Genomic DNA, 71052 nt, shown 5'->3' with positions numbered 1-71052 from the left:
TCTGATCAGTGTCTGATCTCTAAAATCTACATAATACTGCCAAAACTCAACTACAAAAAGACAAATAACCCAATTAAAAAACGGGCAAAGGATATCAACAGGCACTTCTCTAAAGAAGACATTCAGGTAGCTGACAGATACATGAGGAAACGTTCACAATAATTAGCTGTTAGAGAAATGCAAATCAAAACTACAATGAGATTCCATCTCACTCTAACAAGGCTGGCATTAATCCAAAAAACACAAAATAATAAATGCTGGAGAGGCTGTGGAGAGACTGGAATACTTATACACTGCTGGTGGGAATGTAAAATGGTACAGTCACTCTGGAAATTGATTTGGTGTTTCCTTAAAAAGCCAGAAATAGAACTACCATATGATCCAGCAATCCCACTCCTTGGAATATATCCTAGAGAAATAAGAGCCTTTACACGAACAGATATATGCACACCCATGTTCACTGTAACACTGTTTACAATAGCAAAATGATGGACACAACCAAGGTGCCCATCAACGGATGAATGGATAAATAAATTATGGTATATTCACACAATGGAATACTACACATTAATAAAGAACAATGATGAATCCACGAAACATTTCTTAAGATGGAGTAACCTGGAAGGCATTATGCTGAGTGAAATCAGTCAGTTGCAAAAGGACAAATATTGTATGAGACCACTATTATAAGGACTCGAGAAACAGTTTAAACAGACAAGAAAATATTCTTTGATGGTTACGAGAGTGGGGAGGGAGAGAGGGAGGGAGAGGGGTGTTCACTAATTAGGTAGTAGATGAGAACTACTGTAGATGAAGGGAAAGACAACACACAATACAGGGGAGGTCAGCACGACTGGTCCATCCCTTGTTCCAACTCTGCTTGGGGCCACTTTTAGCCTCAGAAGCCCAAAGGCACAGAATCACTGTAATGAACAACTTTTAGGTGGCCAAAACAGATGGCAAAGAAGTTTCCTGAATAAACTGAATGCTTTGAAGGCCAGCGTAGTAGGGTAGGGGGTTTGGGGACCATAGTTTCAGGGGACATCTAAGTCAATTGGCATAATAAAATCTATTAAGAAAACATTCTGCATCCCACTTTGCAGAGTGGCATCTGGGGTCTCAAACGCTAGCAAGCAGCCATCTAAGATGCATCAATTGGTCTCAACCCACCTGGAGCAAAGGAAAATGAAGAACACCAAAGATACAAGGTAATTATGAGCCTAAGAGTCAGAAAGGGCCACATAAACCAGAGACTACATCATCCTGAGACTAGAAGAACTAGATGGTGCCCGGCTACAACCGATGACTGCCCTGACAGGAACACAACAGAGAACCCCTGAGGGAGCCAGAGAGCGGTGGGTTGCAGACCCCAAATTCTCATAAAAAGACCAGACTTAATGGTCTGACCGAGACTAGAAGGACCCTGGAGGTCGCGGTCCCCAGACCTTCTGTTAGCCCAAGACAGGAACAATGCCCAAAGCCAACTCTTCAGACAGGTATTGGACTGGACTATGGGATAGAAAATGATACTGGTGAGGAGTGAGCTTCTTGGGTCAAATAGCCACATGAGCCTATGTGGGCAGCTCCTGTCTGGAGGGGAGATGAGACAGCAGATGGGGTCAGAAGCTGACCAAATGGACACAAAAATAGAGAGTGGAGGGAAGAGTGTGCTGTCTCATTAGGAGGAGAACAACTAGGAGTATATAGCAAGGCGTATATAAATTTTTGTAGGAGAGGCTGACTTGATTTGTACACTTTTACTTAAAGCACAAAAAAAAATTAAGAAAAAAAAAATCCCTCCTTAGCAGTAAAAAAAAAAGCATTATACATACCTTGTGCAGTTTCGGAATCTCTGTTTATGGTGACTGCCTTATTACAATGTCATTCGGCTGCAGTTAGGGGTGTAGGGCTCCCAGAATTAAATTGCCCCATGGGGCGAATGGTTAAATTCTCATCTGGTAAGGCTGCTAACTGAAAGGTTGGTGGTTCAAGTCCACCCAGGGACACCCAGGAAGAAAGGCCTGGCAATCTACTTCTGAAAAGCATCCATTAAAAACCCTATGAAGCACAGTTCTACTCTGATGAACATGATCATAAGGTCCTATATAGGACCACGGAAACCCTGGTGGCGTAGTGGTTAAGTGCTATGGTTGCTAACCAAAGAGTCGGCAGTTCGAATCCGCCAGGCGCTCCTTGGAAACTCTATGGGGCAGCTCTACTCTGTCCTATAGGGTTGCTATGAGTTGGAATCGACTCGACGGCACTGGGTTTATGTGGCACATACGTTAACTGGCACTACATTTTTTCTTTGTTCTAGTGATGTGTTTTATTTTTACTTTGTTTTCATTTTTTTTAGATCAATAACTCTCCGTTCTCTGCTCTCTACAGCCCCCAATAACCACGAATAACTTTTGTCTCTATGTGTTTGCTTATTCTAGATATTTCATACAAGTGGAATCATTTGATATTTGCCCCTTTGTGTCTGGCTTATTTCACTTAGCATTGTGTTTTCAAGGTTCATTTGTGTGGCAGCATCTATCAAAACTTCATATCTCTTTATAGCTAAATAATATTTCCGGTGATGTTTGAGCGTCCCTTTGAGAATTGCACTGTGGACAGCTTACCCAGTGTAGGAATAATGTCAGAATATGGTCCATTCCTTGTTCCAGCTCTGCTTGGGGCCACTTCTAGCCTCAGAAGCCCAAGGCCATAGAATCACTATAACGAACAACTTTTAGGTGGCCAAAACAGATGGCATGCCCCTTGACTCTCCTAAGACCCCTTGTGACCTACAGAAACCACTACTGAGAATTTCCACTCAACGACTGAGAAGATAGGGTCAGGGTGGGGCTCGCACACAGCCCCAGCCTGCAGCCATATCCTAGACACCTCCCATCCCGCTCTCTCCCATCATATCTCCCCAACAAGCCTGGGGAGAAATTTGGCCCAGGTCATAGGAGGAATACAATTTATGGCCTTTCTGACCGGAAAATTCTTTCTTGTCTTAGCCCCCTGCCTGCTTGGATGTTTTCTGCTCCCCAAGGATCACAGGGGTATTAAAAAAACAGTTGCTGTCGAGTCAGCTCCAGCTCATGGAGACTCCATGTGTGTCAGAGCAGAAATGTGCTCCATAGGGTTTCAATGGCTGTCTTTTTAGAAGCAGGTTGCCAGACCTTTCTTCCAGGGGTCCTCTGGGTGGACACTAATCTCTAACCTTTTGGTTAGCAGCTGAGCATGTTAATTGTTTGACCCCTCCCCCCCACCACCACCCCTAGACTCCACAGGGACATTTGTTTCATATAAATACTTGTGGAACTTGGAGGAAAAATACTGATGTGGTTCTTAAAAGGATTCAGTCCCCCAGGAAGGCCTTGCCTTGTACAGATGGTGCAAGAGAAAACTCATGGTCTCCCGAGGATGAGGGGGAGCCTTTATTTTGGGGCTGAACATTAGTGAGGCGGATTAACTGGGTCTAAACAGAGAGAAACACTGATGAGTAAGAACCGTGGGCACATTTCTGACAGAGACAAGGCATAGGTTAGCCCGTGAAATTCTGTCACAAAACTGAACCCAAAAGATTAAGTAAACAAATATGTCGAATGGCAGCTTGACATTTTCTTGGCATTTTGCATTTTGTTGCATTGGCATTTCTCATCAAATTAGCAGCAAAGCTGCCTTGTTTATGCTTCCTGATAGGTGGGGTTACTCAGTGGTTAAGGTCATAGACTTCTCAAGTTTGAGCCCTGGTTCTGCCACTTACTATTAGGGACTTCGGGTAAGTTACTAAACTTCCCTGTACCTTAGTTTTCCCGTCTGTAAAATGGTGATAATAATAGTACTGAGCTCTTAGGGTTGTGGTGAGGATTACATGAGTTAGGCCTGTATGCTTAGAAATAGGGCCTGGCGTGCAACAGCACGGTGGGAAGGCTTGATGTATTTTTGCTTATTTATGAAGAAGCCTTGGACAGTCAGTACTGGGGACTCTTGACCCAGGACTCTTGCTTTGGGCACCTGGTTTCCAGGTCAAAGCATCTCAAATGCAGCCACTAGCCGTCTGTCAGTGGAGGCTCGCGTGTCGCCATGACGCTGAACAAATTTCAGTGGAGCTTCCAGACTAGACTGATGAGGAAGAAGGACCTGGTGATCTACTTCTGAACACCAGCCAGTGAAAGCTCTGCGTGTTACAGTGGCCTCATCCTTTTGTGCACAGGGTGATCATGTGTTGGGGCAACCGGAGGGCAGCAGCAAACAACAACAACAAAAAGTCCGTACCATGTGGAGGCATCTTCTCAGTGAGGTAAACTAATAAAGCTGCAGGAAAGGAACTGAACATCCCTCGTGGATGCACTTCAATTGTCAGGTAAACATGGTCAGAGGAAATCACAGCTTGTTCAGATCCTGTTCTGCTATTATTATAAAGTTTAGAAGCAAAGGTTTATGTAGGCAGAGCGCGATAGCAGCTCCATTTGGGAACATAGATACGCAAATCTTATCTAAGTGTTTCTCAGTACCTTCCTTAAACACATGAGTCACTGTTTCAAAGTAGAATTGAGTGTTTGCTCAATATAGGCTATGATCTTAATACTGTGCTATTCAGTTTTTTTTTTTCTAGAAAAAGCATAAGGAGAGTGGGTTCTGAACTCTATCCTTGCTCTTCTCAGATTTGTTCAGATTAAACCTACCCACGCGTGTGTGTTCCCTGAAACAGGCGTCACCGTGGTGGCAGCTGCCCCTGTGGCGCGGGCAGTACTAGCAACTGTTGGTCATCCATCACTGGCAGTTCCCGAACTCGGGTGTGGATAGAAGCACCGAAGGGGTATGACAAAGTGCCCGGTCCTCGTTACTGACAGACACTCCAATTCCGTGGCCTTTAGTAATAGTTATGACATTCAGCCATAACTCTGATTCAGGTGGTCCCTGTCCCACTCCCCTTTGGAGAATCAAGACCCTAACCCATCACCCTAAACTTTGGAGGAAATAATCAAATAATGCAAATTCTAGATTTCTTTCCAAGGGGTCAGAGAGGCTAGTTTCCATTAGAAAAAAGGTACAGTGTGGTTTTAATGTGAAAACAGGGACTGGCAAGACAGGAAGGAATCCTGGTGGTACAATGGTTAAGTGCTTGCCTGCTAACAGAGAGATTGGAGGTTCAATTCCACCCAGTGGGACAATGGGAGAAAAGACCTGGCAACCTGCTCTCATGAAGATTCCCCACCCCACCAAAAAAAAAAAAAACCAAACTCGTTGCTATTGAGTAGGTTCTGACCCATCGCGACCCTATAGGACAGAGTATAGTTTCCAAGGAATGGCTGGTGGATTCACATTACGGACTTTTTGGTTATCAGCTGAGCTCTTAACCATTGTGCCTCCAGGGCTCCTCGATAAAGATTACAGCCAAGAAAACCCTATGGGGTAACTGTACTCTGTCACATGGGGTCACTATGAATCGGAATCCACTGGATGGCACCCAATAACAACAGCAAGACAGGGGAGAAGGAGGAAGAAAAGGGCTTATGGGTTTGGCTGCTCATGGGTCTGCATCCATCTAGAATTAGGCTTCAAAGAGGGTATCGCTCCTATGAAGGTCTCAGTCACCAAAAATAGCAAAAGGGGAAAGGAATACAAAGACAGGAGGTCCTCTAAGGGCTGTAACTTTCGCTGCCTTGATGGCCGGTGGCCTGGCCCCCACCTGGGTGCTGGAAAGCTCTGCAGATGAGAGGCCTCACTGGCTGCCCCTGCAGCCCCACACCAGGAGGCAAACATGTGTCCTACATACACCCTCCAGACCCCCATCTGGGCCCCAGCTGGGCAGATGGGTATACAGGGACCCCAGCCCCAAAATGGGATGCTGGTTTTCTGGAAGGGGTGCTAGGGAGTCAGGGTAACAGAAAATGGGCCAGGCTCCCCTCCTAGGGCTGCTCCACTGTGGGAGCTGCTGGGGACAGGGATCTGGGCAGCAGGAGGCCCACCGGTAGAAGGAACCCACGGCTGACTCTCAGGGTGAGGGGAAGGGGATCAAACATTTGAGGTCACCTCTGTCTGGCTCCCCATACATGGCCCCAGGTATAGGCCTGCGAGGCGGGGCCAGGGGAAAGAACTCGACAGAAAGGGAAACTAAGCACTAGAGGCTTCAGTGCCAGCAGGTCTCTGGGCCCTAGCTGGGGCAAGATGGGGGGAGAAAGGTCCCTTAGACTTCTGTCCTTGTCAGGTTGCTGTGGCCTCCTCTCTGGGCTCTGACCCTGAGGCCTCATGTGGATGAGGTGGGCCCCAGAGCCCTCACTGGCAGGGGTGGCTGTACCGTGACATGACTATGTGGTGCCCCATTAGTGGTCCAGCCTCAGGAAACCTATTTTTCTTCCTTCCCTTGCAGCCTGTGTAGTCCCTGTGATCATGGAAAATGCTGCCTGTGGCCCGCACCCCTTGGGACCCCTGCATCCTCCTAGGAGCACAAAATCAGTTGGTGTTGAGTGGATTCCGACTCATGGCAACCCCATATGTGCAGACTAGAACTGCGCTCATAGAACTTTCAAAGGCTAAGTTTTTGGATGTAGGTCACCAGGCCTTTTTCTGAGGTGCCTGTGGGAGGACTTGAACATCCAACCTTCTGTTAGCAGCTCAGCCTGTTAACTGCGTACACCACACAGGGACTGCCAGGAGCACAGCCTAATTACAAAGGGTGTAATTAGATCCCTGAGCCCTTGGGGAACGGGGACAACCAGAAATAGGGCTATATCCCCAGCATCTCCCCCTCTGTTTATCAGACCCTGCTCTCCCCTCCCTCTGACCTGTCTTCCTGCCTCCTCGTGGTGCCCCTGTTCCTGCTCTGCCTTCTCTCTGTCCTTCAGTCTGGAGCCCAAGGGTCTCTTGGTGGCACTGGGACTAAAGATTCAGGTTCTCATCCTGGATGGATCTGGTTAGAATGTGGAGTCTGTTTTACGTCTTTTATATGGGGATCATAATTCCCGCCCCCTCCTAGGGTGGCTGTAAGGAGTCCCCCATAGCAGTTTCCTGCAGCCTTTCCTGGGGGTTAGTAGCACCTCGTTGTTTTTGGTTGCCGTTGAGTCGATTCTGACTCATGGCGACCCCACGTGTGCAGAGTGGAACTATGCTCCATAGGGTTTTCAAGGCTGTGACCTTTCGGGAGCAGATCACCAGGCCTTAATTCTGAGGCATCTCTGCGTGGGCTTGAACCACCAACCTTTCAGTGAGTAGTCCAGAGCTTAATCGTTTACACCACCCAGGGACTCCTTGGTAGCACCTAGGCTTCTTGTTAAGTACCCAGAGTCCCGGTTCCCATTAAAAAGCCACAAGATCCGAGTTTCTGGGGAGGAGGCTGGGAACCTGAATTCTTAGCAAGCACCCCTGGTGTGTTTGTGAAACACCGCAAAGGGGTGGAGCAAGGAGACCCAGAGATTTCTTCCCCTTGGTTTGAGTCCCGACTCTGCCCGCCACTGGCTAGCTCTGTGACCCTGGGAATTAGCCCCTTTAACCCTCACTTTTTCATCAATAAAATGGTGCTCACATCGGAACTCGCTTCACAGGGTTGTGCGGACTGAAGGGGAGCAGATGGATGCCTGGGCCTGGCCCACTGTGATTGCCAACTGAGTGTGCACTGGCCCTCAGGAAATGAGCTGGTGGAGCGAACCTGCTTTGTTGCTGAGAGATGAATTTGCCTTCTGTTGATATAAAGTGTGTTCCGCTCATCCCTCAGGAAAGATCTCGTGGCGTCTGCACCAATCCCCGAAAGGGCCACTGTGGAAACGGGGCTGTGGAATAGTCAGGGTGGAAAGAAACAACCTGTGCCCACCCCGACCATGCTTGGAACGAGCCAGGTGGGAGCGAGGTTGACCCCCACCCGAGCCCTCCACCCTGGGCTCCTCGTGCCCTGAGAGGAAGAAGCAGGTCTGAGCCTTTCCTTGTTCCTGCCTCTCCCTCACCCTCCTGCCCCCATCCAGAATTGCTACCTTTTTACTTTATTTTAACATTTCAAATGTGACCCCAAATAAACCCACCCGGGACTTTATAGCACTCAGCTGCCACCTCCCCTCCCCATTCTTTAAGCCAACCCCATGGAGTCAGTCTGTTCAGTGCAAGGTGAAGATTTTTAACTCGGGCTATTTATAAAGCCCGTGATGGAGCTTCATCATGGAGCAGTCATGCCAGATGTCGACTTGGAAGTTGAGAGAGGGAGATGAGCGTTATCGAAAATTAATGTTGCCAGTGATTAATATCTGATATTTTTAACACGTGTTCATCTCAGAAGAAAAAAATCCTCTTTAATTAACATGGCTGGATGTTACGCAGTCCTTCCGTCGATGTGGGGTTACCGAAAATCTTTGGGAGTGGCTCCAGACAAAAATACGACAGAAGCAGCTCTGGAGTCAGGTTCTCTGGGCTGTGATAGACGGATCAGCCAGTGTCTGCAGGCCTAGGACCCTCCTATGGGGATCCTTTCTCCCCCGAGCCTCCTGTTACCATGCGATCCAGGGTGCAGGAAACACTGGTTGGTTTCATCATGCCCTGGGAGCCAGGAGGCCTTTCTTTAATCTGGGCTCTGCCAGTAAGTGAAGTGGCTGACCCAGGACACTGATACTGGGGGACTTGCCCTGAAAACCTGGTTTATTGGGTCTGCGCAGTATAAAAGTAAATGTTTGCTCTATTAATTTCCTAGGGCTGCCATAACAAAGTAGTACAAACTGGGTGGCCCTGGTGGTACAGTGGCTAAGAGCTCAGCTGCTAACCAAAAGGTTGGCAGTTTGACATAGTTTATTGAAAAAATGTTTTACATCCTACTTTCGTGAGTAGCGTCTGTGGTCTTAAAAGCTAGTGAGCAGCCATCTGAGATACTCCACTGGTCTCACACCATCTGGAAAAAGGGAGAAAGAAGAAAACCAAAGACTCAAGGGAAACATTAGTCCAAAGGACTAATGGACCACAACTACCACAGCCTCCACCAGACTGAGTCCAGCACAACTAGATGGTACCCAGCTGCCACCATGGGCTGCTCTGACAGGGATCACAACAGAGGGTCCCGGACAGAGCTGGAGAAAAACATAGAACAAAATTCTAACTCACAAAAAGAAAGACCAGATTTACTGGTCTGACAGAGACTGGAGAAACCTGGAGGGTATGGCTCCCAGACACCCTTATAGCTCAGTAATGAAGTTACTTCTGAGGTTCACCCTTCAGCCAGAGATTAAAACCTAACCAAACCCACTGCCGTCGAGTCGATTCCGATTCATAGCGACCCTATAGGACAGAGTAGAACTGCCCCATAGAGTTTCCATGGAGCGCCTGGCAGATTTGAACTGCTGACCTGTTGATTAGCCAAAGATTAGACTGGTCCATAAAATAAAACGAGACTAAACGGGCGTACCAGTCCAGGGGCAAGGATTAGAAGGCAGGAGGGGACAGGAAAGCTGGTAATGGGGAACCCAAGGTAGAGAAGGGGAGAGTGTTGATATGTTGTGGGGTTGGCAACCAATGTCACAAACCAATATGTGTATTAATTGGTTAATGAGAAACTAGTTTGCTCTGTAAAACTTCATCTAAAGTACAATTAAAAAAAAAAAAAAAGGCAAAAAGTCGGCAGTTGGAATCTTTTAGCCGCCCCTTCGAAACCGTATGGGGCAGTTCTACCCTGTCCTGTAGGGTCTCTGTGAGTCACAATCGACTAGATCGAAATGGGTTTCAGACTGGTTTAGGATCCTTCCTATTCCAGTGTGACCACAGGTTAAATTGCTGTTGTCATTAGTTGCCATGGAGCTGATTCCGACTCATGGCGACCCTATGTGTACACAGTAGAACTGCTCCATAGGATTTTCAAGGCTGTGACCTTAGAGAAGCAGAACAAGAGACCTGTCTTCCAAGGGGCCTCTGGTTGGTTTCAAACCATACTATTTCAAACAAGATCAAGTTCACAGCTACCAGGAGTTGGACTTCAACACATCTTTCTGGGGGACAAAATTCAATTGGTAACAGTTGTCCTTACTTAAAAGTTGGTAGATTCTCCAAAAAAAAAAAAAAAAAAAACCCACATTTCCGGTATCTCTGGGAAAATGAGAAGCCATAGCATTCCTGGGTCTGTGTTCCCACAGTGGCACTAACTAACGGTTGCTGCCGCTTCCTTTAGACCAACCAGAACCCACCATTCATCATGGTCTTAAGCAACCACGCCTGCCTTGGGTTGGCCAGCTCATGACTGGGGTTTACATGTGGCCTGGAGGTGCTGATTTTGTCTGTCCCGCAAGTGTTTGCCTGCATCATGCCATAAAACAATTTGGGAGAGAGCTAAATTAAGTGCATATTTCTATTTTTCAAAATTTATTTAAAAAATTAGACTTTGAAATACAATTTCCAGTACCGCATAGGTTACATTACCTGCTTACCCCATAGTAAAATAGGTGATTTGGTAGAATCTATGACGTGATTTTTCTTACACACTCTAGCCTACTTTTTTTATATTACCTGCCTGGACCCTGTGGATCTCTGAGTTTTCTCCTCTTGCTCAATGTCAGGCAACCTGTTTCCTCATCTGTTAAATGAGACCCATAGCAGAAAGATCGTGAGTTTTGGAGTCCAGCTGGTTCTGGACTGAAATCCTGCCACCGCCGTATTCTGACCTGGTATCTGGGTAAGTGATTTAACTTCATTGAGCCTCATTTTTCTTGCCTGTAAAATGTGAATAATAATAACTACAATGCATGTTTTTAGTGGTGGTTAGATGTGGGGAGAATAAAAAGAAGAGCTTGTATCTGAGTGCCTGTTGTCTGCCAGGCACTTCACATGACCTCCTTGGTCATCACAAAAACCCTATGAAGTGGGGTATGTTTATGGCTGAAGACATGAGCCTGGGGTCATGGTGGTTGTTGATAGTCACAAAATTAAGCGCAGAGCTGGGTGCCTGGTACACGTGGGTGCTCAGTGACCAATGCCTGTGCAGTAGACATTGTAGGGTCTCCTTCAGTTCTGAAAGCTCCAGGACTAAGGTCCTGTGGCCTCTTCTTTTCATAATCAGACAGGGCCCAGGAGAACCATGCTGGGGATGGGCGGTGTTAGCTTTCTAGATGTCCAAAGAGACGATGTGCTACATGAAGCTATCCATCTTTTACTTCGTGGGCTTTAAAAAAAGTGTATCATTATATTTGTTGTTGTTGTTGTTAGGCGCCGTCAAGTCGGTTCCAACTCATAGTGACCCTATGCACAACAGAATGAAACACTGCCTGGTCCTGAGCCATCCTTACAATCGTGGTTATGTTAGAGCTCATTGTTGCAGCCACTGTGTCAATCTACCTCGTTGAGGGTCTTCCTCTTTTCCGCTGACCCTTTTATGATATTTGGTTCACAAAAAATATAAATTTTTTAATTTCAAGTAATTGTTTTTCAAATAAAAGTTTCCAAGTAACTTCTAATTTTTTATCAAGTCCTCCTCCCCGACTATTCCAACCAGTTGCTGTTGAGCGCATCCAGCTCACGGTGACCCCATGTGTGTCAGAGCAGAACTGTGCTCTATAGAACTGTGCTGAGTTTTTGGAAGTAGATCTCCAGGTCTTTCTTCTGAGGCACCTCTGAGCGGACTCAAACCTCCAACCTTTCTGTGAGCAGCCAAGAGTGCTAACTGTTTGCACCACTCAGGGACTCCATGCAACTATTTATTGATTCCTTAAAATTGTGTTTGTAAAGTAAAAACACTTGTGATCTCACGATGCGTGTACGCAGCGGGTTTTCTTGTCCTTCATTGGGTCTGCCTTCCAGGTCCACTGTCATTGTCCCGCGTGAGCATTTCCAGGTCCTGTTGTGGTGGGCAGGTGCCTTGTGGAGCTGTGGGGGTGGGCAGCTCCAAGGCACCTGTGTTCTACCAGCAAATCTTCCCTCTCTCTCCTCCCTCTCCCCTATTCCACTTGCCCTCTTTTTCTCACCTCCCTACCTGAAGCACAGCCCGAAATAGGATTGAGGACCATCCGCCGGCCCCACTTGCCTGCTGCCCCAGCAGAATCCTCTTTCCTTGTTTTCCCTGGAGCCAGTCCCGGCTCTGAGGATGCTTGGTTTCCATCCACTTCCTTCTGGACATGTGGGTGACACTTTCAAATGTATAAACATAGAATTTGTTTGGAGAGGCCTTTGGATTACTCGGTTTTAAAAACCTTTTTACTCTGAAATAATTTCAAACTCACAGAAACTGTACAAAAAATTTCTAGGAACTTTCACCCAAGATTTCCCAAATGCTGACATCTTACCACATTGGTTTTCTCTTTTCTCTGTATCTCTGTACATACATATACATATATAATAAGTAGATATGTATATGTATTTTTCTGATCTGTTATAAAGTTGTTGTTAGGTGCCGTCGAGTCGGTCCCAGCTCATAGCGACAATATGTACCATAGAATGAAACACTGCCCAGTCCTGCACCACGCTCATGCTCTTTGTTATGCTTGAGCCCATTGTTGCAGCCACTGTGTCAATCCATCTCGTTGAGGGTCTTCCTTTTTTCCGCTGACCCTGTACTTTACCAAGCAAAAGAAATAAATAAAGTTGTGAAGTTATAAAGTTACAGGTATGATACTCCTTTACCTCTAAATACTTCAGTATTTGCTAAAAACCGAGGACATTTTCTTAATATTCAAATCACAGTAAAACCCAAAACACCAAACCTGTGGCCGTCAAGTCAATTCCAACTCATAGTGACAGTATAGGACAGAGTAGAGCTGCCCCATAGGATTTCCAGGGCTGTAAATCTTTACGGAAGCAGACTGCCACATCTTTCTCCCGCGGAGCGGCTGGTGGGCTTGTACCACTGACCTTTCAGTTAGCAGCCAAACTCTTAACCACTTGCCACCAGGGCTCCTTCCAAATCATAGTACAAATACCAAATTCAGGAAATTAACATCAGTATGACGCTATTATCAAATCTAGAGACCTTATGCAAATTTCACCACTTATGGTAATTATGTCCTTTATAACAATAGGAAAGTTGTTCTGGATTATTACCTGGTGTGTGGGAAAAGGTGGGATACAGCCACAAACAGAGATGTGGCCACTGGAGGCCTGAGGAAGGCCCATGTGCTGGGAGCCCGACCCCTCCTTTTTGCAGGTCATGGCCTAGTCTTGGAACCTGGTTGTCTCATTTCCTCCCTCATGTTTGCCTCGTGAAGATCCGCACCCCACCCGGAGTTGGGGAGATCAAAGCCTGCTGGGCCCCACTCAGGTGCTCCACAGGAGGAAAGGAGCCTTGATCCTGCTGGTGGCTTCCCACTTGGCACCTCCTCTTGCTTCCAGACATCTGTCCCCCATCTCCAAGGAGCCTGCCAGTAGGTAACTGTAGTGATAGAGCTTCAAGCACCACCCCAGCTGCGTGTTGTCATGGTTCAGAACACCCATCCAGTAGTCCGACTACCAGTAACAGTTGCTGTCGTGGATCGAATTGTGTCCCCCCAAAATATGTGTCAACTTGGTTAGGCCATGATTCCTGGTATTATGTGGTTGTCCTCCATTTTGTGATTGTAATTTTATGTTAAAGAGGATTAGGGTGGAATTGTAACACCACCCTTACCCAGGTCGCATCCCTGATCCAATGTAAAGGGAGTTTCCCTGGGGTGTAGCTGGTACCACCTTTTATCTCGCAAGAGATAAAAAGGAAAGGGAAACAAGCAGAGAGTTAGGGACCTCATACCTCCAAGAAAGCAGCACCCTGTGCCTGAGAAGTTCCTCCACCAGGGGAAGATTGAGGACAAGGACCTTCCTCCAGAGTCGACAGAGAGAGAAAGTCTTCCCCTGGAGCCAATGTCTTGAATTTGGATGTTTAGCCTACCTTACTGTGAGGAAATAAATTTCTTTGTTAAAGCCATCCACTTGTGGTATTTCTCTTATAGTAGCACTAGATGACTCAGACAGTTGCCATCAAGTCGACTCTAACTCATGGTGACTCCATGTGTGTCAAAGGAGAACCACACTTGCTCCGTAAGGTTTTCCGTGGCTGATTTTTCAGAAGTAGATCGCCAGGTCTTTCTTTCAAGGCACCTCTGCGTTGATTCGAACCACCAAACTTTCAGTTAGCAGCTAAGCTTGTTAACCATTTGTGCCACCCAGGGACTCCAGAATCACACTTTTGTTGGTGTTAGCTGCCGTCAGGTTGGCCCCCGATTCATGGTAACCCAATGCTCTACTTGAGTCTAAATCCTGGACTGCCACTTACTGGCTGTGTGATCTTGAGCAGGTTACTTAACTGCTCTGTGCTTCAGTTTCCTTAAAATGGAACAAATACCTAGCTCCTAAGATTGTCGTGGTTTGTGATTGTGAAAAATTGATTTCACATACGTAAAGGGTTCAGGGAAGTGCTTGATCGGTAGTTAGTAGTTGGTACCCACCAACATTAACTATTAACGTGATTAAGGTCGATGCATTGCTGAGGGGCCAGCCAGATCTCTCCTCACCACCTCCCAAATTCTCCTGAAATGTTGGTGCAGGAGCACCGTGTCATTAATGTCCAGTCCTCAAGTTGGGGAGCATCACAGAGGTCTGTCTTAGTTAGCTAGTGCTGCTATAACAGAAATACTACAAGTAGATGACTTAAAAAAACAGAAGTTTATTCGCTCACAGTTTAGAAGGCTAGAGGTCTGAATTCAGGGGGCCTGTTCCAGGGGAAGGCTTTTCCTCTCTGTCTTTTCTAGGGGAAGATCCTTGTCATCAATCTTCCCCTGATCTGGGAGCTTCTCATCACAGGGACCCTGGGTCCAAAGATGTGCTCTACTCCTGGATCTTCTTGCCTGGTGGTAGTGAGGTCCTTCTCCTCTCTGTTCACTTTTCTCTTTTATATCTCTAAAGAGATTGACTGAAGATACAACCTAATCCTGTAGATTGTGTCCTGCCTCAACATAACTGACTCTAATCCTGCCTCATCAACACCATAGAGGCTAGGATTTACAACACATAGGAAAATCACATCAGATCACAGAATGGTGGACAAACACACCGTACTAGGAATCATGGCCTAGCCAAGTTGATACAGATTTTTGGGGGGCACAATTCAATCTATAACAAGGTACAAAGCTGGGGAGAGGAGGGTCCTACAAAGGTCATCTAAGTCACTATCTCAGTGGTTACCTTGAGCAGTAGATCCCCTGTCACTGGCATTCCCTGGCTGGACTTGCCCAGGAATGTGCTGGATGCCCCCGGGGCAGCATCCCTTCTTATATCTCTTATATCTAGCTCACCCCAGACTAAGCTCCCTGCTCTGCCTGCCCCCACAGTGTCCTGTCCCTAAGCCAGCTAAAGCACTCATGCATCAAATTGTATTTAGTTGTCTGTGCATCTGTCTGTCCCGCTAGACAATGAGCTCTGTGAGGGCAGAGAGAGGGCCTTACTCTTCCTACAGATCCAGGGCTGGATCCAGGGACTCATCTGCAGAGGGGAGGTTGTAGCCATGGTGGGTCATGGACCACTGACCGTCCATATGTGCAACAACTGGTCACTGGCTTCCTGATCTTCGTCACCCAAGACCTAAACACTTCTCTAAACATTCCTGAGAAGGGGGTCCCATGGCCTCATTTGCTCACTTCCATATGTATATTTGTTGAGTGAATGAATTAAAAATTCATTGAGTGCCTATGGTAGGTTGGGCATGGTTCTAGGTGTCTAGAGCTACAAAGATAAATACGACGAAGTTCCTGCCCTCGGGTTCACAGACCAGAGGAGGCCGAAGTGTTAGCCACCACTCTGCCATGAGATGGATGAGCTGTCTGAGAACACTGAAGGTGCTGGGGTGGCGTGGGTGGTTGTTGTAGACGCCATGGGTTGGTTCAGCAGCATCCAGTTGCAACACTTACCTGATTCTACCGTACCGGCAATAAAGCGAAATACTCAATTCCTGGCTTCCCTTGTAGCTGGGGTAGCTATGTAATGAAATTCTAGTGAATTAGGCATCAGCAGAAGTCGGCTGGCACTGCCTCTTCCTGCTTTGAGATTGGATGTACACTTGGTGCTGCAGCAAATGTGTGCAGTTGTGACAGAGAGGCCAAAAGACTTGCAGACATGTCAGCTGAACCAGCACCATGTACCTCTGGGCTTCTTGTTTTGTGGAAAAAAAAAAAAAACCGACTTTCATTTAAATCACTGTAGCTGGAATTTCTGTGACTTGCATCCAAACTCATTCTTAACTGATACAGTAAGAAATGTCTTTTTCGCAGAATCTTGAAGGATCCCTAGGCAGGAAAGAGGAAAAAGGCCATTTGGGAAGCATTGGTAAAGGCACAGTGACAGGAGAAACCAAATGACGCATTAAAAAAAAAAAAATCAAAAGGTGTTTGGCATGTGGCAAATATTGCTTCTTTCTGGTTATTCACGTTGACCAAGGCACAGTGCTGGGCTCCACGTGTGTGCGTGTGCGTGCATGCTGTGAGTGTGTCTGTGTGTGCGAAGAAGTGTAGAACATGTTCCCTGCTGCTGACAAACTACTTAGCAAAATTTTTGTGTAAGGGGGCCAGATAGTAAATATTTTAGGCTTTGTGGGCCATGTGGTCTCTGTTGTAACTCCTTGACTCTGCTGCTGTAATGCAGCCGTGGACAATACATCAATGAATGATCATGGCTGTGTTCCCATAAAACTTTATTTGGGGACACTGAAATTTAAGTTTCATATAATTTTAACATTTCGCAAAATATTATTACCCTTTTAACATTTCTTAATCATTTAAAATATAAAACTCTTCTTAGCTCACAGTAGGCCCAAAAACAGGCCATAGTTTACCAACTCCATAGTTTACCAACTCTTGCTTGAGAGGCTATAATCTAATTAATGAAACAAAGTCTAACTACAGGAAAAGTGAAGTAACAATGCTTTTGTGTTCTTACATGTTTCATGTTAAATGTTCTATATATTAACTGTCATATCAGCCTTATGCACTGGGAGGGTCTCCAATAGATGCAAAGATTCTCAAAGCTGGAGAGGAGGTGGGGAGGGCATTCTGATCTAGGCGAATGACTTGTGCAAAGCGTGGAGGCGGGAACGTGCGTGTTATGATTGAGACATAGTGAACATCTGTGCCTAGTTCCTGTTTAGGAAATTGCAGGAGATGAGGCTAATGAGGTGGCAGGGGCCAGGCCCCACACAGTCAGGAGCTTGGTCTGGATTTTCTTTGCTGATAAGGGCTCCTAAGGTGGGAATGGCCTGACAAGTTGTTGAAGACCAGCTGACTTGCTTCTCTCTGCCAGGTACAGCCCACTGGGTGCTGGGAGCTGCCTGCCCTGCCCAGAGCCCTGCGTCATAGCTGAGGGCATTGCCTTGTCTTTTTCCTCCCTCCCCTCGCATCTCCCCATCCCCCATCTCCTCAACCCACTCAGGAGCCTCTAATGGGCGTCGCCGCCATTGCTGTTTCTCATAACCAATAATATGCTCTCCTGTGTGCAGGGTGGGACCAACAACCCCATCTTTTCTCCCAAGAAGACCTGGCAGTTCCCCAGTGTGTTGGGCAGAGTTTCCAGGGCCCAGGTTGCTTAATGCAGAGGAAAGAAGGTGCAGGTTCTGAGGCTGGGAGCTGTGCTCACTGAAATGTTCTGCTGACTTGGCTGGTGGACAGGCCACTGCTTGCCTCACAGGGATGGCTTTGTGGGGAGGAAGGGAGCAGGGTGGGGGCTTTTACAAACGGGCAGGTCAGTCTTCCCTTCCCAGAGCCTCTCCCAGTTGAGCCATTGCGCCTTCTCTGACCTACATTAACTACTACAGGGCCTCTTCAACTTCTTCAGCCTCTGGGACTACTCAGGTGTGAGCACAATGGGGTCGCCTTTGCTGAGTTGCTGAAATTTGGTGCTGGGAGTGTTATGTGGTTGAATTAAGAGGAGGTGCAGTCAAAAGTCAAACATACCCATGTTTAAAGCCCAGCTCCACTTTCTATCAGAGAGTGACTTGGAAAATGAGTTAAGCTTTGGAGTCCCTGAGTGGTGCAAACAATTAATGTATTCTCTGCTAACTAAAAGGTTGGAGATTCGAGTCCACCCGGAGGTACCTCAGAAGAAAGGCCTGGTGTTCTACTTCTGAAAAATCAGCCATTGAAAACCCTATGGAGCACAGTTATACCCTGACATACGTGGTGTCACCATGAGTTCACTCGATGACAACTGATTTTCTAAGCCTCTGTTCGCACATCTGTAGCATGGAATTTTTTTTTTTAATGGTACTTTAGATGAAGGTTTACAGAACAAACTAGCTTCCCATTAAACAGGACACACATTGTTGTATGACATTGGTTAACAACCCCATGACATGTCAACACTCTCCCTTCTTTACCTTGGGTTCCCTGTTACCTGCTTTCCTGTCCCCTCCTACCTTCCAGTCCCTGCCCCAGTGCACCCCTTAGTCTTGTATTGTTCCATGGGTCTGTTCAATCTTGGGCTGAAGGGTGAACCTCAGGAGTGACCTCATTACTGAGCTGAAAGGGTGTCCGGGGGCCGTACTCTCAGGGCTTGGAGATATTTTTTAAAGGATTAATGCACAGTGTCTGATCAAAATAAGCATACAATAAAGCTTATTGATGTTTAGTGTAGCTGAATAATATTTTGAGATATTGAATCATGTTTTCATTTTCTTGTTTCTCTTTTCTGCACTTAAAGAAAAGCATGTTCTGCCTTTCTTTGCTTTAGGGAAGGTGTGGGAAGGGCAGAAAGCCAAAGTGACCCACAGAATTTTCAGGGTGTTGTTGCCTAAAGCCAAAGCCCATCGGAGAACGCGAGGGTCCTTGGAGGACGTAGAAGGAAGAAGCAGTGTGATGGAGGAAATGGGGGACAGGCAGGTCCTGAGTGGTGGGACCTGATCCTGCTTCCTGGTGGTGGTCCAGGGAGGTGGCAAGACCAGAGAGGAGTGGCTGTGTGGCCTGTCTGGGGGGTATGACCAAGGTATGTTAGAAGGCTGGGTTGGTCCAGCTGTGGCATAGAGTCAATAATAGCCCAGGGACCGGGATAGGAGGGGACCCCCAGGCATTCCCCAGCACCTTGGCATGTCGGGAAGTCACATGGGTCAAAGCACATCTGAGGAGCATTCCACAAAAATGACCAAGATTAATTTGCTCCCCTCCCCAGCCCTGGAGGGATAGGGGCACATTGCAGAAATTCAGCTGATTTATAGAATTCGAAGAGAACCGATGTTTTGTGTACACCTGAGGTTCAGACCAGCTCCGTGAGCTAGTAAATTCCCATGTTTTACAGCTGAGGAGGTGGAGGCTGGGATGAAGTGAGCCATTCAAGATCACTCACTGCAGTCATTTATGACTCATGTTTGTCGAAGGCCTAACACTTGTCAGCACTTGACATGCTTATCTCCTGTCCTCACATGACCCTCTCAGTGTCATTGTCTCTACTCTTTGGCAGAGGAAACCAAGGCACAGAGAAAGAACTTGTTCAAGGTCACATCACTATGTGGCAGATGCAGGATTTGAACCCAGGATGTCACACATGCCCTTTTCAGAGACCCTACTCCCCCCTGCCAACTGGTCCCTTTCAACAGTTGGAGTCCACCCCTTTCGACTGCTTTCTATCACGTTGTGATCACGCATTAGGTCCAACTTCTTCCTCATCTGACTCTGGGCTCCCTACGGTGGAGGTGACTTGAGGTCCATCTCAGTGGGTCCGGTGTGAGCATGTAAGTAGATGCTCAACAAATTGAATTGAATTGACTTTGTAGCTTTTCATATCAGTGTGGAGATCACAAGGTGGATACTGAGGGGAGGTGTCCCCAGGCCCTGATTTTGTTTCAGTCACTTTTGGAGGTCAGCCCCCAGGCACCAGGAGTCTAAACTGCTCAAGGGTGGTCATCCTCACCCTGTGCCAGGTAACTGGTGCTGAAATCTTCTCATGGTTTTTCGAAAAGCTTTTTGAGTTCTTGGCCTGCCGTCCACGGATAAGCCCTGCGGCCGCACTGTGCTGGGGCAGCCCTCCTGATAGTGCTGCACTTGAGTGCTGGTAGAACAATCCCAACCTTGTGAATAAACACAGAGCAGCCAGTGCCAAGGGAGCTCTGAGGGTCACCTTCCACAGGAGGGGCAGCTGAGTCTTACTCCCAGGATTCATTGTCCAAGAGTGTTTGCTACTGGTGACATGGAGCAGAGTTTGCGATCTCCTTCCCCTCCTCTCTGCTTCTCTCCCACCTCATATTGCTGACCCCAGAGGGTCCTGGGCCCTGGATGCTGCAGGTGGGGCCCATCGGCTGAAGGATGGACGAAGGTTGGGAGGCGCGAGCGAGAAGCAGGCCTGTCCCCAGACAACCGTGTAATCCGATGAGAGCCCCTAGCATGCTGGGCCCTGTGGTGTCATGTGCAGGCATTAGGTCAAGAGTCTCTTGACCGTTTCAAACTCTAACTTCATTATGGACAAGTCCTTGAGCCCCTTTCAGCCCTGATCTAATCTGCAGGGCAGGAGAATGATGCTGCCTGTTACTCCTCACAGGTAGTAGGAAGGCCACTCTTTATTCATTCGTTTTTCTTTTTAATCACTTATTGGACACCTACTACGTGTTATGCCCAGCGTTGATGTGTAGGAGGAAGCACCACTCAGATGCAGGGGGGTCGTCACAGGGCTGCAGAACCTGGCCTGGCAGGGCAACGTCCACAGGAAAGAAAACCTGAGACAAGCTGTTCCATTTAGCGGAAGTTTTTCTCTCTGCTTCCCTGGTTTTTGGGAAGGAGAGGAGGGTGCCAAAGAGACAGCTGGGTGTGCTTGTGGGTGGTTTCCCAGGGGCATAGTGGCCAGCCTTCTGGGATCCCATCTTTGCAAAGGGGTGTACAGGGGTCATTACTGTGGTGGGATCAGATCTGGCTATCTTCCTAACAATTGCTTTTGAGTTGACTCCAACTCATAGTAACCTAATGAGTGTCGGAGTAGAACTGTGCTCAGTTGGGTTTGCAATAGCTGATTTTTCGGAAGGCTTTTCTTCCAAAGAACCTCTGGGTGGGCTCGAATCTCCAGCCTTTTGGTTAGCAGTTGAGCCCGTTAACCATTTGTACCACACAGGGACTCCAGGGTAGCTTCTTAACGTCTGTCAAAAAAAAATACTCGGTTGCCCTCTTGACTGTCTTCCCGAGGCTCCCTGCTGAGGCCAAATATTAAACTTCTGAGTCTATACCCCTCTGTGGGACCAGCCATGTCCTAGGTCCCACAGAGGCTCACCTCTTCAGCTGCCCCTGGCAGGCAGCCCTCTCTGTTCTAAGTAGATGACCTTCCTCTTCCACTCCCACCCTGCAGCCCACAGCCCACCTACCCAGGCCTCCCTAACACCGTGCTCCCAAAGCACTGCCTTCACCTCTGCTGGCTCCTCATCCTCACTTGATCTTGATTTTCCAGCTCATAGTCTCACCTCTCCCCAAGGTGTGATCTCCTCCATTGCTTTTGTGGCTATAGTCTTTATTTTCCTTTCTTGTTTTAATTCTCTTTTGGCTACAGACCTGAGAATAAACCTGGCCTTCTAGCCTGGACTTTGGGACTCTCTGCAGGTGGTGCTTCTGAAAAGCTCCCCTGGACCCTTGAGTGGGACCTAGATACTGAGCCTTGGCCCAACCTGTTCCCTAAACCTGACCGCCATATTTCTCTCTTTCTACACGTGTGGCACATGTCTGCCTTCTCTGCTCAACCTTCCAGGTTCTCCCAATTGTTAATACAATCTCTTATTTTCCCTCGTTTTCTAATATGGAATGAAGGCCCATGTTCTTAGGGAATGTACAAGTTTCAGGCCTGCCTTCTCTCTAGACTGTACCCTGTGCCACCTGCTCTGTGCCCTAAACCCCTAGGAACCTCGTTCCCCGGGTGGAAGAGACTACCCCGCCCACCCTGGAGTGACAGACTGAACAAGCAGTCTCTGCTTCAGAGGCCACTTTGGGAGTACACTGAGTCTTCCCTAGAAAACTGGGGCTGTGAGGACTGAGGTGGGAGATTCCAGGACAGGGCAGGCCAGCAGCTGTAAGTGCATTCAAGTCCAGGAAGGGAGGCAGACAGGGCAGGCGTGAGGCCTGTTAAGTATAGGCCTCTTTACCAACCGTAATGTGGAACATGGGTCAGATGTCTGGCAGCAGCCCCACCTGTGTTGGCTCAGGGAGTCCTATTTGGGAAGGGAAAACAGATCCGAGAGGCCAATGTTGACATTTCCTGGCCTGGAGATCGGGCATGGGTATGCTCCAACTTTGAAGTCACTAGGTGATGGAATCTGTGGCCCTTAGCAGTGTGGGTGTTAGATAGCCTGATGTTATCTCAATGTGTTTGCGGAGTGGCCTGAAGTCAGAGGCCATCTCTGCAGGCAAGGCTTCCAGCCAACAGGAACTCTGTTGCCTCTATAAAGGCTGTGGGAATGGGCACTGGCTAGAGCAGGGGTCAGCTGGTGGGTCCAGGATGAGGGGCTTTGTGGCACTCCTTGCAGTTCTCACACTCTGCCAAGGCAATCAGATTGCCAGGTGAGTGTCAGACCCTGGGCGGGGGGGGGGGGGCGTGGGGGGAGGGGCATCTCCTGTGTCCTCTCTGGGGTGGGGAGGGGCATCTCCTGTGTCCTCTCTGGGTGGGCCTCTCCTGGATCCTCCAGCCTGATGTTCCCTGGGGGAATCTTTGGAGGAACAGCTGCAGGTTCCCAGGGTAATTGCTCCCTGTTACTCTTGTCTTTGCATGTTGAGATCTTCTCTTCTAAGTGTGCCCTTATACCTCAGGTGTGGTGAGAAGGAACAGGGAGTCAGCCATTTCCTTCAGATGGCTTGGGGAGATGAAGGGCATGGTTTCTGGAGTCAAACTGCCCAGGATTTGAACCCCAGCTCCATCACCAACGTAACATCTCTGTGCCTTGGTTTGCTCATCTGCTGTAAGATTAGGATGATAACAGTATCTATCTGTATTAGTTTCCTAGCACTGTGGTAACAAATTATCAGAAACTACGTGGCTTCAGGAGTCCCTGAGTGGTGCAAAGAGTAATGAACTTGGCAGCTAACCTAAAGATTGGAGGTTAGAATCCACCTAGAGGCACCTCAGAAGAAAGGCCTAGCAATCTACTTCTGAAAGATCAGGCATTGAAAACCCCATGGAGCACAGCTCTACTCTGACACATGTGGAGTCGCCATAAATTGGAGCTGACTTGGCAGTGACTGGTTTACTGGTTATGTAGCCTCAAACAACGTAAATCTATTCTGTCATAGTTCTAGAGGCTAGAAGTCCAACATTAGGGTGTCGGTAAGATCATGCTCCCTTCGAAGGCTGTAGGAGAAGATCCTTTCTGGTCTCTTCTAGCTTCTGGTGGTCCCAGGTGTTCTTGGCTTGTGGCTGCATCACTCTAATCCCCGCTTTGTCTTCACATGGCCATCTGCCCTCAGTGCCTCTCTATGTCTCTTCTTCTCTTCTAAGGACACTATCATAAAGAGATTGGGCCCACTCTAATGACCTCATCCTAACTAATTACCTCTGCAATGACCTCATTTCCAAATAAGGTCACCTTCACAGGTACCAGGGGCTAGGTCTTGAACATATCTTTTTGGGGGACACAATTCAATCCTTGATACCATCTCATAGGGTTGTTAAGAGGATTATACAAGTTAATACTTATAACATGTTTCAAACAGTGTCTGGCACATAGTAAGAGCTATATAAAAAAACAAAGCAAAGCAAAACAAAACAAAACCCATTGCTGTCGAGGCAATTCTGACTCATAGTGACCCTATAGGACAGAGTAGGATTGCCCCATAGGGTTTCCAAGGAGCAGCCGGGGATTCGAACTATGGATCTTTTGGTTAGCAGCCGTAGCTCTTAACCACTGCACCATCAGGGCTTCAAGAGCTATATAAGCATTTTTTAAACAATATAAAATTCTCTGTCATACCAAGTCTTTTGTGAGCAAAGGCCCCAGATATTCCTCCAAAAATAATAGCCAATATTTATTGAGCTGCTGCTAGGTGCCAGGCATTTATGCTGATCTTTACCTACACTATCCCTAATCCTCAGGGCTACCGTTTAAGGTAGATACTGTCATTCACATTTTACAGAGGAGGAAACTATTGTTCAGACAGAGCACCTGACCTGCCCGAGGCCACATGGTTAGTGAGGGAGGAGCTAGGGCTTGATCCCAGGTGGACTTGTATTCTTACCACACATCACAGCACCTCCAAGTGCCCAGGTCTGAGCCCCATCAAGCTAAACCATGAGGGGTGTGTGACGGGCAACCTGACCTCCTCCCTGGGGAAGCCAACTCCCTGAAAAGAGGTCAGGGTGCCTTCAATCATTCAGGGCTCCTCTTGATAGTTCTGAAAATGGAATTCCTCCAAGTCCAAGCTGTGTTGAGACTGGAGGCAGGACGGGAGCAGACATTTCCATGATGGTGGGTCTCAGGCAGCCCCTGCAGTGGAATCTCCGTGCACAGTTGCCTTCGTGGTTCTCAGCATGGGGCTGAGGGCTGCCTTCCAGATGCTGCTGGCTCCCCTCAAAGGGAGGCTCTCTGAGGCTGAGTGCTGGGATAAGACAGCTCAGCAGAGTCTCAGCTACTCACTGCGGGAGCCACTAGGCATTCTGCAGACCCTCATAGGAACTGAAGCTGGAGCAAGCAAAAAACACACTGGGGGCCTGGGCATGGGGACACAGGAAAGCGTAGCTGTGGACTTGATCCCAGGAGCTCAGTCCAGCCTGCTTCCTTTAGGTGCCTACGTCCTTTGGTATCATTGGAGACAAGGGCTGAGAAACATCTCCTGGACATTTCATTGGACAGCCAGGCTCTGGCTGAAGTCACATATGAGGGTTGGGGTGGGGGGACCCAGAGACTAGATCATGATTCATGTATAGGACTGTTTCATATGGAATCCATTTGGGATGTGAACATCATGAGGAAACTCATTTTACTGCATTCAAAGCACTTTCCCGTCTGTAGCCTCACGTTATCCTTAAACCAGCCCCACATAGGAAGACCACCTGATTCTTAGAGCTGGAAACGGCCTTGGGAATCAATCAAGCGCCTCTCCTGCAGTCTACGGGAAAGGACATCAAGAGGTTAGGACACCCGGTTAGTCAAAGGCAGGGCCAGGAGAGTGGCTGGAAGGGAAGGAGTTAGCTCATTTACCGAGGAGGAGGCTGAAACTCAGAGGACTTTGGGGAGACACCCAAGGCACCACAGATGGGGCGGAGCTGGGCCTAGAACCAGGTTCAACTGTGTTCCCTCTTGATGCTCTTCCCCTTCATCTGCCTCCATTATCCAACATCTAAACTCAGGAGGTCCCTGCAGACCAGGTTCTGCCCTGAGAAGTCCTTTGAAGAATTTCTACCCATTAGGGTAAAAGCTACCCAGAGAGTGGAGACAGGCATTAGTGAAGGAGAAAATGCAAAAGGACTCTCTAGAGTCGTCTGCCAGAGTTGGGCAGAGACTGTATCTTTTTCACTATTAGGTCCCCTGTGTCTTGCTCAGTGCCTAGCACATAGCAGGTACACAGCAAGAATTTGACTGAGCAGTTGACAACAAGTATAGTATCTTTCAAATCGCAGGTTGCAAAACTCATTAAAGGGTTATAAAACACATCTGGTGGGACTCCACCAGCATGGGGGAAAAAAAAAAGGGAATAGAGCATATCAGAGTGCATTGCATTTAGTAAGGGTAGGCAATGACTGTGACCTGATATAAAATATAGTTTTTACTTTGAATTATGATTAAAAGAAAAAAGCCCTTGGCCTGGAGGGCAATGGAAGGTTGACCAGAAGGCTGGGCTGGCAATGGCAGGGTGGGGAGTGGTTTACAGGGCACTTCTGAGAGGCTGGGCAGTCCGAGGGAGATGTCCCACACTCACGTTAATCCTTCCTCACCTCCTCAGGGTCCATCTGCACAAAGGGAAGTCTATGCGACAAGCCTTGAAGGAGAGCGGGCTCCTGGATGACTTTTTGAGAAAACACCAGTATGCAATTGGCAGGAAGTACTCCAACTCCGGGATGGTGGCCAGGGAGCCTCTGATCAACTACCTGGATGTGAGTGGTTCTGTCAGACTTTCTGGGAATGAATTCTCACATGGTGCGATGGGCTCTTCCCCTCAGCCCAGCCTCCCTGTGGCTTCCCCCTCTTTCAGGAATCGAGGCACCCTGTGAGGTATGGAAGCCATCTCCCTGCCCCCAAGTAAGACCTGCAACGGGCCAGCAGACCCAACAAGGGCAATGGCCCTGCCTTCAAGGCTCCAAATGTCACCACTGGAAGGTCTGAGCTCAGACACCTTCCTGCACACATCACTTGGGCTACGCCATTGGGCCCCAGACCTGGCCCCAGACCTGACCCCCTGCCTGCCTTTCACAGCTCAGAGGAACCCATGTCTTAGTCTGGTGCCCATTCTGCAGCTGTTTGGTACATGGCCACCATTTTCCTCTTCCTCCCACCCAGGACTCAGGCAGGAACATCTCTTGTGCCCTGTTTCTTTCTGGAGCTTGTCTCTGTCTCATCTGTCACTCTTGGCAGTAAACAACCAGCCTTTTTTCCCTCCTGTGCTCTCATTTCCTTATCTAGGTCGTCTTCACCCCGCCCCCAGCCTTAGCTCTGACACCTGGAAGGACTGGCAAGGAGGCAGTGACAGCTCAGGCGAAACTTGAGACCCTGTACCTACAGGATGACCCTCCTCTGTGCCCAGCTTCTTCCTGCTCCTGGCAGCAATGCCTCAGTTTCCCTACCAGGCAGGATTTAAACTTTGGTCTGATGTGCACTTCTCGGGCTGATTCCAACAGTGGCTGTAGGGCTGATGGGGGGAGGGTCAGGCCAAGGATGGTTGTGGGTGGGAGCTTAGTGTGCAGGCTGGAGATGAGGTACCCTCCCTAAGGACCTTCCCTGCATTTCTTCCCCTTGACCTTGCCTACGAGACACTCCCACGCTCTGGGCAGAAAGCACAGGGCGGACAGACCTGAGGAGGTCCTACCCCCTGTCTCTGACCCAGGGCCGTCTGTCCTCAGAGTCAGTACTTTGGAAAGATCTACATCGGGACTCCATCCCAGGAGTTCACTGTGGTGTTTGATACAGGCTCCTCGGACTTCTGGGTGCCCTCTGTCTACTGCAACAGTGATGCCTGCCGTGAGTGACCTCCCGCCCTTCCCACCCCATGCTCACACCCCAGGGCCACTCTGCCAGCCAGTGGTCAGGGCATCCCAGGGGTAACGTGGCATTGAAGGAGAGTTTGCTTTGACATTTCCAGCCTTGGTTGTGTCTCGTCTCACCCCCCCACCCCAGGTTTGCAAGTCATGGTCTAATAAATAAAGTCCCTGGAGCCCTAGTAGCTTGGTCATTAAGCATTGGGCTGCCAACCAAAAGGTCAGCAGTTTGAATCCACCAGCTGCTCCTTGGAAACCCTATAGGGCAGTTCTACTCCATCCTATAGGGTCACTATGAGTCTGAATCTACTGGATGGCAATGGGCTTTTTTGGTTTTAAGTTTTTTTGTCTCTACCGGGAGTCAAGGCAAGCTGCTTACCCTCTGGGTCCTCAGTTTTCCCTTCTATAAAATGGGGCTACGGTGTGCCATTGGGTGCTGGGAGAATAAAGTAAGAGAATCTATTACTAGTGATGAGTAAGCATTTAGTATATGTTAACCATTTATTTCCAAAAAACCCTGGGAGGCCAGTACTCTTTTTAGCTCCATTTTACAGATGAGCAAACCAAAGTTCAGAGAGGAAAAGAGACTTGACTAAGATTACTCAGTTGGTGAAAGTAAAAGGTACATGGAAACCTCCCCCCTTCCTCTTCTCCCCTACCCCTCCTTGTCCCTCTCTTCTTGTCCCCCTCCCTCTTTCTCTGTAGCTACGCTGCTAGAGGTGAGTTGAACAGCAAAGAATGACTTTCTTTACTAGACAGGGCTATAGAGAGACTGGGCGGCTTATTTTCCTCAGCTGGTCAGCACTTAGACAAGTATTCATACCAGGCCTGGTGAGGGTTTCAGCACCGGCTGGCACTGCCATAGTGGGGAGAAGATTCCTCCAGGGTCCCCGCTAAACTTGGGTCTGTGTTCCAGAAAACCACCACTGCTTTAATCTGTTCAAGTCCTCCACCTTCCAGAACATGGGCCAGCCCCTGACCATCCAATATGGCACCGGCAGCATGCAGGGCTTTCTGGGCTACGACACTGTCACCGTAAGTGGGACCGTGGGGTCAGCCAGTGCTCTCCCTTCATCTTCCACCAGCCACTTGCCCACCATAGACACCCTAGCTTTTGAGGCTACATCTCTGGCTGGTGCCGAGGAGCCCTTTGGGTCCTGCCCACCCTGGGTGGCTTGGTGGGTCTGGATTCTGAGAGAGATTTTAGCCAGCAGACAGCTCCCTCCTTTCCTTCCTGCTCTCAGCCCTCAGAGGCACCACCGAGGGCCTTCTCCAGGCCCAGGATTCTATTGCCCCTTTCCTTTTTTTTTTTTTTTAATTTGTCTTTCTTTCCTTTCCTTCCTGCCTCCCTTGCTATAGTTCAGCATTGTGAGCCTGCGTCAGCACTGAGCTTTTCAAGGACATACCTACAACCTCATTTTAAGTTTAATTCTTCCAATAGCCCTTTGAGGAAGGTATTATTATCCCCATTGTCCAGATGAGCAAACTGAGGCTCAGATGAGTTGATAACTTGCCTAAAGTCTCACAGCTGGTGACTGAGGGAGCTAAGTGTCAGACACAGGTCTTGACCCTCTGAGCAGTGCTCTTTTCTTGACCTCACTCTTTGAGTCATCGATAGTACTGTCTTTCAAGCTAAAGAGCATCTCTGCCCTCCAGAACAGGGAGTGCCCTTTCTCCTCTCTGTTTTTGGCCTCCAAAACATCTAATGCTTTGGCGGACACATAGTAGTGCCCAATAAATGCAGATTCCTTTCCTTCCTTCTTCAGCCACTATCCAAGGTTAAAATTCAAGCAGCCTCCCTTTGTGCTTATCACCTTGATCTTCCTTGGGTTCTTTCTTGGGTCTGCCTGAAGTCTCTCTTGCTTTGAGCCCAGGACACAGCCTTCCCTGCGGATAGCCCTCTCTGCAACCTCTTCTCTTGGCTGGGGAGGTACCTACCCAGCTCAGCCTCCCTAAGGGACAACACCAGACAATGGAGGCCCCAGAGCCATTTGCTGAGGTGGCCCAGCCAACGGATGGGGCTCTGAAATGCTAATTCCCCTGCTTGGGTGTCCTACTTCCTCTGCCCATCTGGAGTTATTTGCTTTCCTTTCTGCTATTTTGGGTGCAGGGAAGAACCTACCTCCTCACTGAAGAGCTGGCCCTGTGCCTAGTGTCTACAACGATGGTCCATCCTGGCTGCCTTCACTCGTTCATCTTGGGCAGCGGTGGGGAGATCCTCAGGGGTCAGGCCTCCCCTGAAGCCTCACGTGGAAGTGTAGGGTGGGGCATGTTGGGAAGCTGTCAGCCTGGTTTGACGCCACACAGTCCCTGCCCTCTGCTTCTTTGGACCAGGTTGGCTGGGCCAGGCAGGGGTGGCTGCTGCAGGGGCCAGTGTGGGGACTGAACAGGGAGGCCACTCCAGCCCTCTTTTTTAAGCAGGAAGGCTTCTGGGGGAATGAAAGGATGAAGACATCCGGGAGGCTTAGCCTGGGGAATGGTTCAAATAACAAGAGGGGAATTGAGGCCAGGGAGCAGGTGAGAGTCTGTAACGAGAGCCACAGGGAAAAGGGGCCCTATGTACAGGCCATGGAGACAGCTGAGCTCATGTTCACAGGGTCTCCCCACCCCGGCAGGAGTCACCCTGCCCAGAGGAGGAGCTGCTGGGTGCTAAACCCAGAGGCGGGGTGGATCTACTACCTTGGGCAGTGTGGTCAGGAGTAGTGCTCTGGGGGTGGGTACAGCTGGGTTTGATCCTGACTTCTCTCTCTTGAGCTGTGTGACTCTGGGCAAGCCTCAATTCCTCGTCTACAAAATGGTGGTAGTGATACTTACCTCAGAGGGTTGTGGTAGAGATTAAATATGCTCATTAGTTGTCCGTTACTTGTTTAGCCATTCATTACCCTATCCCATTGTCGACAAATCCTGTTGATCTTCTTTCGAGGCCTTCACAGATGAAGAGTCTGACCACTTCTTATCCCTCCACTTGCCATCCTGGTTCAAGCCTCCATTGTGTGTCACCTGGATTGCTGTAATAGCCTCCTAACTGGTCTTCCTGCTTCTGCCTTGGCTTCCTCCACCCCCGGAACCCTCCTGTCTCTGGCTGCAGGTGGAGGTCACTATAGACTCTCTTGCAGGTCTCTGACATTGTGGACCCTCAGCAGACCGTGGGCCTGAGCACCCAAGAACCTGGCAATGTCTTCACCTATGCTGAGTTCGATGGGATCCTGGGGCTGGCCTACCCCTCTCTTGCCTCTGAGTACTTGGTGCCCGTGTTTGACAACATGATGTACAGGCACCTGGTGCCCCACGACCTGTTCTCAGTTTACATGAGCAGGTAGGAGCTGCTGCCAGCTAGGGCCAGACTTAGATGACCTGACAAGGATTACTGGCTAAGGGCAGTGTCCACCCTTTGGGGACACTCTGAGACTCAAGAGTAGTCACCAGCATCCGAGCAAACCTGTTCCTTGTTTCCAGCAAGAATGAAAAGATAAACCTAACCTTTTGCCAAATGGCCCTGATATAGTCATTTATGTTGCCAGAGTTCACTGGACCAAAATCTGACTTTGATTTCTGGCATTAAAAAAAACAAGCCTGTCCCTATCCTTACACAGGGACTTTTAACTTAAATTTTCCAAAATGGCAGGTTCTCAATAATCGTTTGTTCAAATTCACTGACTTTTAGAGCAGATGCCGATGGAGTCCAACCTTCTCCTTTCGATACAGGGGAACAGGCCCAGGGAGGGACGGCCACTCTTAGTCCAGTGCCCCCCCCCCACCCTACCGTCCTGCCCCCAAGATAATACAGCACAGCTCGGACAGAGAGACAGGTGGCAGGATAGAGAGAAGGGGACGCCCCTGGGGAAGGGGCTGGGCAGCTGAGCTCTGGAAAGGGATAAATTGTGCACCCATTTATTTATTCATTCGTTCAACAGGTATTTATTGGGTCCTTACTATGTACAGGAACCCTGGTGGCACAGTGGTTAAGAGCCTGCTGCTAACTGAAAAGGTCAGCAGTTCGAATCCACCAGCTATGAGTTGGAATCGACTTGATGGCAATGGGTTTGGCTTGGGTTTTTTTCCACTACGTACAGGGGCTGTGCCAGGAGATAGGGATGCACCAGTAAACAAGACAAACTAGGAGTTGACCCTCTGGCAGCAGGGAGAACAGACAACGCGTGATGACACACACGATTAAACAATTGTGTGTTTAAACAATTGTGATGAGGGTGCTGCAAGGAGGCCTGGGTGTGAAGAAGGCTTAATAATAACAGGGAAGGTATATGTGCAGAAGGGTTAGGAACAAGTAGAAGTTTTCCAGGTGGGACAGAGGGGCAGCGCATTTTAGGGGGCAGCAAGTGTGAGAGCAGGGAGGTGGGATGGCGCTAATAAGGTCTAGGAACTGAAAGAAGCAGAGTAGAAGCAGGTAAGGGTACATGTGTGAGCATTTCCCAGTGATGGCTCTGAGATCCCCTTACAGGTGGAGCAGAGGAGGTTTGCCTTGGGTGGCAGCTTTAATCCAAAGTATCAGTGACCTTGATGGCCCCTTTCATACCCACCGCCAAAAGGCTAGGGGCAGGGGCACAGGGACACAACCAGAACACCTAGGGGATTGAGGCAGAGCCTGGCTGAGTCCCGTGACCTGTGACCTCCCCTCACACGGGCAGTTTTCCGACACGCAACTCCACACTTCCGCATGAGATGTCTGAGGGGGCCTGACCCCTGAGGGTCTCCCCCAGCCGCTGCCATGTTTTATGTGCAGGATGGGCTCCCAGCGCTGCCTGGGTCTGGGGGCTACAGAGCAAAGAGCAGAAAGGGTGCTCAGCCCAGGCTGAGGAGAAGCATCAGGGGGCTGGGAGGACTCGCCTGGAGCTTCCTGGGAGAAGGTGGGGCTGGGACTCACCGCCCCCAGTGTGGGCTGGGACACCCTCACGGAGCCGGTGTCAATGAGGTACACAGGCCTTTGCTTGGTTTCAGGAATGACCAGGGGAGCGTGCTCACGCTGGGGGCCATTGACTCGTCCTACTACACGGGCTCCCTGCACTGGGTACCTGTGACTCTCCAAGAGTACTGGCAGTTCACCGTAGACAGGTGGGTGCAGCCTGGGGGCATGGCGGCATGGGGGCCCAGGTGCCAGGCACCACTGCTACACAGTAACTGGTAAGGTTCAAGTGTCAGTGTCTGAGTCAGACCCTTCCAAGGTCAAATGCCCTTTGTCAGCAATGATGTCTCACACTCTTCTGTGCTTTATCCGTAAGAACAGCTGCATTTGTTGAGCACTTACTACCTGCTAGGCAATGTGCTAGGCGATTATATGGACTGTCTCATTTATTCCTCACTAAAACCGTATGAAGGGCAGTGGTGGTTCTGTGTAGAATTCTTACCTTCCCTGCAGGAGAGCCAGGTTCAATTCCTGGCCAGTGCACCTCATGGGCAGCCAGCCACCACGTGTTGCTATGATGCTGAACAGGTTTTAGCAGAGCTTCCAGACTTAGACAGACTAGGAAGAAAGGCTGGTGAACTACTTCTGAATATTGGCCAATGAAAATCCTATGGATTGCAATGGTCCAATCCCAATGCCCATGGAGTGGCCATGAGTCAGGGTCAACTGTGATGGCAACTAACAACAAAACCCTGTGGGGTTGGTACTGTTACTACCCACGGGCTATAATTTTTTAACATCGAATTTGAACCTCACAACCATCCCTTGAGGAAGTCAAGGTGAGGGTCGTTGTCCCCATTTTGTAGATGAGAAGCCTGGGTGCAGAAAGGTTAGGTAACTTGCCTGAGGCATGCAACAAGGAAATGGCAGAGTGAAAATCTGAAACCAGATCTTCAGGCAACAAGTACAGTACCCAGTCTACCCGTTAATGCACCTGAATTTGTTTTATTCAAGTTTGACCATGGAAGGTGAAAATGACCTTGATATAGCCACTGTGTTGGAAAAACAATAGTTTTAGGTCTTTTTTCTGAGCTCAGGAAGTTACAGAGGCTCCAGGAGGGGACCCCAGGAAAGGGGCCCAGGGGTGGATCCTGCAGTGGAGGGTGGGAAGTACCTAGGGAGGGAGACCAGATGCTGGACACACCTCAAAGCCATCTGGCTTCCTTCTGCAGCATCACTGTTGATGGTGTGTTGGTAGCTTGTGATGGCGGTTGTCAGGCCATCCTGGACACAGGCACCTCCCTGCTGGCTGGGCCGAACAACGACATCCTTAACATCCAGAAGGTCATTGGAGCCACGCGGGGCCAGTATGGCCAGGTAAGGCCAGGCCCCACCCCACCTCCCCAGGCCCCCTGAAGTGGGGGTCCTCTGCTCTCTGGAAGAAATGACAAAGGGAAATAAGGAGGGAGCCCATCTGCCAACAGAGATGGGGTTCCTTGGGAGTTCTTCAGGACGGCCTTTGGCTTTGGACCATTGTTGCTTTGGAGCTGCCATGTTTCATGCGGTGGCTGTAATTGTCCCCCTGGCCTCTGGGTGAGTTGTGCCCTCTCTGACTCGCTGACCTTTGTGGTGCCTCCTTGTTCCTCCTCTGCCCACGAGTCCATCCCCTCCTCCCTGACAGCTGAGTGCTCTCAGATGTCCTTGCAAGCTCTGGCTGGGCCTGGAGGGCATCTACTGAGGTAAACTCCCATGCAGGGATCTGCCTGTGGGTTGGCTGACGGCTGGTCCCCCTCAGCGTCAGGACCGTGTCTCGAGACCCAGCCTTGGTCTGAGAGCATCCCTGTGGTTCTCTGAGCAGGCAGGGCCCCTTTTCTACCCTCCTGGGTTCACTCCATGCAGTGAAAGCGAGTCCTGGTCTGGGCTGCTTCTCTTGCCTTGAGCACTGAGGTGCCTCTTCGAGTCAGATTACACCCCATTTTCCTCTCTGAGAAGACCTCCCTTTGTTTCTTTAGTTTAACATTGACTGCGGAAGACTGAGCAGCATGCCCGTGGTTGTCTTCGAGATCCAAGGCAGACGGTACCCACTGCCACCCTCCGCCTACACCAACCAGGTATGAGTCGTCTGAGAGGAAGCCCTTGGGTGTCTCCTAGAACCCTCTCTTGTCTCCGTGAGTTGGGGCTCTGACAAATCAAGGAAACAGGAGATAAGGAAGTGGCATGGACTAAATGGAGAATGCAGGGGCATCCATTCAGACAAACTGACCTTCTGAGTGGAGCCATGCTGTCCTTGGGCCTCACTCATTGTTGCTATAGCCTCACCCTGGGAGAAATGGGGGAGACAGAAAGGACTGATCATGGATGTGAGCAGGGAGGGAGAGTGGGAAAGGTGAGGACCACACCTCACCGTGTGAACTACCATCTGCTGCTTGGGCTCCTAAGATCAGGAGGCTAGAGCTCTGCCCAGGGTTTCCTTGGTACCTGGGCTTTGTGAACACTCAATCCTTCCCTCCCTCCCACTGACCCACTGGCCCCAGCTTTCACCTAATCCTCAGCACCCCAAACTGGCCGGACAGGCTGCCTTAGCCCCCAGGCCAACTCTGCCAGTTATCTGGGCAGTAATGCTAAGAGCAAGAGGGTAGGGGGCTGGAGAAGACAGGTGAGTGGGAGTAGGGTTCTGGCCAGAGCACCGGCTCTCTGATCTCCGGGGCCGTATGGGGCAATCTTGGATTAAGCTACTATTTTTCTGAATCTCAATTTTTTAATCTATTGAACGAGATGATTCTGATACTTGTTTGCTTCCCTCAGAAGGTGATTTCAAGAATAATTGAAATAAAAGATGAGAATTGTGGAATCGAGTAGGGAAATGCCTGTTATCAGCCACGACAAATGGGGCTGGGGCCAACCTCACCTCAGCCTCCCTTTCCTAGGACCAGGGCTCCTGTACCAGTGGCTTCCAGAGTAACAGTGACCCCCAGCAGTGGATCCTGGGAGACGTCTTCATCCGGGAGTATTACAGTGTCTTTGACAGGGCCAACAACTGTGTGGGGCTGGCCAAGGCTATCTGACCCCACCACTGCTCAGGGACCACACTGTCCCCAAACATACACCCATGCACATGCATACACTCACACACACACACACACACGTACACACATATGTGCACACACATGCATCAGAACTTGAAGCAGATGGTTCTCAGTAAACAACGCATCTCTGCAAAGCCTGGCTTCCCTTTTCCTCACTGGGGCCAATACCCTGCCTGCACCATCGTGGGGGTGGGGTGTGATTGTTACATGGTGTGTTGGGCAATGCTGGGGCCACATTGGTGAGGAAGGACTGAGGATATAATTGATAGGTGGAGACTTTCATGAGGAAAATGGCCATTTCAAGCTCAGGACATGTCTTGCCTACTTGTCTTCCCACTCTAGATGTTTCTAGACCTTCACAGGGTGAGGCTTGCTTGTGCCTGGGGATGGGAGGAAGGACTTGGTGGTGTGGGGCTGAGTGGGGAATGCCTGATACATGGAGAGAAAAGCTCGGCATTTTTTAAGAGAAGGGCATTGTTGCCATTGAAGATGACAGGTGATGAGACATACGGGAAGCATCTGGGAAAGGTCAGAGTCCTGGGGTTACCATTCACCTTGGGGAGGAACAATAGCCCAGGGTCCTATTCTCAGTCTTAGAGGCTCAAAACCTGATTTGTCAACGTTCAGAGATTGGCACGAGGCTTAGGGATGGCTCAGGTTAGCCTGGCTTTCAGTGGCCAATGGTCCAGGCAGATGCCAGCACTCAGGTTTCCAGTGAGGGCTGCAATCGTGCAATGGACCAATGGTCATGTTGACAGATCCGTGCACGCTCTTCCTGGAGAGCAGCCACACAGGGAACACAATTACCAAAGGGTTCGAACAAGGGAATTCAGGTGTTATCTAAGGGTTTCTCTCAGTTAAGTTACTCTGAGGTTCTTTAGCTACCTTGGGGAGCAGGTAGACAAGCTTCTTGGTGAAACCTTCGAGTCAGCTTTGCCGAGGCTCTCTGTTCAGTACTTGGCTGGACACTGCACATGTTGGCTTCTGTGGCTCTCCTCTTTCTTTGCACCCATTCTTTTGACAGTCTTTTCCCTAATGGGGGACATGCAACAATCAGACTTCCGTTTACTAAATGGCAGCCAGTCCTGCTCCCTTCTCCCACCTCGATTATTGTGATTGGACTTTAAATCACACCTTACCCAAAACTTGTTGCTATCAAGTGGATTCCAACTCATAGCGTCCCTACAGAACAGAGTAGAACTGCCTCATAGAGTTTCCAAGGAGCGGTTGGTAGATTCGAAGTGCTGGTCTTTTATTTAGTAGCCAAGCTCTTAACCACTGTGCCACCAGGGCTTCAAGTCACACTTTATAGAAGTTTAACTTTCAGAAGGTCTTGGAAAGGGGAGGTGGAGGCCATCTTACTACCTAGTCCCTGCCCTACCCCCCATCTTACTACCCAGCTTCTCCCTACCATACCCCAGCCACAGGCTGGTCCCTGTCAGCAGCCTGAGGAGCTGGGCAGTGATGCAGCGAACCTTCTGGAGACAGCAGCTACAGGCCTGTGGTGACACATTACAGGGGAGACTGTTCTTCAGGAAGTGGAGTCGGAGGTCTGATTTCCTTCTTCCAGCTGGACCTGTGGGTAGGATCCTGTTGACAGCCCTGTCTGGGGGCTCCTCCCAAGAAGGATCCCTGGAGTCTTTCTCAGTTGTACCCAAGGACAAACAAGATGAGGGGCATGGGGGTGGACCCCCTCCTGCAGGGAAAGAGCAGGCTGGGCTGAGGGAGGGACAGTGGAGAGGAAGGGCTCCCAGGGCCTCCAGGCTGCAGTCCCCAGTGAGCTGAGGAGCCTGGGGTGTGGAGCCGGCAGAGAATACAGGAGAACATTCTAGGGCTTCAAGGACAGAGGGCAGCACCAGCAGTGGGCCGGGCCTTGGTGTGTGAGGTGTTCTGGGTCAGGGAGGCAAGCATGATGCCAAAGAATGTTTTGGCTTTGGATGACTTCTCTCAGCCTCACTTTCCTCACTGAAGACAGATATCACCTATTTGCCAAGAATGAGACAGAATTGGGCCACTTTCATTATTTTTAGGCTTATAGTAGATTAAAAAAAAAAAAGAAATGCTGAGAAGGCTTACAGAAATTGTGTTATATTTCAGTGCTTTACATCTAACAAATTGTATTTTTAAACATCCCAACCTCAACTAGGCTCTGCAGCCAGGCCCAGCCCTCTGTGGGGAGCTGAGGGGTGATGAGAGAAGAAGCCTGGTGAAGGGGCTGTCAGCATACCTGCTGCTGGCTTGTCAAGGAGGACAACCTGGGGGCCAGTGAGGAGCTGTGATGCAGAAGGCGTCCTTTGATGGGCTGAGCTCACACACTCATGGATCTCCCACCAGCCTGTGTGTGGATGAGGCCCCAGGCGGGGAGGGGGCTGCTGCGGAAGCCCTGGAGGCCGTTCACTTCCACCCAACATACATTTGCTGCCATCTATCCTGCCCTGGCCACACCCAGCACCCTGCAGGGCTTGCCGCTGGGCCTTTGCTCACACTGACCCCTGTGCCTGGTCTGTCTGTTTCCACTTCCTCTGACCTTCAAACTGCTCCTCATCCTTCAAGACCACCTCCTCTGAGAAGACCCCCACTCTCCCAGACTCTGTCTTCCGGCTTCCTGATTGTTCAGCAGTGATTCTTACAATAGCATTTATCATGCCTAGTTATTCACTTTGGCTGCTAACCAAAAGGTCGGCAGTTTGAATCCAACAGCTTCTCCTTGGGAACCGTATGGTGCAGTTCTACTCTGTCCTGTAGGGTCAGTATTAGTCAGAATCGACTCCATGGCGGGTATGTATGTGGTAGTTATTCACTTACATGCCCGTCTCTGACCAGGTCCCTGATGGGCAGTGCCTGGGCCTTTCGTCTCTGAATTCTCAGCCCCCAGCGGAGTTCTTGCTAAACTGGATGCTGGGCAAGGGCTCAGGGGAGCTTAGTGCCATGTGATACCAGTGAGCAAATCTCTGACAGGGTGGCATGAACAATGACTGCTGAGAAACAAGAGCTCACAGAGATATGAGTATGTATGTTCACAGACACACACACACAGACACACATATACACACCTCCACACACATATGCACATATACACACACAGACACAGATACACACACATACACACACAAGCACACACAGACATAGGTTCACACACACACACACACAGCCTCTCCTGTGGCACATGACTGCCCAGCCCCTCCCTTCCCCTGTGTAGACACGGCAGAGGCCTCAGGTCTGGAGCCAGCTTCTAGCCTCTCTCCCCTCCTTGTCACTCACCTCCCTGCCAGTGCTTCTCAAGCTAATTAGAGGAAGCATTTGGCCAGAGAGGAGCTTGGAGAGGAAGTCTTTGAAATGGAAATGTTATGACAAAATGATGGATTGTTTTCCGAGCTGTGCAGTTTGTTTCTTCTTGCAGCAGAAAGGAGAATGTAACCGAGACAGGAGTGGCAGAGGCTGGCCCATGTCAGGAAGCCCCAGACAGCAAGAAATGCAAGTGGAACCCACTGAGAGAGTATGAAGCAGATAGTGAGAGCATGGGGCAAGGAGACAGCCAGGGCAGGTGAGGGACACAGGCTCATTCGTCACTGTTCCAGTAGCCCCTAGAAGCTGCCTGGAAGCAGAGGGTTCTGAGGCCTGGAGGGACATCAGCATGTGGTCCACCTTTCACTCAAGCCCTCCAGACCACAGGAGCTCTGACCAGCTGACCCCCAGCCATTTGATTTACTTGGGGGCAATTACAGTTGCCACGTGCCTTATTCACTAACAAATACTTATTGGAGGTCCCCGGGTGGCAAACTGTTTGCTCTCTGTGATTCAACCCATGCACTTGTTCCTGGTGATCTGCTCCTATACAGATCACAGTCTAGAAAACCCTATCGGGCAGTTCTACTCTATCACATGGGGTCACTATGAGTCAGAATCCACTCATGGACATGCAACAACAACCACCTTATTCATTAATAACTAATTATTGAGTACCTACTGCATGTGAACATTCTAGGCACTAAGTATTCATCAGTGAACACAGCAGACTAACCCCTCAACACTCATGGAGCTTATGTTTGAATGGGGGAGATTGACAACGGGAATAACAAACACATATATATAAACTACCGAACCTGCAAGAGTGTTGAGGGGACACATTACACTTTAAAGCCAGGTGGGAAGAGTAGGATCAATGAAAAGGTGACAGTGAGCAAAGACATAGAATAGGGAGTGAACCCAGCAGGAAGATAAACCAAAAACCAAACCCATTGCTGTCAAGCCAATTCTGACCCATAGCAACACTATAAGACAGAGGAGAACTACCCCATAGGGTTTCCAAGGAGCAGCTGGTGGATTTGAACTGACGACCTTTTGTTTAGCAGCCAAGCTCTTAGCCACTGCATTACCAGGCCTCCAGGCAAGTGGATGGGAGGGTATTATATATAGAAGGGACAGTATGTGAGGATTAAACACATCAGCACTTAATAGAAGATAACTGGTAGATTAATATGGATACATTATTTTTCCACTTATGCCTCTTATTTTTCTTAGGAGATGCACCCTGTCTTTTTTTTAATCTTATTATTTTATTTTTATTGTGCTTTAGGTGAAAGTTTACAAATCAAGTCAGCCTCTCCTAAAAAAATTTATACACACCTTGCTATGTACTCCTAGTTCCTCACCCCCTAATCAGACAGCACACTCCTTCTCTCTACCCTGTATTCCCGTGTCCTTTCAGCCAGCTTCTGTTCCCCTCTGCCTTCTTGTTTCTGCTCCAGACAGGAGCTGCTCACATAGTGCCATGTGTCTACTTGATCCCAGAAGCTCACTCCTCACCAGTATCATTTTCTACCTTATAGTCCAGTCCAATTTCTGTCTGAAGAGTTGGCTTTGGGAATGGTTCCAGTCTTGGGCTAACAGACAGTCTGGGGACCATGACCTCCAGGGTCCTTCTAGTCTCGGTCAGACCATTGAGTCTGGTCTTTTTACAAGAATTTGAGGTCTGCATCCCACTGCTCTCCTGCTCCATCGGGGATTCTCTGTTGAGCACCCTGCCTTTGAAGTTCGGAGTCACAGTTCAATCATTTTTGTATCCTTAGCAACTAGCACAGTATTTGACAATTTCCTTCCTTCCTTGTGGGAGACCTGGGTTCCATTCCCAGAGGATACACCTCATACGCAGCCACCACCTGTCTGTCAGTGGAGGCTTTCATGTGGCTGTCATGCTGAACCGGTTTCAGTGGAGTTTCCAGGCTAAGACAGATTAGGAAGAAAGGCCTGGCGATTTACTTCCTAAAATCAGCCAATGAAAACCCCTCAGATCACCAGGGTCCCATCTGCAATGATTGATCATGGGGTTGGCACAGGACCAGGCAGTGTTTTGTTCCGTTGTGCCTTGGGTTGCCAGGACTTGGGGGCCAACTCGGTGGCAGCTAACCATAACAACATTTGTTCTGTAGATGTATGTTGAATGAATAAACAATTCCTCCTTAAAGCCCTAAATCCAGGTTGGGGGTGGGGGGCGGGGGGGGGGGGATGCGGTGCCCTGCAACTCAACTCTTGTCCTGGAGCGCCCTCTAGTGACCAATCTCAAACTCTAGCTTTGCCTGTCTTTTTATATCTTGCAACATTCTTCCTCCCCACCCCAGGCAATCTTGGGCGCAGTGGCCAAGGAGCAATAAAATGCACTAAGTGCCTACTATGTGCAAGGCACAGTGTCAGCTGCTACAGGAGTCATGCAGATACAGGAGACGTGGTCCCTGCCTCAAACACCTCGTTCACTGGACCTCTCCATGGCTGTCTTTCTTCTCAGTCTTCGCTTTCTGATATCCTCCCTCTCTGACCACTCTGGATTCATCTGTAATACTGGAATTCCATTTTAGAGCTAGTCAGGCAAGGATGTGCCTGTTGTATGTGCCTGAAGAGATTGGGAACAGAACTGGCCCTTCCAAGTCAGTAGAATAGCCCATCACCCCAAAGTAGTTACAGCTCCTGGCAGCTGGGAAAGCAGCCAGAATCTGGTCCACTGGACACCCTGTGGAGTTGCTGGGGTGAGGCTGGGCCTGGGAAATTTGCAGATCAAGGTTGTCTCCCCATTCTGGCTGATGGAACTGCGCCCTGTTTTGGGGACTGCCCATGGCCCTGCTACCTCCTCTGGGCTGGTGGCCTTGGTCTCCTGAAAGCCGAGGTGGAAGCTCCATCCCTGGTCACTGAGCATCCTCCATCCCTTCTCTAGATGCCTCTGGCCCCAGCCCTGAAAGGTGAGAGACCCCTTCTCCCCAGGGCTCCATTTAGCATCGAGACCAGAATAACTGTGTTCTCAGAGGGAATGAGGATGCTCCAAGACAGGCCTCCGGTGTGGCTGGGAATGTCCCAGGCTCCAGCCACACTTTCTGTAGCTTTAAACTGTTGCTGGGGGAGTCCTTTAAGCTAGGCCCTCCTGGCAGTGCCAAATCTCAGCCCAGTTACGGCTGCTGTCGAGTCGACTCTAACTCATGGCGACTCCAAGTGTGTCAGAGTAGGACTCTGCTCCATAGGGTCTTCAATGGCTGATTTTGGGGAAGGAGATCATTAGACCTTTCTTCTGAGGAACCTGTCAGTGAACTCGAATCTCCATATTTTGGTTAGCAGCCGAGCATGTTAACCTAACCATTTGTGCAACCCCAAACCAAACCCTTTGCTGTCGAGTCAATTCTGACTCATAGTGACCCTATAGGACAGAGTAGAACTTTCCCTTAGAGTTTCCAAGGAGCTGCTGGTGGATTTGGACTGCCAACCTTTTGGTTAGCCACTAAGCTCTTAACGACTATGCCATTTGTACCACCCAGGGACTCCAAATCTCAGCCACAGTCCCCATATCAGCTGGCCAGAGGGGGGACTATATTTTGGATGGGAGGGCAGTGGCGGCTCAGTGGTAAAATTCTCATCTTCCATGCGGGGGACCCCAGTTCGATTCCTGGCCAATGCCCCTCGTGTGCAGCTACCAGTCATCTGTCAGTGGAGTCTCTTGTGTTGCTCTGATCCTGAACAGGTTTCAGCGGACTTTCTAGAATAAGCAGACTAGGAAGAAAGGCCTGATGATCTACTTCTGAAAATCAGTTAGTGAAAACCCTGTAGGTCACAAAGGTCCAATCTGCAACCGATCATGCTGGTGGTGCAGGACCGAACAGCTTTTCTTTCCCTTGTGTCTGGGGTCACCATGACTCTGTGACAGCTAACAACAACAAAAACATACTGGACCAAGGTTTTGAATATTCTATTCCATTGTTCCCTCATTTTATTTCAGTGTCCTGAAAAAGCTGGTAATTCTGAAATCAAACTCCATCTGCCAGACTGTTTATTACACCAAGGGGTGTCATACAAATCTTTTGTCAGGCCTTGTGCCCCAGTTTTTATCAGCCTGTGCTTTGGGGTCTCTGGTGAGGAGCAGGCATCTGAACGGAGGCCAGGGCCGCGGTGCAGCCTGAGAGTCTGGAAATCTCTCCAGACAGCTGATCCACAGTGTGTTGCCTGCATGAGAAAGCCTGTCCTTCCTGGGTCAGGGAAGGCCTATAATCAGCTTCCCCATTTCTGCTGCTCCTGGTGGGCTGCCTGGATTTTACCAGCCTCCAGGCAACCTACAAAGGACCCTCAGTTGAATCGTGACCATAATAATCCCAGTGGGGCTCCCAGAAGGATCTGAGAGCTGAAGGCAGAGGGCAGCCGAGAACTGCGCTTGCTGGGACCAGCTGGGAAGGGGGAACTGCCACAGGCTGGGTGCACAGAGGCTCAGCCGGGCTCCAGGTCTAGAGAGCTGGGCCTGGGAGAGTGGGACAGGGATTAGGGGTGGAGAGAGGTCATCATCCCTAGGACTCCTCTTGATGACTTGGGCAGCCTTGACTATCTCCTCAGGTCGATTGGTGGGCATCCCCGCAGCATCCAAGGCCTTGCGGCTGAGGACTCTTTAGGCCCCCTGGCCACTGTAGAGATGTGAAGCGGGTGGGGACCTGGAGACTATGGCTTCGTTCCTTGATGAAATAAGACCCCAATCCCTCAGAGTGGGCAATGTTCAGATGGTCTACTGCAGATAGGAGAGGTGGACCTCACAGGCAAGTCACCTCCTCTTTGGGGTCTCTGGCGAATCACCACTGCCATCACCACATGACCCTCTGAAGCATGGCTGCCTCTAACACTCTGGTGCAAATGTGGACGTACAGCTCTTACTGTCATTCCCCATTGCGCAGGCTTCAGATGACCCAAAGGAGAATAAACAAAAGCAAGTGTCCCTCAATGGTCAGGTTTAAGAGATATGGCGGGGACCCAACCTATCTCCTGGCTGGTTTCTTTATAACAAACACCACATGTATTAGTTTCCTATTGTTGCTGAAACAAATAACAAACTTAGTGGCTGTAAGCACCCCAAATTTATTCGCTTACAGTCCTGGGGGTCAGACGTCTGACTCGGGTCTCACTGGGCTAAAATCAGGATGTCAGCACGGCTGTGCTCCTTCTGGAGGCTCCAGGGTAGAGCTCATTTCCTTGCCTTTTTCAGCTTCTACATGCTGTCCGCATTCCTTGGCTCGGGGCCTCATCACTTAGGCCTCTGCCTGCGTTGTCACATCTCCTTCTCTGACTCTGACTCTTCTGTCTCCCTCTTATAAGGGCCGTTGTAATTACATTAGGCCCACCCAGATGATCCAGGGTAATCTCCCCATCCTGAAGTAGCGAAAATGCATTTTCTTTAGCGTTTTAATGTTAGAGAGAATATATATTCTCATTTGTTTTAGTATAGCTGTATAAACGGTGAATAATCTCTAGTCCTTGAAAAATGGTGCAGACTCTGTTCAAATATAGCTGAGCAGCCTGTTCCACTCTTAAAACATAACGAACACCCTAATACCTTAAAATATGTTTTCCCCTATTCAAAATGGGTGATTGAGACCCTGACATGACTAACGTCATAATGATGCTCTAAGTAATTTCTAAACATTTTTTAATTGCACCAGCTGCACCAGTCTCTTCCAAAGGGGCGCAGAGCTCTCTCAGCTCCTATGGCCTTGGTCTCTTTTCTTCTTTCTTTGTTCTCTTGAATGGCCTCCAGCTTGCAAACTGACAGGAAGGCTCTCTGGCATTTTTAATCTGCAACTTTCTTGCTCCGTATCTCAGCCACAATGGACTTGGCAAAACAGTTCCACTAGCCGAGAGATTCTTATGTGAGCTTTTCAGTCTGTTACAAATAACTGATTAGAGTCTGGATGCCTGATACACATATCTTTAATTTAATAAAGAGTTTTTTTCATAGTTGTTTTGTGACGTATAAGACCATCTGTGGACTACATGCTCAAAACATTAGGTAACCCTGATCTTTCCCATATAAAACCCTCCCATCAACCCTTTGGGGCAGACAGAATTTGGGAGAAATTTAACACCTTCTGTCTCTTGAATACCGGTGTTCAATAAAGCCCTCTTGCTGCTTACCTCCTCCTGTCTCAGTATTGGCTTGGCGGCAGGCGGCTCGAACCCCCGATTTGAGGTAACTATCTCAAGATCCTTAACTTCATCACATCTGCAAAGTCCCTTTTGCCATGTATGGTAACATATCCTCAGGTTTTGGGGATCAGGATGTGGACATCTCCGGGGGGCTATCCTTCTGTTTACCACAGCATCTTAACGCTCTCTGCCCTGAAGCTCATATCCAGACAGTTTCCCTCCTTGAAGTCTAGACCCAAGAGAGGGAGGCTCAAGTAGACATAGGGGCTCCTCCTTTCCATCTGCTCAGTACCTGCCCCCCTTGGAAGACTGACACCAGAAACCCACTTCCTGCAGAGTAGGCCTCACCACATCCGCGGGGTGGCCTTTCCCTTGGCAGCTGCAGGACAAGTCCATTAGAATACTGCACGGTACCCCCAACACCAGAAACCTTCAAAACCATAGCAGGGTGCTCTCCTTACAAAAACTCAGAAAGCTGAGGACCAAAGCTAAGATACCACAGCCAGATACTTCTCCCCAAATCCCATGCCCTGCCCTCTGGGCCTTGCAGTTTTCTTTATTGAGAATTGTTCCTATGATGGGAGAGAGAATATTTGGCTTTTAGATATCTAAGACAGAGAGAAGACACTGTGAGGGGGAGGGAAGAAAGAAACCACCTCTAAAACCTGGAACTGCCAATGCCAGGGCACCCCTGTGAGGTCCCAGGGCCAGCATCTGAGCCCATCTGGGAGACTGGGCTTGACTCCAAGTGGGCAGGAAGTATCTGGCCATCACAGTCAGGAGCCTGGGTAAGATGGCACTGCCCTGACACTCGATGAGCTAAATTTTAGGCAAATAAGTAGAAAGATTTCTTAGGTAGATTGTAATTGTTGAAGCATCTTCCACTTAGAGGTGGTACTAGCTAGATATAGAAACAAGTTTTTGAAAGTTTAGATAAAATTCTTTTGAACGTTTTATTGTGCTTTGGGTGAAAGTTTACAGGAAGAAAAGCTTTCCACTCAAAAATTTATACACAATTGTTTCATGACATTGATTGTAATCCTCCCGATGCGTCAGTACTCTCCCCCTTTCCACCCTGGGCTCCCCATGTCTGCTCATCTGGTTTTCCTGCCCCTGCCTGTCTTCTCATCTTTGCTTTTGGGCGACTGTTGCCCATTTGGTCTCATATGCTTGATTGTTCTAAGGAGCACGTTCCTCATGGGTGTTATTGTTTGTTATATAAACCTGTCTAATATTTGACTGAGAGGTGAATTTTGGGAGTGGCTTCAGTTCTGAGTTAGAAGGGTGTCTAGGGGCCATAGCCTTGGGGGGAAGTTTTGATAAATTTGAGGATGTCAGACTGGGTCCAACGTCAACTCTGTCACTTAGGCCATGTGACATTGACACTTCTGGGCCTCAGTTTCCTCAGCTGTAAAATGGAAGCACACAAGAACTACCCCCAGAGGACAGTCATGAAGAATGATACAATGAATGTGAAAATGCTTTGTACAAATGGGTATGCAATGAAGGAGTGTTATTATTATTGAAGAATATGACCATACTGGGGACCAAGAGGACAATCGCACCTTCGTATAATCTGTACCTTGGTCACAGAAAACTGGGCTGTCACCTGGTCTGGTTGACCAGGGATTGACCCAGTGTTGTTGTTAGGGGCCGTTGAAGTCAGTTCTGACTCATATCGATCCTGTGTACCACAGAATGAAACACTGCCTGGTCCTGCACCATGCTCGCAACTGTTGTTATGCTTGAGCCCATTTTTATAGCCACTGTGTCAGTCCATCTCTTTGAGGGTCTTCCTGTTGTTCGTCGACTCTCTACTTTATCAAGCACGATGTCCTTCTCCAGGGACTGATCCTTCCTGACAACATGTCCAAAGTATATAAGACACAGTCTCACCATCCTTACTTCTAAGAAGCATTCCGGTTGTACATCTTCTAAGACAGATTTGTTTGTCCTTTTGGCAGTCCATCTTATATTCAATATTCTTCACCAGTACCACAACTCAAAGGCGTCAATTCTTCTTTGGTCTTCCTTATTCATTTCCCGGCTTTCACCTGTATATGATGTGATTGAAAATACCATGGCTTGGGTCAGGCGCACCTTAGTCTTCAAGGTGACATCTTTGCTTTTCAACACTTTAAAGAGGTCTTTTGAAGCAGATTTGCCCAATGCAATGCGTCTTTTGATTTCTCGACGGCTGCTTCTATGGGTTGACCCAGTGTGAGAGATCTTGTATTTTCACCTGGTAAAAAGACTCACAGCTCTGTTCCAATGCGCTCCTCTCATTTTGAACATCCCTCCTGCTGTCCTATCTACACTTTGGCAAATGAGATAATACCCTACAACATGCTTTACACTGTGTGGTGGACAGCTGTTATGGATTAAAATATTGGTTGGAGTCCTAATCCCTATACCTGTGGAGGTAATCCCATTTGGATCATTAGATCATACCCAAATTGGGTGGGTTCTAAATCAAATCACTTCTGAGTTATAAACAGAACAGAATGGACATGAAGACATACACATGGGGGAAGACAGGTGCCACGTGAGGATGTCTGCAAGCCAAGGAACCAAGGAATGCCTGGGGCTACTGGTAAGGGAGGAATTGACACTGACGATGAGGCCCTGATTTGAACTTTTAGCCCCCAGAACTGTGAGAAAGTAAACTTCTGTTCTTTAAACCACGCACTTGTGGTATTTCTGTTACAGCCGCACTAGGTGACTAAGACAACAGCCTTCTAAGGTGGCCTCGAATAATTGCTACTTTCTGCTTCCCATGTCCTTGTATAATTCCCTCCCTTTGAGTGGGAGCTGGAGCCCTGGTGGCACAGTGGTTAAGAGCTTGGCTCCTAACCAAAAGGTCAGTAGTTTGAATCTACCAGCCACTCCTTCGAAGCCCTATGGGGCAGTAATACTCTGTTTTATATGGTCACTATGAGTTGGAATCAACTCTATGGCAACGGGTTTGTGTTTTTTTTTTTTCAGTAGGAGCTGGATTTAGTGACTTGCTTGTAACAAATAGGACACCCAAAGTGATGGGATATCACTTGCAAGGTTAGTTTACAGAAGACTCTGGATCCTGGCTTGCTGGCACTCTCTCATGTTCTCATTTGCTTGCTCTGCTGAAGCCAGCTGCCATGTTGTAAGCTGCCCAAGAAGAGGTTCATGTGGCAAGGAAGTGAGGGCGACCTCAACTAACCATCAACCGCCAGGGAGGAACTGCATCCCTCAGCCCCGCAGCCTGGGAGGAACTGAATTCTGCCAACAACCACATGAGAGAACTTAGAGAAGGATCCATCCCCAGTCGAGCCTTAAGATGACAGCAGCACCAACTGATACATTGATTGTAGCCTGTTTGAGAGACCCTGAGTGGGGGATCCAGTTGAGCTGCACCTGGATTCATGACCCACAGAAACTGTGAGATAATGTGTGTTCTTTTAAGCTGCTAAATTCTGGGATGATTTGTTATACAGCAATAGATATCTGATGTACATTGTAAAGTGTCATTCAACACTAAGGAACTCCAGTATCATTCCATTTTAATCTAGCAAACTACTGAACACTGTCTCTATGTCTGAGGCAATGCATGAGCCATGCAACATCTCCGGCCCCTAGGAGCTCACAGTCCAAGAGGGCAGGTAGACATGGAACGGGCAAAGCTATGGGAGCAGAGGAGACATTAGGAAAAGCTTCATGGAGGAAAGGTGTTTGGGTGATTCATGAAGGATGGGTAAAATTTCAAAAGTAAGAAATAAGGTGAAGTGCATTCCATGGGGGAAAGAAGAGCTTGACCAAAAACACAGAGGTGGTGCAAGATGTTTTCATCCATGTGACAATGAGATGGCCACAATAGAGAAAGAGTTGGACAGATTTGGGTCCTCCTTTCTGGAAGGGGTTAGCACTAGGCAAAATTGGGAGGGTGAGTCTTCACACGACTTCCTAGCAACACTGATACAGAACAGAATGGTCAGATTAACATGGGAACTTTGGTGCGTGGGAGGTCGGGTAGGAAGTGATAGAGGTGACTCCATGCCCTCCTCCTGGCTCGAGAACTAAATCATCCCTGGCTCTCCTGAGAAAGCACCACAGCTGGAGGTGGCTTGGGGAGGGGGTTAAGCATTTAGTTCTGAAGCCAAGCTCCTTGGGTTTGAATCCTGGCTCTACTGCTTGCTAGCTGTAACGTTTTGGGCAAGTTACTTGACTGCTCTGTGACTCTGTTGCCTCATCTATAAAACCAAAAACACCAAACCTGTTGCCAGTTGAGTCGATTCTGACTCATAGCAACCTTATAAAATGAGGTTAACAATAGTTGCTACCTCATAGGGCAGGAGTCCCTGGGTGGCATAAAAAGTTAACATGCTTGGCTGCTAACTAAAAGGTTGGAGGTTCAAGCCCACCCGGAGGTACCTCAGAAGAAAGGCCTAGAAATCTGCTTCTGAAAATTCAGCCATTGAAAACCCTATGAAGCATAGTTCTATTCTGGCATACATGAGGTCGCCATGAGTCAGAGCTGACTCACCCACGACTGGTACTGGTATCTCATAGGGTGCCATGAGACTTGACATGTATATGACATGCAATAAATAAAGTATTGTTATTTTTTATGGAGTATAATCTGATCTTTGCATCTTTCCTCTTTCTTTCTCTTCCTCTGTCCCTTTCTTCATTCCACAAATATTATTGAGCATCTATTACACACCAGACACTGTGTCGGGATTATAACACTAAAAGGGCACAGCCGTGACTTGGAGGGTTTACAATCTACACGTGAATTTTTATCATAGGCTCTATCCATTTTTCACCTGTTATCCACTGACCATGTAAGTGTCAGGTCACTGTCTACCTCCATCCTACTTTTGTGTACATCTTTTACTGTTTACTAAGGAATTTCAGGTATTATTTTAATTCTGACAATAACCTTGGGAGCTTGGTATTACTCATTATCGCTGTTAACAAATAGGGAAACTGAGGCCTAGAGAGATTTTAAAAATAATTGTCCAAGGTCCTGAAGCTTCTAGTGACAAATTGGAGACTAGAACTTTCCACAATGTCAACCGTCGTCTTCTGCAGGCTGACAGGAAGATGGGTATACTGTGGGGTATTAGAGCCCCTGAGGAAGAGGGGCCTGATGTCTCTCACAGAGCCTTGTGGGCATCAGCGTCCGGCTGGGTCACCAGCTGTCCTTGGACTTGGAATTCAAAGAAGTCCAATGTTCTGAGGAGTCAACAGTCCATTTTAAATTTAAATAAGATGCCAGTGTGAAAAGATGTTTGCAGGCTTAGAGACTGGCAATCCCACTTCCAGGTTACAGCTGAGGCCTTTCTGGAAATGGAGCCATTTGTCAAATACAAATCAGGCCAGCAGTGTGTGTGTCTGTGTGTGTGTGCATTGTTGAGGGTTAATTCTTGACTCCAGGGGGCCTTTTCTGGGCACGCAAGGCAGAAACCAGGAAAATAGGAAACTCGAAAACGTGAGATTTGAGTAAAAAGCAGCTTCACTTTACAAATCGCTAGAGGGCGCAGTTTCCAGAACCTACCTAGGGGTTCCCCTGATTGCAAACCACCAGGTTTGAGGAGGCAGGGAGGGGAGTAGGCATCCCCCCTCTGGGGACTTTGGAGCACTCCCAGCACCCCACCAGCTGCCTCCATCCCCCTCCCCACCCACTCCTTATCTTCACTTCTTCCCCCTTTTGCTCACTCGCCTCAGCCTGAGGAGGCAGCAGCAGGCTGAATGGGAACCTTTCTCCCACTCCCCACCGGAATGGGGCTGCTTTGTGGTCAGGTGCCCCCTGTGCCCATGGCAGGTGGGGGGCTCCATGGAGACCTCACCTCTGAGCGAGGGAGCTCAGTGTCCTGGGTGCCTGCACAGGCTCTTGCATCCGGGTTGTGTGACTTTGGACCCGTGACTTAACCTCTCTGAACTACTTTTCTCATTTGTAAAGGGGGGTGACAGTACTTACCAGAGGATGCACAGCACACATCTGGCCCACAGGAAAGGGTAATATCCCTTGAGCTATGTCATGGATCGAATTGTGTCCCCTCAAAAAGATAGGTTAAGGTCCTAACCCTTGGGGCCTTGTCTGGAAATAGGATCTCAGTAGGAATTAGGATCATGATGTCATACTGGAGTGGAAACCCTGGTGGCATAGTGGTTAAGAGCTACGGCTGCTAACCAAAAAGTCGGCAGTTCAAATCCACCAGCCCCTGTTTGGAAACTCTATGGGGCAGTTCTACTAGTGTTACTATGAGTCTGAATGGATGGGTTTTGGTGTACTGGAGTGGGGTGGGTCCTAATCCCATCTGAGTGCTGTTCTTATAAAAAAAGGAGAAGAAGCACCGAGAGACACAGAGGGAGAAGACACCAGGTGAGCTGTAAACTGAGGAATCTGCAGGGCCTCCAGAAGTTAGGAGAGAGGCATGGAAAAAGTAGGTTCTCTCTCACAGCCTCTGAAGGAATCAACAGAGCTGACACCCAGATCTCGGACTCTCGGCCTCCAGAACTGTGAAACAATAAATTTCTGTTGTCTAAAGCACCCGCTTTGTGGAATTTTGTGAAACTAAGACAGGGAAGAAAGGCGTGGCCTCTTCTCCTGCTCTGCCTCCACCTTCTCTCAGAGCAAACGCTCAGCATCTGGTAAGGTGCACTGGGCAGATCCAGCTCAGGACCAGGCAGCTGTGGGGTCAGGGAAAGGCCTCTGGCTCGGGTCCCTTCTCCAACGCTGTCTAGATGGTAAGAACTGAGGCAAGTCATTAAACTTTTCAGGATCTCACTTTTATCAGCTATAAACCAAAACCAACCCTTGGCCATCGAGTTGATTCAGATTCATGGTGACCCCATGTGTTACGGAGTAGAACTGAACTCCACAGGGTTTCCTTGGCAGTAATCTTTTTATGGAAGCAGATTGCCAGGCCTTTTTTCCATGGTGCCACTGGGTGGGTTTGAATCACCAACCTTTCAGATAGTAGATGAGTTGCAAACCATTTACATCACCCAGGGGTGGACAAATATTAAAACCTTCCCTAACACCTCACAGGTGTATTATGAGGTTCAAATGAGATAACAATGTGCATGGAGTCATTTTATAGACTCCCCCATCCCCATCTTAATGACTGTTGTGGTTATTCCTGTCATAGGAGGCAATTCTGAGAATGACAGAGAAGTGTCACAGGGGAGCTTGCTTTTTTGGGAGAATGCAATCCTGTCCTGAGTGGCTCACAGAGACAGAAGCCCAGTAGGCATGCTCGCAAGTGTTTCTTCTACTGCTCCTGGGTTCAGGTACGTTGCTACCAAGTGGCAACCGAGCCTACTGAATTTCTGAATCTTTTCGGGGGAAGAGAACTATTTATTTCGTGCCTGCTCTGTGAAAGGGGCTTTATATTCTACATCTCATTTGACTCCCTCAGCAACCTTAATAGATATGCATAACAGGCCCCGATTTAGAGATGAAAGGATTAGTCTCAGAGAGTTTAAGTAACACGGTCACAGTCACACAGCAAAGCTGGGATTTGAAGCTAGACTTGAAATGCGTGTATATCCTGGGCTCCTTCCATGTACTGCCTTTTCACATTCGGCATGATTATTTCTCCTGCTTGTGTTTCCTAGCAAATAAAGCACTCCAAGCCTTATTTAAACAAATAAATAAAACATCCACATGTCATTAAAACAGTTGGACTTGAGTTTCATTTACAGATGATGCTTTAGAGCAAATTACAATAAACAAATCTCAAGATATATGAATACCTCTTTTCTCTCCCTAAAAACCAAAAACCAAACCCATTGCTGTTGAGTCAATTCCAACTTGTAGCAACCCTATAGGACAGAGTACAACTGCCCCACAGGGTTTCCCAGGAGCTGTTGGTGGATTTGAACTTCTGACCTTTTGGTTAGCAGACATAGCTCTTAAGCACTACCACCAGGGTTTCCTTTCTCCCAACTAGCTATTTTTATTCTTAGTCTCTTCCCTCTTTCTTTCCTCTGTACGTACCTTCAAAGATCATGTTTCAGATCTTTCTACTCATTTATTTAATCTTTTTCAAAAAGCCCCTCCAGGTCCCCTACCACAAGCCTTCTCTTCCCAGTTTGTCCTTCTCTGTCATCCCAGAGAACAGCCACATTGCCTCTTTTTCCCTACCCCCTGCCAGGAGGCCCCCATCCTCTCCACAAGGAGACCGGGCGAGTCTCTCTCAGGGAAATGCAAAACCCTGGTGCTATGGATTGAGTTGTGTCCCCTCAAAATATGTATTGAAATCCTAACCCCTCTACCTGTGGATGTAATCCCATTTGGGAACAGGGTTTTCTTTGTTATGTTAATGAGGCCCTATCAGTGTAGGGTGTGCCCTAACCTAATCACTTCTGAGTTATGAAGTGCAGCCTAGCCACAGAGACAAGCAAGCCAAAAGGGGGTGGGGGATAGACACCACAGGAAAATTACCAAGGAACTGAGGAACAAAAGCTGGAAAGAGACAAGGATCTTTCCCCACAGACGGCAGATAGAGAGCCTTCCCTATAACTGGTGTCTTGTATTCGGAGTTCTAGCCTCCAGGGCTGTTGAGAAAATGAACTTCTGTTCTTTCAAGCCACCCACTTGTGCTGTTTCTTTACAGCAGCACTAGGAAATGGAGATACCTGGTTTTCCCTTTCTCCACCTTAAGGGAGGCCTCCTGGCCCTTCATTCTCCAGGACAAGAATGGGACATCTTTCTCCCTTTTCTCTCTCTGCCGAGTTCCCTCTCTGACTTGAATCTGTGTCCAATGCTGGGACAACTTACCTCCTCAGCTCCAGATTCTTCTCCAGTTGAGATGACAAATATCTCCAAAGGAGCAGAACACAGGGAGGGAAAATGAGCTGCTTCCGTTACAACTCACCTCTGTGGGTTCTGTCCCATGACGGGGTCAGGGGATGGGCTCACACAGGGCCAGTGTTGCTCCTCCTTCCCCTCCAGTGTGAAATGAGACAAGCCAGGGTGGGGGTTGGGGGTGGAGGTTGACCTGATATTAATGCACAGCCATCACCCCACCCACAGAGAGGGCGTGGGTTTCTGGTCCTTCTGAGAAGGCCACCTCCAGACACCGCACCAGTGGGAATCTCCCCCAAAGCCTCCTGGGGGCTCCTGGAGGGCAGTGGCTCCCTCTTAGTTGGCTCTGCAATTCCAGCACCAGTTTTGGCATCTGGCCCACAGCAGGATCTTGGTAAAGGTTTGAGGAAGGACTGAGTATCCCGTTTACACCCCTAAGAAAGTTCACTGGGCACATAGTGAATGGTAGTAATCTTCTCCTGCTTAGAATCTCTGGAATAAATACAGAATTCAGCGAACTGCACAAAAAATTCTGTGACAAGAAATTAAAGATTATTTTGAGGAGGGCGAAGGAAGTTGGAGCCTCTGACTTGGCCCTCTGGTGTCCTAGGTTCTGCCCTCCTGCTCCTTGTCGGGGGTCGTGAGCTCCGTCATGGCCCCGCTGTTTCAGAAGAGCAGAAGATCCCACTGCAATGCCTAAGGAGGATCCCTGTCACCGTCCCGCACCCACCTGACTGACACGTCAGCCGTGGCAGTGAGAAAGCGCTCATTAGCCCGTGACATTTAGCAGGAAGCTTTTCACCTCCGCTTCCCCTGAGAGGTGATAACAAAAGTTTGTCTGATCTTCCTTTTCCTATCTTCCCAGCTCCCTGGCACCCTCAGTCCTTTTCATCCCTGCGTTTGAGGGAGAATGATCTCCTGTCTCTAGGATGTGCCAGCAGGGCAAACAGCAGTTTCTGGGGAGACCAGGCAGCTTTCTTCCTCTCTCTTCAAAGGGCCTTTGGAGCCCTGCAGTCCAGGGGGTGAATAGGATGTGTGTGCCCTTGTTTTTCAGGAGGCTGGAATCAGCTGCTGAGCAGAGCAGGGGAAGCTGGGGTTCTCCTTCCCTTCCCCATTTCCAGGACCCAGTAAGGAGGGGCCGGGTAAAACGCATGTTTGGCTCCTGGGGTGGGCTGGGGAGAAGGCCAGGAGCCTGTGTTGTCACTTAAGAGGAGGCTGGGTGGAGCTGGGACCTGAGCAAGGACTTTCACAGAGGAAGAAAGAGGGTCCTGCTGATGCTGTACTGGGAGGGGTTGGTCCAGTGTGGCTGGTCTGGGCCAAGAGTCAGGCTGTGTACTGGACATTGGGGAAAATTCATAGCTGACATGGAACTTTCCGAATACTTGTTGAGGAGGGCTAACTTTTTTGTTGCTGTTGATTTTTTTTTAATTGTAAAAATATGTACAATACAACATTTGTCAATTCAACTTTTTTCAGGTGTACAGCTTAGTGATATCAATTATATTAATCATGTTGTGTAATAATTACCCTTAATTGGTGCCAATCTTCTCATCCCATGAACAGAAACTCACTTCTTCCTAAACAATGGCTCCCTGAGGAGGCCTACATTTGTGGGCTCAGTTGCTCCACCAGAAATCATGTTAAGGAGTTTATGACAGGGCTTTCTGAGACCTTCAGAGTGGGATTCGGGAAAGAGAAAGGGGGTCCTGGTTCTCCTTGACCCCTGTAATCCAGCCCACCCAGGAAGAGTGGCCCCAAGGGAAGGGGGGCAGGAAGCTGGCTCCTGAGCTGATGGAGCAGCTGGAGAGGTAAGAGCCAAGGGATGGCCCTGGGGGCTGCTGCTGCTCCCTCCTGCCTTGGCAGAAACCCCTTCCCCTCACTACTCAGGTGGGTGCTTGGGAAAAGAGGACAATCAGCCAGAGCCCACTACATTGTTCAGTGAGCCAAAGCTTCCAAGACAAAACCGGTGACCCCTCAGATAGACTATTTTGGCCTTAGGCATGAAAATCTGACCTCCCCAGCAGGCTGGCAGCCCTTAGGGAGGGAGGGCTTGTCATGCCCAGCAGGGCAGTGGTCACAAATTTAGATGTCACTGGGGCTGGTAGGTCAGGGTCAGGGACACCAGAATGAGAGGACAGGGGAGTGGCCTGGGCGGCATGTTAGCTGTCCAAAGGAGCTTGCAGCCTCGGCCATTGTGGTCACCCAGGCCTGCCAATGCTCCCAATTTTCCAATCAAAGTCAGAAGAAGATTTAAAAAAAAATTTTTATCATAAAAAATTTCAAACCGACATACAAGCAGAGGGGGTAGTAAAATGAGCCCATGTAGGCCCATCAACCAAAAACCAAACCAACTGCTGTTGCATCGATTTCAACTCATAGTGACCCTATAGAACAGAGTGGAACGGCTCCATAGGGTTTCCGAGGCTGTAAATTTTTATGGAAGCAGACTGTCACATCTTTCTCCCATGGAGGGGCTGGTGCGTTTGAACCACCAACCTTTCACTTAGCAGCTGAGTACTTTTTAACCACTGGGCTCCTCATAGACCCATTACCTGGATTTAATAATTATCAAGATTTTTCCACCTTTATTTTATCCATAAAAAACATTTTATCTATAAAATGAAATAAAATAAGTAAAATATTGTAATGAAATGTGCAAAGACCTGGAGTCTGAAAACCAAAAGGGAAGAACACACTCAGCATTTCTCAAGCTGAAGGAACTAAAGAAAAAATTCAAGGCTTGAGATGCAATCGTGAAGGATTCTGTGGGGGAAAATATTGAACATTGCAGGAAGCATCAAAAGAAGATGGAAGGAATACACAGAGTCGCTGTGACAAAAAGAACTGGTTGAGGCTCATTTCAGGAAGTAGCATATGATCAAGAACCAATGCAAGAAGCCCAAGCTGCACTGAAGGGGATGGCGAAAAACAAGGCTCCAGGAATTTATGGAATACTAACTGAGATGTTTCAAAGAATGGATGCAACTTGACGGCACCCAACAACAATGACAACAATTCTACCTATGGAGCCCTGGTGGGGTAGTGGTTAAGATCTCAGCTGCTAACCAGAAGGTCGGCATTTTGAATCTACCAGCAGCTCCTTGGAAACCCTGTGGGGCAGTTCTACTCTGTCCTACTCTCCCCCAACTTGATGGGAACATTAAAAAAATTTTTTTTATCTGTCTTTTTATCTATTCTTCTTTATTCTGATCTTTTAAATGTGAAATCTCCAGACTTTTAAATGTTGGCTCAAGTTTTTGGAATGTACCCAAGGACCAAAAAAATGTCTCTGTGAGTTAGCTTTGTCTGGGGTCACCAGTGTGCAATCCTGCTCGGGGCAGCAGGGCTCCTCCAGCTGGGTGGGAAAAGGCCAGAGCCCGGGCAAGCCTCCCCGCACCTCATCCTGACTGTACCCCAGGCCTCATAGCCTGCCTGCATATGGCCCCCAAGGGTCACCTACAGCCCTACTCTTCATGAAAGGTACCTGGCTTCAGCCCTTAAGTCTAGGAATGGGGAGAGTATGAGTAGGGTATGACAAAATCTCACCAGGCCTATAGGATCTGCCCTGAGGGTGGCTTATTTTAGGTAGTTGGGAGGAAGCACTAAAAGAAAGAATTCATTAATTTGACAAGTAGTGCTGAGCACCTACTATGTGCCAGGCACTGTGATAGGCCCTAAGATATAGTGGACAAGACAGATAAAAAGCCCTGCCTTTTGGAGCTAACATTCTCGTGGGAAAGTATAGATAATAATAAGATACAAAAGCTTTTAAAGTATATATACATATATGTGTGTGTGCATGTGTGTATAAATATATAAAACCTTCTTATCCTATTATTATCTAATAATAATATATAGATGATAATAGGATAAAATACACATACCCATACATATATACTTACAGGCGCCCTGGTGGTGCAGTGGTTAAGAGCTTGGCTGTTCACCAAAAGGTCTGCAGTTTGAATCTACCAGCTGTTCCTTGGAAACCCTGGGGGCAGTTCTACTCTGTCCTATTGGGTGGTTATAAGTCAGAATCAACTTGATGATGGCAACAGTTTTGGTATATACAAATAGAAAGGCTCCTTTCTAGGAAACCCTGGTGACGCAGTGGTTAAGTGCTGTGGCTGTTAACCAAAGGGTTGGCAGTTCTAATCCGCCAGGTGCTTCTTGGAAACTCTACGGTGCAACTCTACTCTGTCCTATAGGGTCGCTATGAGTCGGAATTGACTTGATGGCACTGGTTATATATCCTTTCTATCCTATTATTATCAGAACTCACCCACAAGAATATTGGGGAAATACAGATAATAATAGGGATATATATGTGTATATGTATTTGGAGCCCTGGTAGCATAGTTCTACTCTGCCCCACAGGGTTGCTATGAGTCGGAACTGACTCAATGATAACCTAACAACAACGTATATGTGTATGTATGTATACGTATATATTTGTTGCTGTTGTTGTAAGGTGGTGATAGGCTGTGAATGGCTCCCATTCTCCGTGCCCCCTGGAGAACGCCAGCCTCAAGGGGCACAAAGGCCATCTAGCAGAGGCAAGCAGAGAAGGGTGATGGACAGAGGGGACAGGAATGCTGAAGGTGGTGCTTGAGCCCCCAGACTCAGTGACCTACCTTCAGCTCCCTTCTTGCATTTCTGAATGAGGCGAGAAAGTCCTGTCTTTTGTTTACTTTTACATTGGGTTTCTGCTACCTGCGTAATATATTCATACATCGACTTGTGCATCCTCAGTGCCTGAGCAAGTCGTGGGGAAAGAACACAGTGAGGGCTGGGAGGGTTACAAGAAGGGGAGCCACTGACCATCCCACCGGAGCAGGGCAGGGAGCCTTGTCTGTGAGCAGTGTCTAGTCTGTAGCGGCTTGAGGGCGCTGAGCTGGTATGTCTGTCTGTGCCCGGGAGGTTGTCCTAAGGTCCCCTACAGCTTCCTTCTGAGATGAGGGCTGAGCTCCTCTAAGTGGTCTCTGCATAGCTGTGGGCTGGGAGAGGCTGGTGCAATGAGGGGTGACTCAAATCTCAGCCTTTCTGATGTCCCAGAACCATCAGGGGAAGAAGGGGGCTCATACAATGGTACCACCAATTTTTGTTTGATTGTGCAGTAAATGTGAGCTAAGGGTGAAGATATAGGGGTTCGGCTGTTGGGCAAAAAGATGGGGGTCAGGGAAACTGGGGTGCCATTTATGCCTAACCCCCCAATTTTATGCTGCCCTCATTTGGGGTAGAGTCTCTGGGTGGTACAAACCGTTAATGAACTCAGCTGCTAATAGAAAGGTTGGTGGTTCCAGTCTACCCAGAGGCACTTTGGAAGAAAGGCTTGGCAATCTACTTCTGAAAAAAGAGCCATTGAAAACCCTATGGAGCACAGTTCTACTCTGATACACATGGGGTCACCATGAGGCAGAATCAATACCCTGGGTACTCAAGAGGTACTTGGTGTCAATGTGTCACCTTGGGTGCCCCTCTGTAGACAATGGATCTCACTGTAGTCAGGAGACTGAGCAGATACAAGGTAAGAGGGGCTCCCATATCCCTTCTTCTGCCTGGGTGGCTGGGTAAGAAACAGGGATGGTGAGGCCAGCCCTGGCAGCAGCAGCATGGGGAGTGGAGGGCCTGCCTCTGCAGCACTACCCCCTGGCACCCACCAGAAGCCAGGACCTGCTTCCTGGGTGTCAGAGCTTATGGGCAGGCCCCCTATCTCTCTAGGGGTGACTGAATAAGCCAAAGAAAAGGAGAGGCTGCCTTTTGCTCTGCTCTGGCTATTTCTAACTGCCCTGGCTGTTCCGCAGGACTCCAAGAAGGGAAAGGCTGGGGCTGTAGGCTCTGGGACTCCATTTTGGCCTCTGGGACATCGGTCTAGCCTGCCCTGGGGCCGTATCATTCCACCCTTTGCAGCATATGAAGGTGCAAGCCTGGCAGGTGCTGCCACTGAACACAGAATCGGAGGGAATAAGGCAAGGGCTTAGGAGAGCCAGCCCCTCTGTTCCTAGGAAATGTGCCAAGTCTGTCTGTGTGATCACAGCCCCAACCTCCCCACTGTGGCTGAAGCTGCTCTCTGTGTTAGGAAGCTCTGGGAAGGCAGCATGGGGGATATATTTTGGCATCAAACAGACCTCCTTTCAAATCCCTTTTCTATTGCTTACTGGCTGTGTGCTCTTGACCTCTTTGAACCAGTTTTGTCACACGGCACAATGCGGTTAATGGTATCTACCTCCAAGGGATGATGTGAGAGGCCAAGGCGCTATATACGTCAGGAGAGGCTTAGGTGTAAAGGATTAGGATGAGTGGCTCCCAGAGGGCAGAATGTGGGTATGTGGGCACTTTTGTCAAGGACACCCCAAGGGTGTTTGAGGTCCTGGGCAAATAGTGTTTGCAAGTGCCCTGTGTCTTTACAATTTTGCATCACCCAAAATTAGAGTATCGTCACTACTCTGGCATGCAGATTTGTGAGATCCTGCAAAAAAAAAAAAAATACCGTGCTGGCTAGTGAGAGCAACCTGCTTACCAGGCCATCCTGCAACTAGGGCCTGGTCAGGGCCTCAGAATAACTTCATAGACATAAATCTGGGAGCTTCTCGGGAGATCTGGTCAACCCCACTTGTTGGGAGTGAGGGGTGGGTAGAGATGTGGAGAGTGCCCTGAAGGGACAAATCATAAGGACACTTAGTAATTATGATAAAAATATATATATATATATGATAAAAGCACTCTAAATCCCAGGACCCCTGAGGCCCGGGACCTGGGACAGGAGCCCTGCTTGCCTGGGTCTAAGGGTGGTAATATCTGTGTGAAGCCCAGTTTAGATGTTTGCATGACTCAGAGCTAAATTAAAGCTTGGGGTTAGAATGCAAGAAAGGAATTGAGATAGTTAGAGCAAGCGGGGCACTCGAAGATTACTTAAGGCCTGTTTCTTGGAGCCATAGACTAAGGATAAAGAGAGAAAAAGCTTCTCCCAGGCTACCCCATCTTTAGGCTGTCATGAAGACGAAGTGACAGGGAGGTTGCCTTACCTCCTAATGCCCAGTGTGCAGTTGCATGGTGGCAGCTGTGGTTGCAGCGTTGTGCCTTGCAGGGTTACATGGAGCTGGCTGGGTGCCAGGATTTTGTGTTGTGGGTCATGTGGAGTGGAGCTTGCAGTGACCTATGGCCCTGCGCATGATTCCGGTGCTGAATCACCTTTGAGATCTGGCCAGGTGTTGAATATTGGGCCTGAGGAAAGCACAGGGACTGTCTACCTGAGCTGAGGGGGTAAGCTGGGGAGGGACTGAGGGGAGGGTTCCTTCCTTGCCCTTTGGGGAATTCCAACTGGACTCCTAGTCATGGGAGCTTGGGGGGCTGAGCAGGTTTCTCTCCAGAAGGGCAGTTCCCCCATCAACCTGCAGGGACCACCCTCCCTGGGAAGGCCTGGCCTCCGGGCAAATGCCTCAGGGCCTGCTGCTCCCTCCCAACTGCCCCACAGGCTACTGGCCAATTCCTGATGGCCCAGTGGGAGCTGAGCCTCTAGGCAGTCTACATGTCCTTTTTCCTGGAGCAGTCTTCAGGGCCCTGGTGCACGTATACACTTTCTACACAGAGGTCCCTGGTCTTTGCTTAAATCCGCGGAGGTGGGCCAGGCAAAAAGCGTTTGGGAATGTTTCTGCTTGTTCACTCTCCCAGGAAGAGAATGGAGAAGCAAGTGGGCCAGGCAGGCTCTGCTGAGATCCTGCAGGCCCCCAGGGATCCTGGCCCAGAGTGTCCCTGCCCAGAAATGTGCTGCCTGATCCCCTGCAAGACAGACTCAAACCCTCTACCTGTTCCCCACATTCTGTCCAATACACTTCATTAGTAGGAAGAGCACCAGACCAGCAAGTAGCAGATTTGGGTTCCAGAATTGGTTGTGTCACTCTTTCTGGGTGACCTTCGGCAAATTGCTCTGCCCTGGTTTGTTCATCTGCAAAGTGGGGATAGTAATTGTATCTATCCTACTGGTTATTCTGAGATGTAGTGAGATCGTGTAGGTGAAAGTGCTTTGGAAAACTGATGCAGTGCTACACAAGTGGTGTTGTTGTTAGTTGCCATGGACCCGATTCTAACTCATGGCCAACCTTGCGGTATAGTCCAAGGCTTAATAAGCATTTAGCGCCACCCAGGGACTCATACATAAATGTAAGGTATTATTATTATTTACCTTAAACATCTCTGAGTTCCTACTCATTATTCACAGCCAACCCTAGCCTTTTAATATGCTTCCTCATAGGAAGATCTGAACCAGTGCCCTTTAATCTTTATTGTACAAATGAATCACCTGGGATCTTGTTAACAGTCAGATTCTGTTTCTGTAGGTCTGGGGTGGGGACCCAGAGTCTGCATTTCTAAACTCCCAGGTGATGCAGATGCCGCTGGTCTGGGAACCACACTGTGAGTAGCAAGGACCTGAACTACCGCCTCCCAGGAAAGGAGACTGGAATCTTTCTATAATGGATTGAGAGATGTAGCTTAGAAAATACAGCACAAGTATGGATTTTATGGGTTTATTAAAAGTTTGTTGTCAAAGATGTCCTCTTGGTCACAAAGATACATTTTGGTCTTTGGGAAAACAGCCAGAGGGAGGTAGGGAGGCAGGAGAGGGAGAAACACAGTGAGACAGAGAGAGACAGAGACAGAAAGACAGAAAAAGAAGGACTCAAGAAGTCTGGGACTGGTGGACAGGTCACTTCCTGGACTTCTCTGCAGAACAGCCACCATTGGTCTTATTAAGAGAGTCTGTGCTGCCCATTCTTGAGCCCACGCTGTTGAAGATTTTGTCAATTTCTTCTGGAAAGTTTTGCTTCTCCTCATTCTCAGTCTCCCGGTGATAGAAGTAGTTGAAGTTGGAGACAATGACAGGCACAGGAAGGGCAATGGTGAGGACCCCTGCAATGGCACACAGAGTGCCCACAATCTTCCCCCCTGGGGTGGTTGGACACATGTCACCATAGCCCACAGTTGTCATGGTGACCACTGCCCACCAGAAGCCATCAGGGATGCTAGAGAAGTGGGACTCTGGTTCATCCACCTCAGCAAAATAGATCGCACTGGAGAAGAGGATGACTCCAATGAAGAGGAAGAAGATGAGCAGTCCCAACTCCCTCATGGAAGCCTTCAGCGTCTGCCCCAGGATCTGCAGCCCCTTGGAGTGGCGGGAGAGCTTGAAAATGCGGAAGACCCTCACCAGGCGGATGATCCTCAGGATGGCCAGGGACATGTTCTGCTGGGCAGTCGGCTCTGTCTCCTGGACCAGCTCTGTGATAAGAGTTGCGAAGTAGGGAATGATGGAGATGATGTCAATGACGTTCATGATGTTCCTGAAGAAGTCTGTCTTGCTGGGGCAGACCATGAACCGGAGCACCAGCTCGAAGGTGAACCACACGATGCAGGTGGACTCCACCATGAAGAAAGGGTCGGTGAACATGGTCTGGGGGAGGACTGTCTTGCTCGTGTTGACACTGGGATCTCTGACCACCTTCAGCTCCCTGTCCTCTCGGAACTCTGGCAATGTCTCCAGGCAGAAGATGGTGATAGAGATGACCACAACCAACACCGAGACCACGGCCACACCACGGGCAGCGCTGGAGCTCTCAGGATACTCAAAGAGGAGCCAGAACTGCCGGTGGAAGTCATTGGTGGGGAGAGGTCTTTCAGGGTCTTTGATGAAGCCTTCATCCTCCCGGAACTGGTCCATGGCCTCGATGCCCAGCTCATAGAAGGAGATCTCATCAGCAAAGACGTCAGTGGGGACGTTGGCTGGGCGCCGGATTTTCCCGCCAGATTGGTAATAATATAGGATTCCATCAAAACTGGGCCGGTTCCGGTCAAAGAAATACTCATTTCTCATGGAGTCGAAGAACTGCATCCTTTTCTCTCGGTCTCCTAAGAGGGTCTCTGGGAACTGATTAAGAGTTCTGAGCTGGGTCTCGAACCTCAGCCCAGCAATGTTGATGACCACGCGCTGGTTTCCTTCATTCAGGGCCACTGACTCAGGCCCTGGGGGATCGAAGTAGTCTCCTGGAAGCTTGGAGAAGGTGGTCTCCTGGTTAGTGCTGTCGCTGACGATGATCCTCCAGTTGGAGAAGGGGCTGCTCCCAGGCCGGACTTTTGAAATGGTTGGGTCGAAGCCTGTGGCATAGCCTGGCTCTTCCTGGATTTCGTCTGAGTTGTCAAAATTGACCAGCGCAACCTCCATTTCTTTCCAGCCATGCACATCCATCCTAGGGGAGTCAGGGGAGCAGCATGAAGACCCTCAGCCTTCCCTGCCTGCTATAAGCTGTGGAGAAGAAGTTCATTGCATAGGAGCAGCTGGCTCTCAGTTACTGAGGTAAGGTATATCAGAGAATTGAAAAATGACCTATTTTTAGCTTGGGAAGGAACCTCGTGGTTATTTTGGCAACATTCTTCCCTTGAAACCAGTTTGCACCCCCTGAGTTTGCACACACTAAAAAAAAAAAAAAAAACTTGCAAAGAAGGAGCCTGACTGAGGGGGACGGGGACTGTCCCTAAGAAGGGTCTCTATACACGATGGCAGAGAGGGGACCAAAGTAAAAGATGAAGTTAATGTGTCTTAATAATAAAAACATAAATTTGTATTTACATGAAGTCCCTGAGTTTACCCAACATTTTTCTATGTATGCCCAGTCTCATCTTTAATGCTTCCTAACCCTTCACACATTCTTTTGATTGTATCTTCAAAATATACCTAGAATCCAGCCATTTTTCATCACCTCCTCCATCACCTCTTGGACCATGTGGTGGAGGGCAAAGAGTGGATACATGGACCCAATTGGGATTTTGTAGGGAAGGAAGAACAAGAGGCTGGATGGTGGGCAATCAACATTGTCCTCAACAGCAAGTTCCTTAAGCTATCTGTGCCTTAGACGCTTCATTTGTAACTCCTAGGGTTGTTTTTGAGAGTACATTACATGAGATAAAACCAGAAAACCAAGCCTGTTGTTGTTGATTCTGACTCAGTGACTTCATGTATTACAGAGTAGAGCTATTCTGTAGGGTTTTCTTGGCTGTAATCTTTATGAAATCAGATCTCCAGGCCTTTCTTCTGTGGCACTACTGGGTCGGTTTGAACCATCAAACTTTAGGTTAGTGGTCGAGAGCGAACTGTTGCCATTCCGAGACCTTAATAAATGAGAAGAAACCAAAAACCAAACCCATTGCCATTGAGTTGTTTCTGACTCATAGTGACCCTATAGGACAGAGTCAAACTGCTCCACAGGGTTTCCAAGGAGCAGCTGGTGGATTCGAACTGCTGACCTTTTGGTTAGCACCGTAGCTCTTAACCACTGTGCCACCAGGGCTCCATTAAATGAGATAGCATATGCAAAATGCCCAGTGGTAAGATCAATATATGATAGCTATTGTTTTAAGGAGCCCTGGTGGTGCAGTGGTTAAGTGCTTGGCTGCTAACCAAAAGGTCATGGTTCAAACCCACCAGCTGTTCCGAGGGAGAAAGATGTGGCGGTCTGCTTCCATAAAGAATACAGCTTTGGAAACGCTATGGGGCAGTTCTAATGTGACCTATAGGGTCGCTATGAGTTGGAATTGACTCCATGGCAATGGGAGTGTTGTTTTGATGTCAGCTGCTAACTGAAAGGTTAGAGGTTTGAGTTCACCCACAAGTTGGAATTGGCTCAATGACAGCTGGTACCGGTACTGTTTTTGGCAACTTCCCCACATAACAGGAATTTTCAAAGCCAACAGCCATTGGTACTGTTTTGGTTTAAGTCCAAGGTGTTTATGGGGAGTGATTTCAATTTTAAAAATCATATTAGGTAGGCGGGAAGAAAATGTGTGAGTGTGTGTGTGTGTGAGTGTGTGTGTGTGAGTGTGTGTGTGAGTGTGTGTGTGTGTGAGTGTGTGTGTGTGTGTGAGTGTGTGTGTGTGAGTGTGTGTGTGTGTGAGTGTGTGTGTGTGAGTGTGTGTGTGTGAGTGTGTGTGTGAGTGTGTGTGTGAGTGTGTGTGTGTGTGTGAGTGTGTGTGTGTGTGAGTGTGTGTGTGAGTGTGTGTGTGTGTGTGAGTGTGTGTGTGTGTGTGTGAGTGTGTGTGTGTGTGTGTGTGAGTGTGTGTGTGTGTGTGAGTGTGTGTGTGTGAGTGTGTGTGTGTGTGTGTGAGTGTGTGTGTGTGTGTGTGTGAGTGTGTGTGTGTGTGAGTGTGTGTGTGTGTGTGTGTGTGTGTGAGTGTGTGTGTGTGTGTGTGAGTGTGTGTGTGTGTGCTGGGATCGAGGTTAAGGAGAGCATGCCCAACAGGCTTGAATATCCACAAACATAGACCAAGATTCCTTCCTCAGATCCGCTCAAGTGTCCCTTTCAGTTTAAGAACACCGAAGCCAGACAGATGTGGGGCTGGGACTCCAACCTTGTGCTTGCTTATGGCTTCAGACTAGCACTCTCTCCTTTGGGGTCCTGGCCCGGGAATGGCTTTCCCTGCTTATCACCATCTTGCTGTGAATCCCCACCCCACATCTTTCAGTCTGAGAGGAAGGGGTATCACCAGGGGGCTCTGGAGCAGGGGACATGGGAGCCACTTTCTTTTTTTACTGTGGTAAATACGTGTGCAACAGATCATTTGCCTTTTCAACATTCCTCACACGTACAATTCAGCGATGTTAGTTATATTTATCAAGTTGTTCAACCACTACCATTATCAGTTCCCAAATTTTGGGGAACCACTTCTGTGCGGCTAGAGTGGGCCCTTATTAGGAGTCTTCTCTTCAGGCTAAGAGCAGAAGTCACATGAGGATTAGGGGGCTGTTTGGAGACCCTGGTGGCATTGTGGTTAAGTGCTACGGCTGCTAACCAGAAGTCAGCAGTTTGAATCCACCAGGCGCTCCTTGGAAACTCTAGGGGACAGTTCTACTCTGTCCTACAGGGTTGCTATGAGTTGGAATCGACTTGACAGCAACGGGTTTGGTTTTTTGTTTTGGGCCAAATAATTAACTTCCTCTCCTGGGAATAGGACCACCTTCCCTTGTCCCCTCTTGGACTCCTCTTTGTTTCTTCCACCTCCAGCTCCAAGTGGCAGATAGGAGGGTGGCTGGTAAGGATCAGGTGATATAGGAGATGGCCCACAGGAGCATGCTGTGTGGGTTGCCCCCCACGCCCCATTTAGCTACATCAATATTGGTCATTATAGACACAGGGAAAAGAGAACTAAAACTAGTCTTGGGAACAAGAGACCTGGCTTGAGGCTCAGCCCACCACTTATTTGTATATTTTTGAGCAAATCACTGTGTTTTATGAGCCTCGGTTTTCTGATTTGTTCAATGGGAAGAAATAATGGCAGTTCCTACCTCAAAGATTATACTGAGAACTAAATAAGGTGATAATATCCATGAGAGCACTTTGTAAATGACAAATCATACTAAAATGTTAGGAATGCCCGCTCCCCCACTCCTCTCTCCTTCACTCCATACATAAAAACAGCAAGAAAGCACACTCTATGCTTGGTATGGCATCACATTTCCCCAGGAGGGACTCTCAGCTGCAGCCAAGTGGTTGTCTCACTATCCTCCCAACCCCCACTGTCCAGTCCTGCCTCCAGACTTTTGTTCCTGTGTGCCCCCTGCCTAACATCCCCTTTCCCTCTCTCATGTCTCTCCTAGTCCTCCCTGCCCTTTGGGGGCTGTTAGGCCCTGTCCTGTCCGCAAGGCCTGCCTTGACCAGCCTGGCTTGTAGAGCTCGTAGAGCCCTCTGCCTCTCCCAGCTCCTGGCCTCCTTGCCTGGATCACTCATGTCTTCCCTCGGTTTGGAAGGCTAGCTTCCAGGAGGCACCCTCAGCTCTTCAACTCTCTTGCAAGTTTTTAGGGTGCAATGCAGCATCTGATGGAGTTTTCCTTACTACTCTGCAGGGTTTCATAGGACAGAATTCACCTCTGATCCCCAAGTATGTCATTCCAGTGCCCAGTTCAAAATGGCACATAGGTGACTGATAACGGTCAGGGTAGTGTAGGAGGTGGCGGGTCAGGGGCAAAGTTCAAACTGTGTATTCTGCGGATGTGCAGTGAATGAATGAATGAATGAATGAATGCAAGCTCATGAGGGTAGGTCCCATGTCTGTTCTGTGCATCACTAGGAATCAGGATCCCTAGGTGGTGCAAACGGTTAACACACTCAGCTGCTAACCAAAAGGCTGGTGGTTTGAGTCCACCCAGAGGTGCCTTAGAAGAGAGACCTGTCAATCTGCTTCCAAAAAATCGGTCACTGAAAACCTTATGGAGCACACTTCTACTCTGACACAGATAAGGTCTCCATGATTGGGAGTCCACACGAGGGCAACTGGTACTGGACGACCCTAGCACCTAGTCCAGGGCTTAGTCCATCCAAGGGCTCAATTAATCTCTGGTGAGTGAATGAATGAGTGATGAATGAATGAAGTGTGGTAGGCAGCACACCGGGCTTGGAGCCAGGACACCTGCAACGTCTTTACTGCTTTCTGATCACTGACAACTTACTTTCTGTTTTCGAGCCTCCATTTCTTCATCTGTAAGAAGGAAACATGCTGAGTGAAAGAAGCCAGACAAAAAAGGGTACACACAGCAAAATTCCATTTATACAACATTCTAGGAAGTGCAAACTGGTCTACAGTGGAGGAGAGCACATCAGTGGTTGCCTGGAGACGGGGGCGGGCGGGGGAGGAGGGGTGACGGGGCGGGGCGGGGGGAGTGGGGGGGGCGCTCGGGAAATCTCCCTTAGGGGTGGTGATCGCATGTATTGTCTGGATGGTGGCCATGGCTTCCCAGGTGTATAGGTATGTCAAAACTCATCAAATGACACATCTTAAACCTAGTGTACCTCATTTTTACCTCAATAAAGCTGAAACAGGCAAACAAACAAAAAAAGTACAAGTTCTGCCAATGATTTTTCAAAATTTTTGTAAGGACCAAATGAGATGATGAAATTGTTGTTAGTTGTCATTGAGTAGATTTCGACTCACAATGACCCCTTGTGTGCAGAGTAGAACTGAGCTTCATAGGGTTTTCTTGGCTGTAATCTGTAAGGAACTAGATGACCAGGCCTTTCTTTCGTGGCACTCGTGGGTGGGTTCGAACCACCAACCTTTAGGTTAGCAGTGGGGCACAAACCATTTGCGCCACCTAGGGACCGTGATGATGAAATACCGGGGTGCTTTGTAGATTGCACAAGTCACATGGAAGGAGGGATTGCACTTCCTCTGGACTCAGGGCAGTGCCCAGCACCATGCCTGCTCAGGCTTCGAGGGCTCAGCCAGTCGCGGCCCCCAGAGACCAGCCAGCAATGCAGCCTCCTCTAGAGGGGGCAGTGGAGGCACCTTCTCTCAGAGCACCCAGGCAGTCCCCGGCCACACAAGGCTGGCTCCCCTCAGCTTAGCGCTTGGCATTTTTGTCTGTTTGGTGGTGGGAGAGAAGCTGCTGTCCGCACTGGGCAGAGTGGTTATGCTCTGTTTTAAATGTTGTTGTTGTTGTTAGTTACTGTCGTGTCAGGTCTGACTAATGGTGACTTTATGCACAATAGAATGAAACGCTGCCCAGTCCTGTGCAATCCCCATGATTGGTCACAGATCGGAAAATGTTCTGTTGTGGTCTGTAGGGTTTTGATTGGCTCATTTTTGGAAGTAGATCACCAGGCCTTTCTTTCTAGTTCATCTTAGTCCGGAAGCTCCCCTGAAACTGTTTAGCATCATAGCCTTTGCAGTTACTATTTCATGGGAGCCAATCAGGGTTAATTCTGCCCCTTCAGACTCCCAGCCCTGGTCACCCTCCTCTACCCCATACTGGCTACCTGGGAGAAGATGGATGTCCTGGGTGGGTGTGGTGGAGCACCCAGTGAGGGTGAAGATGTGGAGTTAGGGGCATTCAGTTGTCGGCTCCCATTACATTAGGCAGTGTCCTGGAGCCCGTTCAGCTGTGTGTGACCTTCTTGATGTCTTTGGCTCTGAGTCAGAGATCTTTCCATCTGCCCAGCACTCTGAGGCCTTGATAGAATTACTTGAGGCTGGCCTCTCACCCACAGCTGAAGGGTCGCTGTGATGCCTGATGTCACTCATATCTGCTGTGTGGCACAGCACCAGGGGAGTGCATAGGGTTAAAGTGGACCTCTTCCCCTCTGCGCATAATGTGCATCTCTCCAGGTCTCTACCTGGGCAGCTCCTGCCACCTGCAGTGCCTGAAGGTGCAGCTTTCCCTAAGGACTCCAAGGGAAGGCACCTTTGCCCTCCTGAGCACCCCCTAGGACTTTGTCTTCACGTCTCTTTTGGCACAACTTTATTTGATCCCTGTTTTTTCTTCCCAGGGCTTTGTCATCACTGGGTCCCTTAATGTCATTTTTTAAAAAATTGTGGCAGATATGTATGTAACAAAACATTTTCCATTTTAACATTTTTTTACACATACAGTTTAGTGACATGAATTACGTTCATTGTATTCAACCATTACCGACATCTGTTTCCAAATTTTTTCATCACTTTTAATAGATCAGTGTCCCCTAAGCAATGAAATGAGTCCACCTTTCTTCCTCCTTCCTGCTCACCCATGGTAACCTCAAATAAACTTTGGTCTCTATACACTTGCCTAGTCTAGATATTTCATATAAATAGGGCCATACAATACTTGTCTTTTTGTGACTGACTTATTTCATTTATCATGGTGTTTTCATGGTTTCTCCATGTTGTAGTATGTGTCAAGACTTCATTTTATCTATGGCTAAGTACTATCCCTGGATGTGTGTCCCACATTTTGTTTAGCCACTCATTCATCGATGGGTGCCCAGCATCCTGCGCATGGAGCCAGGCCAGTGCACTCATCCTCCCCAGCCAGCACATTTTACACTTTCTTCTCTTCTGCCTTTGCTCACTCTCTTTTCTCCCAAAGCCAAACCAACTTGATTTTGAATCCCAGCCCTGCCACTCACTAGCTGTGTGGCCTTGGACACATCACCACCTGCGCGAACCCCTCTATAAAATGGAGCTAATAATGCTTCCCACAGTACTCTGGGGAAGAGTAAGATAATGTATATTAAGTGTATAGCACAACGCCTGGAGCTTAGTAGGCCTTCCGTAAATGGGAGTGGCTATCATTCTCCTGCCTGGCCCCTGGGTGGTGCAAGCAGTTTGTGCCAGATTACTAAATAAAAGGTTGGCGGTTCAAACCCACTCAGGAGTGCCGTGGAAGAAAGGCCTGGCCATCTGCTTCTGTTAGGATTACAGCTTTGTAACACATGCAATGGCTATAAGCTGGAATCTACTCAACAGCAATGAGTTTTTTTTACCATCTCTTGCGCTGTCTATTCTGGGAAGCCTTTCCTGTCCACCTGGCACAGCCCACAGTGGTCCCAGCTGCCCCTCCGTGCTCTGTAGCTTTTCCTGGCTGTGCCCAGTCTGTGGGTGTGGTGTTGTGCTGGCAGGCTCTTCCCCGACTAGATGCGCACTTCCTGCAGGCAGGGCCTTGTGGGAGCTCAGCCTGTGCCTCATCCAGAACAGCTGCTCCTTAGACATCTGTGGATGGTGCCAGGGCTGTGGTTCGGGCTGCTCAAGGTCACAGAGCCACACTGAGCAGTGTCCTGAGCCCATCTGATGATGGCCTTATCTCATAGGTTGTCTTCAGTTGCTTAGCAACCTCAATACCTCCTACACATTCAGGTGAGACAGTAGCTGTCCCTGAGTCACAGGAGGGGTGAAAGAAGTCTTCATGTGCAGATAACTGTGTATGCTGCATCGCGGGGGCCCGAGAGCCTCAGGGCCAGGGAGCCAGAGCTGCGCAAAGGACAAGCCCAGATGTGGGAGGGCTGGCAGCAGGAGGCGGGACAAAGAGGTGGTGG

At 48.8% G+C, this 71052-nt stretch overlaps 2 protein-coding genes across 2 annotated transcripts; one reads left to right on the top strand and one right to left on the bottom strand.

Annotated features, from left to right (window-relative positions):
• Positions 1–22362: 22362 nt before the first annotated feature.
• LOC100669186 (chymosin-like) lies at positions 22363–35082 on the top strand. Its single transcript, XM_064282426.1, has 9 exons — positions 22363–22424; positions 25797–25947; positions 26911–27028; positions 27962–28080; positions 30162–30361; positions 32002–32115; positions 33139–33283; positions 33919–34017; positions 34834–35082. Exons 1-9 carry the CDS (start codon positions 22363–22365, stop codon positions 34969–34971), a joined length of 1146 nt encoding a protein of 381 aa, XP_064138496.1. The 3' UTR covers positions 34972–35082.
• A 26843-nt stretch (positions 35083–61925) lies between these two features.
• KCNA10 (potassium voltage-gated channel subfamily A member 10) lies at positions 61926–63461 on the bottom strand. Its single transcript, XM_003409566.4, has one exon. The coding sequence runs from the start codon at positions 63459–63461 to the stop codon at positions 61926–61928; it is 1536 nt and encodes a 511-aa protein (XP_003409614.1).
• Positions 63462–71052: the final 7591 nt, after the last annotated feature.

The sequence above is a fragment of the Loxodonta africana genome, chromosome 3 (genome assembly GCF_030014295.1).
Source record: "Loxodonta africana isolate mLoxAfr1 chromosome 3, mLoxAfr1.hap2, whole genome shotgun sequence".
In the NCBI taxonomy this organism is placed as follows: Eukaryota; Metazoa; Chordata; class Mammalia; order Proboscidea; family Elephantidae; genus Loxodonta; species Loxodonta africana.
The sequence above is the reverse complement of the archived record's forward strand: the minus strand, read 5'-3'. Positions and strand labels throughout refer to the sequence as shown.

Excerpts from the sequence above, each read along its gene's own strand:
- LOC100669186 (XM_064282426.1), top strand. The coding sequence starts at position 22,363 with ATGAGGGGCTTTGTGGCACTCCTTGCAGTTCTCACACTCTGCCAAGGC. Across the intron at positions 22,425-25,796 it reads CAAGGCAATCAGATTGCCAG|GGTCCATCTGCACAAAGGGA; the intron begins GTGAGTGTCAGA and ends TCACCTCCTCAG. Across the intron at positions 34,018-34,833 it reads CCTCCGCCTACACCAACCAG|GACCAGGGCTCCTGTACCAG; the intron begins GTATGAGTCGTC and ends TCCCTTTCCTAG.
- KCNA10 (XM_003409566.4), bottom strand. The coding sequence starts at position 63,461 with ATGGATGTGCATGGCTGGAAAGAAATGGAGGTTGCGCTGGTCAATTTT.